This window comes from Schistocerca cancellata, chromosome 8 (genome assembly GCF_023864275.1).
Source record: "Schistocerca cancellata isolate TAMUIC-IGC-003103 chromosome 8, iqSchCanc2.1, whole genome shotgun sequence".
Classification (NCBI taxonomy): Eukaryota; Metazoa; Arthropoda; class Insecta; order Orthoptera; family Acrididae; genus Schistocerca; species Schistocerca cancellata.
In genome coordinates this window covers 374,543,942-374,616,030 of record NC_064633.1, presented here as the reverse complement: position 1 = coordinate 374,616,030, position 72,089 = coordinate 374,543,942, and positions in this window count along the sequence as shown.

Here is a 72,089-nt window from a genome sequence, read left to right as displayed (position 1 = left end):
GGGTTACGTCCAGGATAGTGTTTATGTTCCACTTCTACCACAGAATCTTGAGGACTTGTGACACCACATCGCAGCAGCCGTTCTTATGGTCACTGCTGATATGCTGGGGCAGATGTGGGCAGAACTGGACTATCGATTAGCTGTATGCCATGTGAAGAAGAGCGGATACATAGAACATTTGTAAACATGATTTTTAAAAAGAAGTTGAGAGTTGTCTTTCACACATTGTATTATTTGTTACGTTAATATTGGAAATTTATCTGTACCGATTTTTCGAAATGTTTCACTGACATTATAATTACCCTCTGTACTTACCTTGTTACGTACCCACATCGCCACCAGAGGGTATTTAATCTCGCGGTGAGCAGTGTCCTTAATCTATTGGCTCGTGTCTAAACACGTATCAAAGGAAATGTCCTGACTGCTTGACTCACAACTGCCCAGCCTAAACATCTAAGAACAGAAACTGGAAAATTGGAGAGGGTGCCGATCTTATACTGTAGGCGTCGTTGTAGAAGCAATTTTTCGAAATTCCACCCCTAATGGAGTGAATTAGTGGATAATATTTTTAATACGGAACTATTAATTCAATTTTGAAGCTGGAACTACGAAAATTGGTATTTTGTTTCTCTGTCAGATGTAAAAAATGTTTCGGCATTTTCAGTAATTTGACCCTTAAGGGAGTAAATAGTGGGTGAAAGTTTTGTTTGGGAACACATCTTTATTAAAGAACTACTAAAGAATTTTTAAAGCTACATCCATGAAAATTCGTAGTTCACTTCCCAGCTGGAAATAAAGAGTATACGTGCTTCAGAATTCTTGGAAATTCAACCTCCAAGGGGCTGAAATAGCAGATGAAAAGTTTTATGAAAATATTCATTACGAAATCAATTTTGAAACTATATGAAAATCTGTATTTGGCTTCTCGGTTGGAAATAAAAGAAATCGTGTTTCAGTGTTTTATGAAATTCAATCCCTAAGGGGGTTAAATAGGGGATGATAATCTTTATGAAAATATTTCGTTATATTAAAATATTTGAAGTTGAATCTATGAAAATTTATATTTTTTTCTTGGTCACCACAAGATCTCAGAAGTCAGGTTCGGCTAAAACCTCCGACTGCAGCTACCAGCGTCACTTTTCGTCAGAACTACATTCGGAAAAGAGCATGCTTCTACGGTCTTAACCAGCGTAGAAAAATAAGAAGGTGTTTACAATGTGTAAACTACATCAAAGAAAGCTATTAACAACCACCACGCCAAATCGGTTTTGTCAGAATTGCATAGAAAAAGATTGCGCGGCCCCTCCCGCCGGAGATTCAAGTCCTCCTTCGGGCACTGGTGTGTGTGTTGTTCTTAGCATAAGTTAGTTTAAGTAGTGTGTAAGTCTAGGGACCGATGACCTCAGCAGTTTGGTCCCTTAGGAATTCACACGCATGTGAACATTTTAAGATATTAATTTTTCAGTAGGCCTGTTATATGTTTATAAAATTATTTCTGTTGTAACTACTACGCAAACGCGAGCGAAGCAGCGAGCGCTAAGCTAGTCATTGTATATTTATTTTCACCACTTCAACTCAAAAGCAGACGCTAACAGTGATATTATTTCAATAGTAAACATGGCTGAAGAGAACTGTCATGTGGACGCAATGATCATTACTAGGGTCACACACCTCACATCGTGTCTCAAAATTCAACTCAGAGAATTCATCTGAGGCAGATATGGTTCGTTCCGACACTTCTAAAGCAAATGATGTATGCATTATGACTATTTGGTTAACGATTACTTTCTGTATCGTCATTTTAGGCTGAAGGCATATTAACCGTGTAACAGGGAGTCCCTCAGGAGACCTGCTTTCTTAATTATGCGAATGTTTGTATGATAACAGCTGAATGCGTTGACATGAAATTTTAGTGGTGGAAAATTAAGAACAACATTATCAAAATAAAAATTAAGAAGAATATCGTCAACATCTATATCAAGCAGTAGAAGTTACCTAAGGTACATGAATCTGGAACTATATTTTATCAAGACGTAATGATCGAAAAGTACCATTATGCTGTAAGATTTTGGAACGTATACTGTGTTCAAACATTACGAATTACTTCGAAGGAAACGATGTATTGACAAACACCCAACACGAATTTAGAAAAACACAACCATCTCTTTATTCTCATGAAATAATGAGTGCTGTAGACATGGGAAATCAAATTGATTACATAGTTTTAGATTTACAGGAGGTTTTTGACACCGTCCCTCACAAGCGACTTCTAGTCAAATTGTGTGCCTACGGAGTATCATCTCAGCTGTGCGACTGGATTAGAGATTTCCCGTCGTGGTACTTGACAGGCAAATCGTCGTGTGAAACAGAAGTAATAGCTGGCGTTCCTCAAGGAAGTATTATAGGCCCTATGCTGTCCCTGATCTTTATAAACTATTCAGGAGACAATCTGAGCAGACCTCTTAGATTGTTTGCAGGTGATGCTGTCAATTACCGTTTTAAAAAGTCAACAGATGAGCAAACCCATGATGTATACAAGATATCTCTATGGTGCGAAAAGTGGCAATTGACTCTAAATAATGAAAATTGTGAAATCCACCCGAGTACTAAAAGGAATCCGCCAAATTTCGGTTTCACGATAAATCACACAAACCTAAAGGCTGTGAATTCAACCAAGTACTTATGGATTACAACAACAAATAAGTTAAATTGGAGCAATCGCATAGGTAATGTTGTGGGGAAAGCGATCCAAAGACTTCTTTATTGGCAGAAAACTTAGAAAATATATCATATCTACTAAAGAGACGTCTGCTCTAAGCTTGTCCGCCATATTCTGCAGTACTGCTGCACAGAATCGGATCCACATCACAAGGGATTGAGGGTGGATATCGAAAGGTATCAAAGAAGGGTACCTCGTTTTGTGTTATCGCGGAATAGGGAAGACAATGCCACGAATATGATACGCCAGTTAAGTTGGCAATCATTAGAACATAGGCGTTTTTCGTTGCGGCAGGATCTCTTCATGATCTTTCAATCACCAGCTTTCTCCTCCGAATGCGAAAATATTTTGTTAGCGCCCACCTACATAGGGAGAAATATCGCAATAAGAGAAATCAGAGTACGCACGGAAGGATTTAAGTTTACTGTTTCCCGTATGCTGTTCAATAGTGAATGGTAGAAAAATAGCTTGAAGTTGGTTCGATGAAACCTCTGTCAGGCTGTTAATTGTGAACAGCGGAGTGATCATGTAGACGTAGATTTAGATGCCTTCACTAATAGACACAAATCAAAATGTTATCTTTTATGGGAAATTAAGAGTCTTTCGACAAACGGCAGTTTATAAAAAAGTGTGTGTAGCCAAGTATCGTGATGCTGTCAGAAGAGATAAGTTCGGATTAACTCAACGAAGCTGTCGTCCGCAGAACGTAATGTCTAAAAGTGAAAGATAGATGGATCTGATGGTCAATAAAGCTCTGTAAGTCGAGACGTAGTCTTAGAAAATAAAAGCAAAAGTTAAAACATGAATCATGTTTCTAAGTCTGTGAAAAGATGAAAAGTAACTGCAACATATAAATAATCGAAGGTAGAATTCCAAATCACAAGTAAAGTGTAGAATTAAGCCAACCGGAATCAACTTTTATTATTCTTAAAAAAAATCATTCCTTATTTTAGTTTTTGTGTTTCATTTTAGTTTATGTTTTGTCGAAGAGGCCAATAATTTGTAGACTGCGATATATGAGCTATAAATATGAACTAGATGAGAATAAAACAAGAAAATAAGCAGCAAAACACGCATTAATATCCCCAGGTCAATGGTATTCGGTTCGCACCATGTCGACTGGAGAAATTTTCATCATCAATATTTGGCCAGAATGTGGTGAAGTAGTATCGTGTAGTTTTGGTCCATCGAAATACAACCTAGTGCTTCATTAAGTGATGGTATTGTCAGTGAGTTAGGCGAGACTTCATGTGGAAGTTAAGCTTTGCGGCGTTTGCTTTTTAGGCGGCTGAACAAAAACCCCTCACGAACTTCCACCTAGCAGTGTTATACATTATAGTCTTCACCGTAAGTAATGGAACTCATTTCATCATTGCTCTGGTCTTTTCGTGGAAGCATTTTTCGAGTTCACAGGCAGAGTCAGCAAATGCTTCACATACCGACGCCCGCTCGGAGTCAGATCTCGTGCTCTTCTTGCCCGTCTAATTACAATGATTCCCAAGTCTAACCTAGAGAAAAAAAGAAAAAAAAGGGGAAAAAAGACAGCTGTCCTAGTTGTAAGACTAAAATGTCTCGTAGTTGCAGTAATGAGGAGTTACAAATGCATCACACGACAAAGGTCGCAAACTCAGACCCTGAGTGACGAACAGGGTGGCGTGGATAATCCAAAAGGACATTGACGTCTTACAGATACGGGACAGGTAGGGACCGATGATAGAGATATATACCACTATAATGTATGAACCCTTTCGGACACCACCAAAATTACTTATTAATTAACATTTTGCTTTGAATTAATAATGTAATATCACTATTGCAAAGTATATTTACTTTTGTTGATTCATTTAAAAAGGTTAATTATTCAGTGTTACATAACACAACCTAGATAATTTTGAATAAATTATTTGTATTTGATAAGCATCTTTTAGTTTACAGCTGTATGAGTTTGATCGTCAAAGTAACTAATATTCTTCTATTGATGTGGCTCAAATAAATTTCTATTTTAAGCTTGCACTTCCCGCAGTCTTTGAAGGAATCAGTTTTACATTTCATCCACAATCTGTACAGCTTATTTTGTTGAGATGTAAAGCTCACTGCGGTCTCCTGGTCGTGCGTGATGATGGGGACCTCAGGCAGCTCAGTTTCCGCTTTATAAGACGGATCTGGCGGGCAGGGATTTCTTGAGCTGCTGAGTACCGCCAGTCCCCTGTCAACTACGCTCTGGGCGTCCTTCAACGATCGCCCTGCGTCGCGCTGGTGGAACGCAGTGTGATGACAGACTGCTGATGTGGAACAGGTAGCCTTGGGGAACCTGACGCTCCTCAGTTGTGCAAAGCTTACCCAGGCCAGCGGGATTCAGTCTGGGTGAGCTCTTGTTTCCTTATCTACTTGTGGGTTGGCAAATCTAATAATAATAACAGTAATAATAATAAAAAAGAAAACCTGATATGATGAAGAATATTTGCTATAGCACAAGGAAGTGGTAGCGACTGTGTTACAGTAGAATGTGTTTTAATACAATAGTTGTTCAAGAGGTCTCCACAAAGATAATTCGGCACAGTCCTTTAAACGACATATTCCAATTAATCTAACACAGTTTCAATAAAGCACTCTGTATCATGAGATAAAATAAAATTGAAAGAAAAGTAATAATCTTGACCATTAAGGCTATAGCTTGGATTAATCAACTACAATTATCAAAGCACTTTTAAAACCAACAAAAGGATAAAGTAACACAGTTCAGTCTCAACTTTAAATACTTGGTTACTACCATAAGTGATAACCAGATTGGTTTCAAAAGAATAGGCACAGCAACCAAGTTTAAACCTTGCCTGGCAGAAATCTCCAGCCGGATGACGCTGTTTGATAACATCGTTTCTCAAGGTGCTGATAAACAGCGGGTACTATAATCCGTTTATCATAAGAATAAACCTGATGTAAACAAACACAAACGCTATGATTGGTCAGAAGCCGCAGCACACTTACACTAGCGTTGTTACGCTCTTGGGAGTAGGTCCTACTTATGCATTAGATATCTTATTATTAAGTTCCATTAAATCGAACTATAAGATATTCAAATGTATTAACATCCATTAACGTTCTTCTTAATCACGCTTTAGCTACGTAGTGTTTATTTCAAAAATTGTGTACAGTCACTTCCTCTGTAGCGTTATGCTCTGTCACGCTGTTAATGTGCAATATGAAAATGGATTTCGTTGCTTTCCGTTCCGGAGTAAAGCGCGCGTGGAACACGGTTAAAAAGTGCCAAGAAATAGGCCGCTCTTAATGTGTTTCATAAATCTATAGAGATAATCGGCTTTGAAGTTTTTCCAGCGGCGTATATACTGCAGTTGATTAATTAACCCACACTGAATGTGTAGCGCAATCGGTAGCGTAACGAAATGTGCACAACATGCGGTAATTCGTGCGTTGGTTCAAATCTCTTCAGTATCATTTCTTTTCTCGTTCAGTTTGAAATACCTACATCTCGTACTTATAAAGCTAGTCATCATTTTTTATGTATAATCCACATATTCTTCTTTCTAATTACTTAGTGGACGCGAAATTCCTGTTTCCATTTCAAATGCAAATTCTTAATTATCGATGTTTTATGAAAGACTGTTGATAAAAGTTGTTTAAATTAAGAAGACAAAAAAAAATAGTAGACAAAATTTAGATCGAATTCAGAAAGAATATACACATTAACAATAAGGTCCAAGAATAAAAGTTACACCCTCATAAACTGTCATGCACCTTTAAATGCTGACAACAGAAGAAATTTGAAGAAAGCAAATCAGTTATGGAATCTTTTAGAATTTGAAATTTCTGTCATACCTAAAAAGAACGTTAAAATACTTCTTGATGACATCAATGGGCAAAATGGGAGGGAAAAGAATATTGTAAGTGAATATCCAGCACACTCAAGAACAAACAGAAATGGTGAAAGACTGATCAATATGTGTGAAATGTTCCAGTTAAAACTCATGTCCACACATTTACGCAAACTACCAAGAAAAGCCAAAACTTGGAGACATCTAAATCCGAACCTAGGAGAATTTCAACTGGATCACGTAGCCATATCTGAAAGGTATATCACAGAAACTATGAATGTTAAAATAGCCAGAAATGGGGAATTTGATTCAGATCATTATCTCTCTAAGATTAAAATAAAATTTCTCCCATCTAAAACAAAAAAGACGACCAAGGAAGTGATCAGATACAACACCACTACAGCTAATATTACAAAAGAAAATATAGAAAAATTTAGAGAAGAGACTGAGACAAGTAAAGAAGGTCATTGGCGTGAACTCCAGATGCAAATAACTCAAGCAGCGAGAAAATTTTAGGATTGGCGTAGAATAAAAAGACATGGTGGAATGAGGAGTGTGAAGAAGCACTAATACAAAGAGCGAAAAATGAAGAAAATGGAGATGTTTGAGAAAAGAGGAAGACCTTGAACAGTTCAGGCAACAAAGAAAAGAAACGTCAAAAGTAATCTGGAAAATCATAAGAAGATTTGAAAATTCTCAGCTTATTGAAATAGAAGAAAATTTGACCAAAAGTAATATTAGAAATTTTTACCAAACTTTTAAACACATATTAAAGGATATCAGTCACAAGTATTTGATTCAAAGATTAAAATGGAAAAATGGGTATAAATAACAAAGAAAATTCTGAAATTTTAGCAAAATGTTTTGAAAAGCTGTTAAACTGTCGAGTTCCTATAGATAAATTACAATTTCCAGTGTCACCTCAAAATCTAGAGGACGATTTCCCATGAACAGGGTTAGACATTCATGAAGCCATCGAAACACTCAAAAACAATAAAACAAGTGGTGAAGACTCCATTACAGCAGAATTATTCAAGTGGTCAGAACAAAAAATCATAAAGGATCTACAGCTGCTTTTTCAGAACATTGGGTAAACTGAAAAGATTCCAGTTGAATGGAAACCAGCATTTATCCACCCACTATATAAAAAGGGAGACAAACAAAATGTCAATAATTAGAGAGGAGTGTCACTCCTGCCAGTGGCATGCAAAATATTATAAAAAATTCTCCTGAACTGAGTGGTAGATGCTTTAGAGAAACAACTGGGAGAAAATCAGGATGGTTTTCGAAAGGGAAGATCCTGTGCAGAACAAGTTTTTAACTTAAAGTCAATAATTCGCCATAGAATGTTAACCAGCAAAACAATAATAGTACCATTTATTGATTTCAAGAAAGCATTTGATTGTATAGACAGAGAAACAATAGATAAGGTAATTAGAGAATATGGTTTAAATCAAAATTAGTAAAATATAATTTGTGAAACACTAACAGGTACAATATCTAAAGTCAAATTTATAGGAGAAGTATCTCAGACATTTGAAATAAAAATTGGTGTTAGACAAGATGATAGTTTATCACCTTTGCTGTTTAATTGTGTACTAGAGAAAATTGTAAGGATCTGTAACTTGGAGCTAGAAATTCAAAAAATTGAAACAATAACTCTGGGAATGAAAACAAATGGAATTAAGGTAAACTGCTTGGCTTTTTCTGATGATTTTGCAATACTTTCAGAAAACCTGACAGAAGCAGTTATTCAATAAACATTTTTGAAAAACAGCAAACACAATTGGTCTCAAAGTTTCAGCTGGAAAAACAAAATTCATGATAAATATAAAAAATGCGCCAAAATTCATAGAAATACAAAAGGGTAAAATAGAACGAGTAAATACATTTAAATATCTTGGCGAAACTATACGACAGAATGGATTCGAAAGATCTGCAATAAATGTAAGAATTAACAAAATGGAAAGAGCATATGATTTGACCAAAAATATTTACAACAAGAAATGTATATCTAGAAAACAAAAGTAAAACATTATACCACAGTGGTATGACAAGAATGTTTATATGAAACTGAATGCCTAATGATGAACTATAAGATGGACAAAATACTAATCTTATATTTCTGGAAGAAGAAATCGACAATAGAATGGATTATAGAAATAAAGAGAGACCTAGAAAGAAACAACATCAAAGAATCAGAAATAGCAAGGCTTTCAAAGCAGAAGAAATAAAAATTTGGGAACAACATGGACAGAAGAAAGGAAGAGACTTCATGGGGAGAAAATGAGGAGTTACTGGAAAAATAGGAAACAACAACAAAGGAAGAAGAGGAACTGAAGTTGTTAACGTGATCCTAGTCGGTCAATACGATTTTTAAAAAATCAGTTTTCTAAGGCAAAAATTAAAAACCCAAATCCTCTTTATTTGGGCTATGTCCATCGTTTTATACCACAGAGATAGATAGGTATAGTAGAAACACGAAAAACAATTATTTTCACAACATCAACATCATACAAATGCTGCATTTTTACATTTGCTACTGTACCATTACAATATGAACCCAACAGAACTGATCTGGAGCCAAGCTGCGGGATTTGGCCCGAGAAGTAAGAAGACAGTTAAGCTTCCAGACGTACTGGAACTAACGCACGCAGCTTTTTCACACGTCACTGCCGAACGCTGGCGGGATATAGAAGAGCGCGTCATAAAAGAAGAGAAAATGTTGCGCCTGGTTGGATTCGTGGATTCTGTTGTTCATAGGCTCGTTATCAACGTAGCAGATGACACTTCCATAAATGAAATGTATTTATCGGATCCGGATAAGACGACTGACTGTAAGTAATACCTTCAGTGGCTTCAATATTTAACTATACAGCGAAATCCTTGAAAAATCCCTTCCGTTACACAAAGTTTATGCAGAAAAATAATCCTGTGGTTAAGTCAAGAACTTTCATCATTCTTGTTTTTCATTACAATAGTACGTCAGCTAAAAACTAAAGCGTGTTGCGGTTTTCGTCTAGTCGTCTAAGTAGCGTATTGTGGGAGATTTGCACTGTATTATTTCATTCTGCCTAAAAATTAAATGACATTCGAAGCTATATTGCTCCTCCGATCGTTTCTTTTTACTTGTGAAATACAGTTGGCTGTGTCACTGCAGGCTAGCTGTACCTGCTGTCCGGTCAGTGCTGTCCAGGTTAAATGCGCCGGTAAAGCTGTTGCCCCGTATTATCGCTAAGCAGATGTGCGCCGAACGCACAGCAAAAAAACGTACGTTTATTATCGCTCTTGACAGTACCCGAGACAGCTTGGCTGCAGTCCCACGTGAAACGGAAATCCAACGATGTTCCAGCAAACGCTGAATAATGCATAGTGCAATGTTTACTTCAGATTTATTCTTATGGTGAACGGATTATACCCGCAAACTGCGATGCGCGGCGCCTCAGCACGCTTCCACACCAGGCGGCGTACCAAACAAGAGCTCTAGCGTTAGACCTGGCGAGCAACACCACTCTAACCCCTCTGTGTAGCCTCCTATCAGGCCTTGGAGAAGACCATCGTGACGCGCTACCGTAACACGGTCTTTGACCGCTGTCATCAGGTATCGATAGGTGCCGGTGCATGTCCCAAAAACAACCTCGGCGAGATGGGAACAATAACATACAATCCTCAAAAATGACCGGATTCGCCCATTGAGAGTTTCAACCAAAAAAAAAGAGTTCCATTGAACAAGAAGACAATTAGTCTGTCTCAAAATACGGCTCTAGACAAGGGGAACTTCGAAAGAGTGTCACCTTTCTACGTTCATAAATGGTTACGTTGCGGCATCAACCACAGACCAGACTATACCATCAGTCGAGAGACGTCCTGCGAAATTTCTCCACTGGATTGTAAAATACTGGCGGTATAGCATTTGACAACACAGAAGTCGGCTTTAGCGGTGGGCTGGCCTTCCATAGGCCATGCTACAAGACCGTACTTAACGTAGCCTCCTAGGTGGCTCCTGGCTCCTTTGACAAAGCAGCTGGCCAGAGAGACTGTGAATGCTCGCCACTCAGCCATCAGCTGCACTTTCGACTGACTCCTGTATGTCCGACGAGAATCAATGCAATGACAGTCTTCATCCCAACCGACGGTCCAATGTGAGGCCTATCAGCTTCAACCTCGTCAAGCAGCGTCATCAGCTAGCTTTAGGTTTACTAGCCGCCAACTAGACCTGACGGTTCCGGATCTCGAGCTGACGAGGTCACTTCTAGAATGTCATCCACTGAAACTCTGATCGACCCCGTGGGTCCAGTGCTGGGCTCTTTTGCCCCCGACTATAAGGAGTTTCCAGTGGGCCAGCGTGTTCTTGCCACCTGCTGGGGGCCTGACGGCATCCTAGCGTTGGCAAGGCCGTTGATTAGTCGTCGCCATACCGTTGTCTAATATACACACCCACCACAGGGTGGCCACATACGCCGCCTGCGAGTTATATTAACTTACCACGCCGCTCCTTTGATGACTGTTGGGACACCGACGTGAATTTCCTGAACGGACATCATTTTGAATTAAGAAGTTTTCGTAATGAATGAGCTCTTCTCATGCCAAACCCTCCGTAGTGCTGGTAGAATGAAACTCACAATTCCAACAAACGCCGTTGTAGGACAGAAGCGACCTTTCTCGCTAATAGTGGTGTCAGCATTGCCGAAAGTATTACGAAATAGAGTTTGCTCACTAAATTTATCAAGCTGTTTAGACGTGAAACACTAGTGGTGGAAACTGACATATCAGGTTAAGCTAAAACGACTATAGAAAGAGGAAACTCTTGGGGTATACCCAATTTTTACCAAATTACGCAGCATAATCCTGGCAAGAACGCTGCAACATGCAGAGACGTGACCTTCGTAGAGGTACAAGAACTGAAGAGAGATTTGGAAGATACCGACGTGACAGATTTCAAAAATTAAATGAAGTGAGTGAATTAGAAATGACGGGTCCATTAATTCTGACATTCAGTTCTCAAATGTTGTTGTTGTTGTGGTCTTCAGTCCAGAGACTGGTTTGATGCAGCTCTCCATGCTACTCTATCCTGTGCAAGCTTCTTCATCTCCCAGTACCTACTGCAACCTACATCCTTCTGAATCTGCTTAGTGTATTCATCTCTTGGTCTCCCCCTACGATTTTTACCCTCCACGCTGCCCTCCAATACTAAATTAGTGATCCCTTGATGCCTCAGAACATGTCCTACCAACCGATCCCTTCTTCTGGTCAAGTTGTGCCACAAACTTCTCTTCTCCCCAATCCTATTCAATACCTCCTCATTAGTTACGTGATCTACCCATATAATCTTCAGCATTCTTCTGTAGCACCACATTTCAAAAGCTTCTATTCTCTTCTTGTCCAAACTATTTACCGTCCATGTTTCACTTCCATACATGGCTACACTCCATACAAATACTTTCAGAAATGACTTCCTGACACTTAAATCTATACTCGATGTTAACAAATTTCTCTTCCTCAGAAACGCTTTCCTTCCCATTGCCAGTCTACATTTTATATCCTCTCTACTTCGACCATCATCAGTTATTTTGCTCCCCAAATAGCAAAACTCCTTTACTACTTTAAGTGTCTCATTTCCTAATCTAATACCCTCAACATCACCCGACTTAATTCGACTACATTCCATTATCCTCGTTTTGCTTCTGTTGATGTTCATCTTATATCCTCCCTTCAAGACACCATCCATTCCGTTCAACTGCTCTTCCAAGTCCTTTGCTGTCTCTGACAGAATTACAATGTCATCGGCGAACCTCAAAGTTTTTATTTCTTCTCCATGGATTTTAATTCCTACTCCAAATTTTTCTTTTGTTTCCTTCACTGCTTGCTCAATATACAGATTGAATAACATCGGGGATAGGCTACAACCCTGTCTCACTCCCTTCCCAACCACTGCTTCCTTTTCATGCCCCTCGACTCTTATAACTGCCATCTGGTTTCTGTACAAATTGTAAATAGCCTTTCGCTCCCTGTATTTTACCCCTGCCACCTTTAGAATTTGAAAGAGAGTATTCCAGTCAACATTGTCAAAAGCTTTCTCTAAGTCTACAAATGCTAGAAACGTAGGTTTGCCTTTCCTTAATCTTTCTTCTAAGATAAGTCGTAAGGTCAGTATTGCCTCACGTGTTCCAGTATTTCTACGGAATCCAAACTGATCTTCCCCGAAGTCGGCTTCTACTAGTTTTTCCATTCGCCTGTAAAGAATTCGTGTCAGTACTTTGCAGCTGTGGCTTATTAAACTGATTGTTCGGTAATTTTCACATCTGTCAACACCTGCTTTCTTTGGGATTGGAATTATTATATTCTTCTTGAAGTCTGAGGGTATTTCGCCTGTTTCATACATCTTGCTCACCAGATGGTAGAGTTTTGTCAGGACTGGCTCTCCCAAGGCCTCAGTAGTTCCAATGGAATGTTGTCTACTCCGGGGGCCTTGTTTCGACTCAGGTCTTTCAGTGCTCTGTCAAACTCTTCACGCAGTATCGTATCTCCCATTTCATCTTCATCTACATCCTCTTCCATTTACATAATATTGTCCTCAAGTACATCGCCCTTGTATAGACCCTCTATATACTCCTTCCACCTTTCTGCTTTCCCTTCTTTGCTTAGAACTGGGTTTCCATCTGAGCTCTTGATGTTCATACAAGTGTTTCTCTTATCTCCAAAGGTCTCTTTAATTTTCCTGTAGGCAGTATCTATCTTACCCCTAGTGAGATAAGCCTCTACATCTTTACATTTGTCCTCTAGCCATCCCTGCTTAGCCATTTTGCACTTCCTGTCGATCTCATTTTTGAGACGTTTGTATTCCTTTTTGCCTGCTTCATTTACTGCATTTTTATATTTTCTCCTGTCTTCAATTAAATTCAATATTTCTTCTGTTACCCAAGGATTTCTACTAGCCCTCGTCTTTTTACCTACTTGATCCTCTGCTGCCTTCACTACTTCATCCCTCAAAGCTACCCATTCTTCTTCTACTGTATTTCTTTCCCCCATTCCTGTCAATTGTTCCCTTATGCTCTCCCTGAAACTCTGTACAACCTCTGGTTCTTTCAGTTTATCCAGGTCCCATCTCCTTAAATTCCCACCCTTTTTGCAGTTTCTTCAGTTTTAATCTACAGGTCATAACCAATAGATTGTGGTCAGAGTCCACATCTGCCCCTGGAAATGTCTTACAATTTAAAACCTGGTTCCTAAATCTCTGTCTTACCATTATATAATCTATCTGATACCTTTTAGTATCTCCAGGGTTCTTCCATGTATACAACCTTCTATCATGATTCTTAAACCAAGTGTTAGCTATGATTAAGTTGTGCTCTGTGCAAAATTCTACCAGGCGGCTTCCTCTTTCATTTCTTAGCCCCAATCCATATTCACCTACTACGTTTCCTTCTCTCCCTTTTCCTACACTCGAATTCCAGTCACCCATGACTATTAAATTTTCATCTCCCTTCACTATCTGAATAATTTCTTTTATTTCATCATACATTTCTTCAATTTCTTCGTCATCTGCAGAGCTAGTTGGCATATAAACTTGTACTACTGTAGTAGGTGTGGGCTTCGTATCTATCTTGGCCACAATAATGCGTTCACTATGCTGTTTGTAGTAGCTTACCCGCATTCCTATTTTCCTATTCATTATTAAACCTACTCCTGCATTACCCCTATTTGACTTTGTATTTATAACCCTGTATTCGCCTGACCAAAAGTCTTGTTCCTCCTGCCACCGAACTTCACTAATTCCCACTATATCTAACTTTAACCTATCCATTTCCCTTTTTAAATTTTCTAACCTACCTGCCCGATTAAGGGATCTGACATTCCACGCTCCGATCCGTAGAACGCCAGTTTTCTTTCTCCTGATAACGTCATCCTCTTGAGTAGTCCCCGCCCGGAGATCCGAATGGGGGACTATTTTACCTCCGGAATATTTTACCCAAGAGGACGCCATCATCATTTAATCATACAGTAAAGCTGCATGCCCTCGGGAAAAATTACGGCCGTAGTTTCCCCTTGCTTTCAGCGGTTCGCAGTATCAACACAGCAAGGCCGTTTTGGTTATTGTTACAAGGCCAGGTCAGTCAATCATCCAGACTGTTGCCCTTGCAACTACTGAAAAGGCTGCTGCCCCTCTTCAGGAACCACACGTTTGTCTGGCCTCTCAACAGATACCCCTCCGTTGTGGTTGTACCTACGGTACGGCTATCTATATCGCTGAGGCACGCAAGCCTCCCCACCAACGGCAAGGTCCATGGTTCATTAATTCTGACATTCAGTTCTCAAATGTTGCCTGAGTAAATTGCAGGTGGATTCAACATTATAAAAGTTAGATCCCATGTTCGTAAGCCAGTTTGCTGTTGTGTCAACACTATAGACATATCACATTTCAAATGCTTGCAGTTTCGGTTCGCGTTTCACTTCCATGTATTTTCAGGAAGTTCTTACTTTTCAATCCCTGAAACCAATGTAGCGATGCAAGGGGTACCAAATCTGTTATAAAAGCCAGTCAATTACTCAACGGACAGTATTTTTCAGTACAGGTATTTCGTTTATTCCAAGCAAGTATCGATTCGTGACATAATCGTCTAGACACGAGATGACCGTAATCTGAATCCGTTTTAGCAAACTAATAGTTTCTTTCAGGCGATAAAATTTTATTGATTGTGAAATACAAGTAATTGAAGTTTATTCAGAATGGGAAATGTTAATTAGTATTACAGGCCATAATTTATCTGTTTAATATAAGGGTGTTTTTAATTTTGTGTGCATGAAAAAGTGTGAATTTACGTGTTTTTACTCTGAGGCGAGTTATCACTTATAGTGCAAAACGTGCGCGTGTACAGTTCGCTGACCTGCGCAGTAAATTTTATATTTTATGACCCTGACTCGATTGGAGACAAATCCATTTTCCTTTAGACTTTATGTGTGATAGACACATCACGTTATTACAAAAGAGTCGTTTAGCCCATTAGGGAAAACTGAAACCTGCGCGCTTGATTTGAAATATGTTAAACGTTAGTGCGTGATCGAGCTGTCCAGTGAATCGCGTACAATAGTTGCAAACGCGCTTGGACTTAATGCACGAAGTTAGAAATTAATTTTGAGACAAGTGCTGATTTTGACAAAAAATGAACTGAAGGTTTATTCAAAATATCGAGGTTGTGTTTTAATTGAGACACGTATCACCTTGATGGTCACGTTGCTTATCAACACTACAGTGCAGATTACTTAATTCATTAGAACGATTTGCGACGTAACAAGTTCCTTTGCACATACAATCTGTTACACGAAATTTGCTGTCCACATGAGAGTATGAGAGAGATTTTATTTTCAGAAATGCCAATAAACCGGCGGTTTCAAAAGTTAAATTACTAACTGTTGTGTAACTTCATTGATTGTCCCACGCCACTACTGAACGTGTTGTATCGTCTCTCTTCATAAGAGATTTCAAGACGTCGGGATAAAAAAGGAAGACTAAAGAAGAAGCATCGGTATACTAGGAGTACTCTTCCTTGATGAAGAGTGCTTTATTAGCCATTGTCAATCTATTTCTCTCTTCTTTCTTACTACAGCCATATAGTGTAACGTTGCTTTGTAGATAGGAAAATCAATTCCCTTTCTCCACTACAGTATCGTCCCACTAGTTTCGTGTTCAGATAGTCGTTACCACCCTTCCTACTCGTCTTCGTCACTTTCGTCTCTGAATATTCCGTACTTAGTATTTAATCCACTTCTTTCAACAGGCCTACTTATCTTCCTTATTTCTGGACAGAAGGGCTATGTCATGTGTAAAAGTCACGAATGCATTTGTGCTTTGGGTCATTCTGCGTTTGATTTTTCAGACATTTTTATTCGAGGAACTTATTTCATAAAATATTATTATGTGTTAGCTATTTTTACACGTAGTCATTGATCAAATTGAAGTATTTGTCGCAGCAAGCGCCAGCCATCGGGTCTCCTAGTACAACTGCTACATGATGCAAATTCCGAGACTGTATCATCGGGGAGTGTTTCTTCCATTAGAGTGTGATGTCTAATCTCAACCTTCTTCAGATTGCATTGAAACTATAAGCGATCGCTCACGCTGCACGCATAAGCCGAACTCATTTGCGTTGGAAGGCCTTGTCTAAGTGAGTACGCGCCGCTTTCCTACGATTATCAGTTTGTGGATCTCTGGTGGGTTACCGAATAGCATCACAGTCTGCCGTAGCGACCTCCATCGATGTACGCGCATTGATGTCCGACGCATCAAAGTAGGTTGAAAAGACGACGAGATTTGTTGGTGGCGACTGATAACACCTCTGGCGCTGTCACTTTGCCGTCTATGTCTATATTATCGCTTTTCCGTATTGCCTTCCAACGACACCTGCCCACGATCCATAGTCGTTTGGACTGTCACTGGTCGCTGTCTGTTCGGTGAGCCAACTACGCCATCGTGCTGCATCGTTCTTTTGTTTTCTTTTCGAAGCTGCCGTAGCTCCCGCATTCGATCAGCAGTCGACCTTCACATTTTATGGATTCCTTTAGACATGAACTTTGACTTGTTTTTCTATAATTACGATCTTATTGAAGGAGGCAGCTTCCACTATTTTGTAATTTTAGATTTAATATCGGCTTTCACATATATGCAGGTAAACATTTTTACTGTCTCACTTTCGGGTCCAGGTAGCTTTCTGCACGCTTTTCACTGCAACACATGAATCAATGTCCTATCTCAGTGGTTCGCAACCGTTCTGAGACAGTTAGACCTGAGTGCAATCACATGTCAGCTAATTCCCTCCCCCTTCCAAATTCCCCCTTCTCCACACCATCACCAGTATCAACAAGGAATTTTATTTGAACATTTTCGTTTTTAACATGATGAAAGAAACATGGCATTTACATTATAGGCACAGCCAGTTTAATCTTTAGTGGTTTCAGACAACTTTAAACGCAATCTTTACTGCTGTCAGCTAACTTTAAACTGTATATTCTGATGATGATCTTGTTCCTTTGAAAATCGGAACCAGTAAATAAAAATACAAAGTGCGACCTATGACCGTTTTCAAAAACTAAAATAATAATAATAATAAGAGTTACAACTACTGGTTTATATAGGAGCACTCACTACACTAAATATACACACTAGGCAGAGATCAGAACAAACCAACACACAGAAGAAACCCACAAAACCAGCATGGCAACACAGGTTACAGATCAGAATAGAAAAACTGAGAAAAGGCATCGGACAGCTAACACAATTTATAAGAAATGAAATATCAGACAAAAAACGAAAAAGTTTAGGTAAAATCTCACAACAAGAAGCAATAGAGCAATTAGATGAAAAAAAGCAGAGATTGCAAGCATTGGCAAAACGACTTAGAAGATACAAAAAAAGTGAAAATAGAAGGAAACAAAACCAAACATTCAACACAAACCAAAAGAGATTTTACCAAACAATGGATAACTCACACATTAAAATATACAATCCACCAAACATAACAGACATGGAACACTTCTGGAGCAGCATATGGTCAAACCCGGTACAACATAACAGGCATGCACGGTGGATACAAGCAGAAACAGACACATACAAGATAATACCACAAATGCCTGAAGTGATAATTTTGCAACATGAAGTCACCCGAGCAATTAATTCTACACACAATTGGAAAGCCCCTGGAAATGATAAAATAGCAAATTACTGGCTAAAGAAGTTCACCTCAACACATTCACATCTAACTAAATTCTTTAACAGTTACATTGCAGACCCATACACATTCCCTGATACACTTGCACATGGAATAACCTATCTGAAACCTAAAGATCAAGCAGACACAGCAAACCCAGCTAAATATCGCCCCATAACATGCCTACCAACAATATACAAAATATTAACTTCAGTCATCACACAGAAATTAATAACACATACAACACAGAACAAAATTATAAATGAAGAACAAAAAGGCTGCTGCAAAGGAGCACGAGGATGTAAAGAGCAACTGATAATAGATACAGAGGTGACATATCAAGCTAAAACTAAACAAAGGTCCCTACACTACGCATACATTGATTACCAAAAAGCCTTTGATAGTGTACCCCACTCATGGTTACTACAGATATTGGAAATATACAAAGTAGATCCTAAATTGATACAGTTTCTAAACACAGTAATGAAAAACTGGAAAACCACACTTAATATCCAAACAAATTCAGATAACATCACATCACAGCCAATACAGATTAAGCGTGGAATATACCAAGGAGACTCATTAAGTCCTTTCTGGTTCTGTCTTGCTCTGAACCCACTATCCAACATGCTAAATAATACAAATTATGGATACAATATTACTGGAACATACCCACACAAAATCACACATGTGCTGTACATGGATGATCTAAAACTACTGGCAGCAACAAATCAACAACTCAACCAATTACTAAAGATAACAGAAGTATTCAGCAATGATATAAATATGGCTTTTGGAACAGACAAATGTAAGAAAAATAGCATAGTCAAGGGTAAACACACTAAACAAGAAGATTACATATTGGATAACCACAGCGACTGCATAGAAGCGATGGAAAAAACAGATGCCTATAAATACCTAGGATACAGACAAAAAATAGGAATAGATAATACAAATATTAAAGAAGAACTAAAAGAAAAATATAGACAAAGACTAACAAAAATACTGAAAACAGAATTGACAGCAAGAAACAAGACAAAAGCTATAAATACTTATGCTATACCAGTATTGACCTACTCATTTGGAGTAGTGAAATGGAGTGACACAGACCTAGAAGCACTCAATACACTTACACGATCACAATGCCACAAATATAGAATACATCACATACATTCAGCAACAGAAAGATTCACATTAAGCAGAAAGGAAGGTGGAAGGGGATTTATAGATATAAAAAACCTACATTATGGACAGGTAGACAATTTAAGAAAATTCTTTCTAGAACGAGCAGAAACTAGCAAAATACACAAAGCAATCACTCATATAAATACATCAGCTACACCATTGCAATTTCATAACCACTTCTACAACCCTTTAGATCACATAACATCAACAGATACAAAGAAAGTAAATTGGAAAAAGAAAACACTACACGGCAAGCACCTGTATCATCTAACACAGCCACACATCGATCAAAACGCATCCAACACATGGCTAAGAAACGGCAATATATACAGTGAGACGGAAGGATTCATGATCGCAATACAGGATCAAACAATAAACACCAGATATTACAGCAAGCATATTATTAAAGATCCCAATACCACAACAGATAAATGCAGACTTTGCAAACAACAAATAGAAACAGTAGATCACATCACAAGCGGATGTACAATACTAGCATATACAGAATACCCCAGAAGACATGACAATGTAGCAAAAATAATACATCAACAACTTGTCATAAAACTTAAACCAATAAAACAACACGTTCCCACATACAAGTACACACCACAAAATGTACTGGAGAATGATGAATACAAATTATACTGGAACAGAACGATTATAACAGATAAAACAACACCACATAACAAACCTGACATCATACTCACCAATAAAAAGAAGAAATTGACACAACTAATTGAAATATCCATACCCAACACAACAAATATACAGAAGAAAACAGGAGAAAAAAATTGAAAAATACATCCAACTGGCTGAGGAAGTCAAGGACATGTGGCATCAGGATAAAGTCGACATTATCCCAATTATACTATCAACTACAGGAGTCATACCTCACAATATTCACCAGTACATCAATGCAATACAGCTACATCCAAACATATATATACAACTACAAAAATCTGTAATTATTGATACATGTTCAATTACCCGAAAGTTCCTAAATGCAATATAACATATACCATACAGTTACAAGGAAGTCACGCTTGACCGAGGTCCGCGTCACGTTCCATTTTTAACCAGACTTAAGTCTGAGGAAAAAAAGTCAATAATAATAATAATAATAATGGTACTGTATAGGCTCTACAGCAATTTAGTAACAATTACGCAGTTATTGTTGCACTGTCTATTAGTTCATGTATCTGTTGCAAAGTGAATAGCGAAGCAATTTATGCTTAAACTACCTACAACTCGGAGAAGGCATTTTCATGAGATATTTAAGTATATGTGATGTACATGTCTCAGTTTTACTCATGCATGGTAATAAGTACAAAATGTATGTGTAGCGATGGGCTACGTGGAAGGGATGTCGTTCACACATTAGTTTCTCAAGCAACTCCACCACATTGAGTCATGCGTTAATGCTAGTATTTGAAAAAAATTTAATTAATGGTAAATTATCATTTATGAAATGGTGATAGTAGTAGTAATGGTCTTTTGAAAATAATTTAGTTTCGTGATCGAAATACAATTGAATTCTTGCTTTTACCCCTCAGAAAATTACCCCCAGGTTCGGAATCACTGTCCCAGCTAAACGTGTTTCTACGTTGCAAAAATTTTTAACTTCGCACGAAGGTAATTCGTAACTATCACTCGCACGCAACTACGCCGGTACGATGACGTCACAAGCGAAACAAATACTGCCAACACATTCTGATACACAGGCCTTACGGCGCAACTGTAGCGTCATCGCCGCTAGGGTGTCGCTGCAAACCATCATTAGCGCAAGAGCGTGTGCTTCTTTCGTGAAAACATAACACGGTAACCCGACTTAGTTCTCGACTATCTGTGTGTCATTTACAAAGCAATTGTGCCGTTCCTATATGCTGCAGCGCATATTGCATGTTACGCTGGTTACAGTACACTGTGATCTACTTCTACTGCGTTTGAGAACATGTGGAAAATTTTACTACCTGTTAAGAAAAACGTTGCAACAGAAACCTACATACACCACAGCCTGTAAATTACACTAATAAAATTAATGTGATAGCGATACTTAAGGTAAAAGTTAGCAGAGGGGATGATGTAATTTTTCTGGTGTTCGTAAATGTAGTTGTTGTTGTTGTAGTCTTCAGTCCTTAGACTGGTTTGATGCCGCTCTCCATGCTACCTACCCTATCCTGTGCAAGCTTCTTCATCTCCCAGTACCTACTGCAACCCACATCCTTCTGAATCTGCTTAGTGTATTCGTCTCTTGGTCTCCCTCTACGATTTTTACCCTCCACGCTGCCCTCCAATGCTAAATTTGTGATCCCTTGATGCCTCAGAACATGTCCTACCAACCGATCCCTTCTTCTGGTCAAGTTGTGCCACAAACTTCTCTTCTCCTCAATTCTAGTCAATACCTCTTCATTAGTGATGTGATCTACCCATCTAGTCTTCAGCATTCTTCTGTAGCACCACACTACGAAAGCTTCTATTCTCTGCTTGTCTAAACTATTTATCGTCCACGTTTCACTTCAATACAAGGCTACACTCCATACAAATACTTTAAGAAACGACTTCCTGACATTTAAATCTATACTCGATGTTAACAAATTTTTCTTCTTCAGAAACGCTTTCCTTGCCATTGCCAGTCTACATTTTATATCCTCTCTACTTCGACCATCATCAGTTATTTTGCTCCCCAAATAGCAAAACTCCTTTACTACTGTAAGTGTTTCATTTCCTAATCTAACTCCATCAGCATCATCCGACTTAATTCGACTACATTCCATTATCCTCGTTTTTCTTTTGTTGATGTTCATCTTATACCCTCCTTTCAAGACACTGTCCATTCCGTTCAACTGCTCTTCCAAGTCCCTTGCTGTCTCTGACAGAATTACAATGTCATAAGCGAACCTCAAAGTTTTTATTTCTTCTCCATGGATTTTAATACCTACTCCGAACTTTTCTTTTGTTTCCTTTATTGCTTTCTCAATATACAGATTGAATAACATCGGGGAGAGGCTACAAGCCTGTCTCACTCCCTTCCCAACCACTGCTTCCCTTTCATGTCCCTCGACTCTTATAACTGCCATCTGGTTTCTGTACAAATTGTAAATAGCCTTTCGCTCCCTGTATTTTACCCCTGCCACCTTTAGAATTTGAAAGAGAGTATACCAATCAACATTGTCAAAAACTTTCTCTAAGTCTACAAATGCTAGAAACGTAGGTTTGTCTTTCCTTAATGTAGTTACTTCCTCAAAAATGTAGTTCACGGGGTCATAAATGACTCACCAAAGATCGCATCGATATTTTCGCCGGAAGTAATTTAATTATAAACGCTCATGTAACCAGTTTTTTAAACAACAAACCAAGCAAAGAGATTTTATAAATCTGACGCTTTTGCCTGTCTGTGTCATCAGAACTGTCAAATATATACCAGAATACTGCTGTTAATGAAATGAAATCCTCGTAAATAAAATATGGGTCGAGTTCTGTGCGCATTCAGTGATAACAATGCAGTTACACATATCGAGAAGAGAAAAGTGGGAATGAGGGGGAAATGACAAACGTAAATGTTTGGTAACCTGTCACAAAATCTATTCCAAACTACTTTACAGTTGACAGTTTTCTCTTTTTGATGTTATTGCCGTTATTGCTATCGTTAATTTTTAACATAATTATTGAGAAACATATTACACGCTTCTTTTACTATTCACTGAAGGATTCTTTCGTCTGTGCGATCTATCGGACTACAAAAAACTCCCTTAGGTAGAAGTCTTCTCTTTTAATCACATCAATAGCTAATCTTATAATTAAATTTCTCTGGAATGAGGATCTAATGAAGCTGTTTTCATATTCACCAGACTCCAAGGTTTTAACAACAAAATAAGTAAATATAACAGCATTAACAACTTCATCTCTGTCCAACTTTCTTATAAGTTCACAGCCTTCATCATTTTCTGTGACTGACAATGTTTTATCTAGCCTTAAGTATGTTTTGCATATCCCATATCTCAGCTTCTTGAGAACAGATGGCACTCTATCCTGGCAAGTATGTGAAAACAGGCAATTATTCCTGAACAGATTGAATTTGTTCCTCACTGAAATCCATTATACCCTCAAAGTTTGGTGGCAGTGGTATAAGGTAACACCATCTACACAGTCAGTTTCAAAAGAATCTAAACTTATGCCAGCTTCTCCAAGGGTAGATGGTGAGATTTTAAAGGATAGCAGGGTCTGAATTCTTAGCTTGGATTCACTTGCAAATAACTGTCTCAAAGATACCAAATATTGAGCTCCTCTCATTGTTCGATATTTGCTAAATCTTGCTTCTAGAGCATCTATCTGAACCTTTCCTGGCAAAAGATACACTAGTGTCCAAAATGAAAACTACAAACCACTATTTTTCCGTTCTGTGTTTAATTATCGATATAATCATAAACTGTCAACAAATGTCCCTATGATCGTGTTCTGCACGGAAACTGGCTTCCGGTCAACGGAAAACCACGCCAACAACGACGTCAGGTTACCTATCAAACGAGGTAGTGTCTGACGGGTAGTCCCTCATCCACAACTGCTCTGTACACAGCCACAGAGGGTGCAGTATGCCACAGAGAAGACGCCTACCAGATTCTCTGCGGTGGAGGGCCATTGGAAGAATGGAAGCAGGACAGTAGCAAACTGATGTGGCCCCATGGCTAAATGTGAATCGTTCTGTTGCTTTTTTTTTAGGATGTGGCGACAGTTTATAGACACCGTAACTGTGTCCCAAATAGCAGGGCATGGCCGACCATTTGTGACATCAGAAAGGTATCACCGTTATTTGGCTGTAGGAGCACAACGGTATCGTCTTAGTACTGCACGGCACCTGGCATCTGGTCCCGCCGCATCCACTGGACGTGTTGTATCGAGGCAAACTGTATACGGAAGGATTCAGCAGTGATGCCTTCATTGTTGGAGACCTGCTATATGTGTACCTCTGACGCTACTTCACATTTGGAAACGTCTAGAGAGGAGTCGTCAACATGTCACCTGGTCAGTCGAACAGTGAGCCAATGTTCTTTTCACAGATGAGTCCCGATTTCGTCTGGAGAGTTATTCTCGACTGATTCGCATGTGGAGGGAACGTGGAACTCGATTTCTGGACCAAAACACCTTGGATGGAGACTGATATAGAGGAGGGTCCCTAATGGTGTGGGCAGGCATTTCGTTAACCACACGAACACCTCTTCACGAAATTGTTTGCATGGGTCAGCAATGTTTAACTGCTGTCAGATACCGTGACGAGATGTTGGGATCTCATGTGCGGTTGTTGCGAGATGCTGTGGGCCCAGACTTCGTATTGGCAGACGATAATGCTAGACGTCACAGAGAACGGGTAGTTGATGTTTCCTTGGAAACGGAAGATATTGCGCTCTTGGCGTGGTCTGCTGGTTCTCCTGATGTGAATCCCATAGAGCATGTCTGGGATGCACGGGGAGACTGGTTGCATCAAGTCAGCTTTCACCAGCCACTCTCCAAGACTTGTGAGCAGCTCTGCAGGAGGAATGGGCGTTATTGCATCAACAAGAGATTGATGACATCATTCACGGCATGCCCTGTCGTTGTCATGCCTGTGTTACTGCCAAAGGTGGTCACACCCCATACCGAGCTCATTAACCAGCTGTCAGAACGTGTGGATATCCTTTAAGTTGGAAAACATAAAGAACGTTCGACGAGATCTCGGGATTGCACCGGATCACGTTGACTTCTTGCCACAATATTTCGGCTGGCAATCGTCCAGCCATCTTGAGGTGAGTGTCCGTCACTGAAGACTGCAAGTTCCCGGAGTCAACTTATAGCAAAAAATTGGCGTGAAAACGCATGCGCATTGGCCACCGTCGCAGGAGTGTCCTTCATCGAAATCCGCGCCCTCTGGAGCTACTGTTCTGTCTGGAGCGCAGGCGCAAGCGTAAAGGTGTAAACTACATGTCCGCCCTCTGTCGGAATGCGCGCTCGCCTCGCTAAAAACAGACGTGAGATGTCGCCAGACGGGTCATTATGAATAAACTGTCTTCTCTCAGAGGAAATTAGAGAGATCACCGGGTCCCAAGGATTGTCCAGTTGAAAACCCCCATCACGATTTATAAGATTTTGAGCTAGGCGTATCTCCACAGATTTTTTAATTACTGAATCCCAAAAAGTTTTCGTTGGGACCAAGATTTTCGTGGCAGAAAAGTCCATAGCGTGCGCTGTGGTAATACAGTGCTCAACTACGGCAGATTTACTGGGCTGCGATTGTGGTGCTCGTCTTCAACGCATCTTTCATGTACTGTGCGTGTTGTCTGACCGATGTAAGCTTTGCCACACCGGCAAGGAATTTTATAGATCCCGGCCTTCCACAGACCCAGATCGTCCTTTACTAAACGGACAAGGGCACTAATCTTCTCCGGTGGTGGGAAGATTACTTTAACTTGATGTTTTCTTAGGATCCTGCCTATTTTAGATGAAAGGTTGCCGGTGTATGGAAAGAACGCCCTGGACTTGAATAGCTCCTTATCTTCTTGATGTTGTGGGTGGTCACGTTTCTTCCTTCTTAGCGCTGTTCTAATCTCATGTGGAGAGTAACCATTACCTCTGAACACCAACTCTAATTGTTCCAGCTCATTTGTAAGGCTGTCTCCATCAGAACCAACATGAGCCCGGTGCACCAACGTTCTAAGGCGGGTAGATTGTGAAGGATGATGGCAACTCGACGCTTGCAGGTAAAGGTATATGTTGGCCCACGGTAGACAGAATGCCCTAAAGAAAATTTTTGTCTCTCGTTATGCATATCGCAGTTGTTTACTTTTCTGTATTCTTTACATTGTTTCCACTTTACTGCCTCGAGGCTATACCGTTTTGTGGCAAAATAAACGCAACCTTGCTAAATTTCCGTTTGTTCCTTTAATTTTAGACACCAGTGTATTTAAAATTCAAGTCTTCAATGCAGTACTTGGTCGTACGAGTGTTAAGCGATATGGTCACATGTCTCTCATTGGCTAATCCAAGTGAACGATTAGGAAAATGTTTCCATAGATCCAACCATGATAAAAATCTGTATAAATGTCTAACATTTTCATCACTTGTCCTGGAGAGTGGTTTCTGCAGTGAATCCTTGAAACGGATATCTCTATCAGATGATATAACATTTAAAATGTTTCCAGATTGAGATTTTCACTCTGCAGCGGAGTGTGCGCTGATATGAAACTTCCTGGCAGATTAAAACTGTGTGCCCGACCGAGACTCTAACTCGGGACCTTTGCCTTTCGTGGGCAAGTGCTCTACCATCTGAGCTACCGAAGCACGACTCACGCCCCGTCCTCACAGCTTTCATTTGAAATGTTCACCGTATACAAATCAATTTAATCGAATTTAGAAGTTCTGTCAATATTTTCAATACGATGATGTTCTTCAAGGCTAACAAACCCTGGACAGTCATCTCATTGAAAGTATGAATCACAAGTTTGACTTTTTGTCGCTCCAGGCTGCTTGGATAATGAAACTTTAAGTTTGTTGGCAAATTTTATTATCTGTGTACATTCTATGCGATGTAACTTTTTAACTGCAGAGACCTTGCCATAAGCAGTTGTGTCCTTTTTGTACTCTCTGAAACATTTGCAAACTGGGAGTAATTTATTGTCTGATCTGTACTATTGTTCCAATTGTTGCTAATATATTTTAATATGCGAACACAATCAAAAAAATAAAAGTGATTCAGTGTCTTCGAAAGTGTGTTTGTAAACAATTTATAGTTGAGGAAGGGAAAAAGAATGACATTTTCCGTGTGTTAATTGAATTGTTGTCACTAACAACACAGACAACCTTCAAACCTATTGCATGTAGTCCAGAAAGTATTTTTGTAGTCGGAGTGGAGAGTTCTTCACCATTTATGTTTTCAACTGGAAGGACGTGAACTACATCTTTATATGAAGAAAGCAAACTTTGTATTCTAAAATCCTCAGCACGAGTTGTCACACTTTTAGATTTGAATGCAGCACCCAAAATGTTACTTACTGTGAAGTCCAAGTAATGCTTCAAGTTAATTTCATCAGCCATTAGTGAAAGAAGATGATCTGATACACAAAGGAACTGGAACTTCTGTTATGTGTGCAACAAAAAGTTTACACCAAGTTGCTCATCTGCTGGGATTATTTAAATAAGTGAACAAATCTTGTGCATTGCATTAATACGGAGTATCGAAAAGTTGTGTGTGTTTGTTATAAACTTGTAAGCATGGGGTGATGTTGAGAATAAAATATTCGAAAATATAATACAGTCTGACGAATATCTGTAATGGTTCTTTTGGACACCCTTGAAATACACTTGCTCACATAAAAAATTGATTTCTTGTAAGAGCCATTAAACCCAGCTCTGGGCACCAGTAGCGGTAGTTGTTTGCCCACAAAAGCGCTGCCGGGAAAGATGTCACATAGCCTATTCGCCTCGTTGGGGAGGCCTGTATGTTAGAAGGTGTTGATACCGCGCGACAAACACGTGCAGACGTGATCTATTGTTTGGCTCGTCCATCACTGTTAACTTATTTAAGATAAGACCGCCCTGAGCAGAACTGTACTGCAGCAGAGCGGCGCAGCACAACGTGGCGCTATTTAATGAACAGATCTTACAATACGGAGAAAATCATATATGTAAGTCGTTCGACAGCCTCCGAACAAAATGGACGAACGTCACAGGGACCTGATAATAATTCTTTTGTTTTGTGAGGATGAAGATTACAAAATTAAGTAAGTGACCTTGGAAAGAATAGCGATTCGGGGGCACTTTCACAGTCATATTTAGCAAAGAAACTGGAAACAAATACCTTTAATAAACCAAGCTGTTAGACGAACAATTCAAAACCTACACGGTTACAGGCATATTGGTGCCCAAAAAGATTCGGGAAACGCCTTTGGAAAATTTTATCAAAAATGTAGGATTTACTATCGTAAGACCTGTCTCTGCCCGGAACTTGTAGACAACGTCTTCCTCAATTTTCTCAGGCACGAACAGTGTTACTTGACAATGAAGAGACTGAAGAGATAATTGCGATACCTTCCTCATGTAGGAGACAAGTTCGTAAATAACGCTATGCAGATACAGGTTGTTGTTGTTGTTGTTGTGGTCTTCAGTCCTGAGACTGGTTTGATGCAGCTCTCCATGCTACTCTATCCTGTGCAAGCTTCTTCATCTCCCAGTACCTACTGCAACCTACATCCTTCTGAATCTGCTTAGTGTATTCATCTCTTGGTCTCCCCTTACGATTTTTACCCTCCACTCTGCCCTCCAATACTAAATTGGTGATCCCTTGATGCCTCAGAACATGTCCTACCAACCGATCCCTTCTTCTGGTCAAGTTGTGCCACAAACTTCTCTTCTCCCCAATCCTATTCAATACTTCCTCATTAGTTATGTGATCTAATCTTCAGCATTCTTCTGTAGCACCACATTTCGAAAGCTTCTATTCTCTTCTTGTCCAAACTATTTACCGTCCATGTTTCACTTCCATACATGGCTACACTCCATACAAATACTTTCAGAAATGACTTCCTGACACATAAATCTATACTCGATGTTAACAAATTTCTCTTCTTCAGAAACGCTTTCCTTGCCATTGCCAGTCTACATTTTATATCCTCTCTACTTCGACCATCATCAGTTATTTTGCTCCCCAAATAGCAAAACTCCTTTACTACTTTAAATGTCTCATTTCCTAATCTAATTCCCTCAGCATCACCCGACTTAATTCGACTACATTCCATTATCCTTGTTTTGCTTTTGTTGATTTTCATCTTATATCCTCCTTTCAAGACACTGTCCATTCCATTCAACTGTTCTTCCAAGTCCTTTGCTGTCTCTGACAGAATTACAATGTCATCGGCGAACCTCAAAGTTTTTATTTCTTCTCCATGGATTTTAATACCTACTCCGAAATTTTCTTTTGTTTCCTTTACTGCTTGCTCAATATACAGATTGAATAACATCGGGGAGAGGCTACAACCCTGTCTTACTCCCTTCCCAACCACTGCTTCCCTTTCATGTCCCTCGACTCTTATAACTGCCATCTGGTTTCTGTACAAATTGTAAATAGCCTTTCGCTCCCTGTATTTTACCCCTGCCACCTTTAGAATTTGAAAGAGAGTATTCCAGTCAACATTGTCAAAAGATTTCTCTAAGTCTACAAATGCTAGAAACGTAGGTTTGTCTTTCCTTAATCTTTCTTCTAAGATAAGTCGTAAGGTCAGTATTGCCTCACGTGTTCCAGTATTTCTACGGAATCCAAACTGATCTTCCCCGAGATCGACTTCTACTAGTTTTTCCATTCGTCTGTAAAGAATTCGTGTTAGTATTTTGCAACTGTGGCTTATTAAACTGATTGTTCGGTAATTTTCACATCTGTCATCATCTGCTTTCTTTGGGATTGGAATTATTATATTCTTCTTGAAGTCTGAGGGTATTTCGCCTGTTTCATACATCTTGCTCACCAGATGGTAGAGTTTTGTCAGGACTGGCTCTCCCAAGGCTGTCAGTAGTTCCAATGGAATGTTGTCTACTCCCGGGGCCTTGTTTCGACTCGGGTCTTTCAGTGCTCTGTCAAACTCTTCACGCAGTATCGTATCTCCCATTTCATCTTCATCTACATCCTCTTCCATTTCCATAATATTGTCCTCAAGTACATTGCCCTTGTATAGACCTTCTATATACTCCCTCCACCTTTCTGCTTTCCCTTCTTTGCTTAGAACTGGGTTTCAATCTGAGCTCTTGATTTTCATACAAGTGGTTCTCCTTTCTCCAAAGGTCTCTTTAATTTTCCTGTAGGCAGTATCTATCTTCCCCCTAGTGAGATAAGCCTCTACATCCTTACATTTGTCCTCTAGCCATCCCTGCTTAGCCATTTTGCACTTCCTGTCGATCTCATTTTTGAGACGTTTGTATTCCTTTTTGCCTGCTTCATTTACTGCATTTTTATATTTTCTCCTTTCATCAATTAAATTCAATATTTCTTCTGTTACCCAAGAATTTCTACTAGCCCTCGTCTTTTTACCTACTTGGTCCTCTGCTGCCTTCACTACTTCATTCCTCAAAGCTACCCATTCTTCTTCTACTGTATTTCTTTCCCCCATTCCTGTCAATTGTTCCCTTATGCTCTCCCTGAAACTCTGTACAACCTCTGGTTCTTTCAGTTTATCCAGGTCCCATCTCCTTAAATTCCCACCTTTTTGCAGTTTCTTCAGTTTTAATCTACAGGTCATATCCAATAGATTGTGGTCAGAGTCCGCATCTGCCCCTGGAAATGTCTTACAATTTAAAACCTGGTTCCTAAATCTCTGTCTTACCATTATATAATCTATCGTTTAGTATCTCCAGGGTTCTTCCATGTATACAACCTTCTATCATGATTCTTAAACCAAGTGTTAGCTATGATTAAGTTGTGCTCTGTGCAAAATTCTACCAGGCGGCTTCCTCTTTCATTTCTTAGCCCCAATCCATATTCACCTACTATGTTTCCTTCTCTCCCTTTTCCTACACTCGAATTCCAGTCACCCATGACTATTAAATTTTCGTCTCCCTTCACTACCTGAATAATTTCTTTTATTTCATCATACATTTCTTCAATTTCTTCGTCATCTGCAGAGCTAGTTGGCATATAAACTTGTACTACTGTAGTAGGTGTGGGTTTCGTATCTATCTTGGCCACAATAATGTGTTCACTATGCTGTTTGTAGTAGCTGACCCGCATTCCTATTTTCCTATTCATTATTAAACCTACTCCTGCATTACCCCTATTTGACTTTGTGTTTATAACCCTGTAGTCACCTGACCAGAAGTCTTGTTCCTCCTGCCACCGAACTTCACTAATTCCCACTATATCTAACTTTAACCTATCCATTTCCCTTTTTAAATTTTCTAACCTACCTGCCCGATTAAGGGATCTGACATTCCACGCTCCGATCCATAGAACACCAGTTCTCTTTCTCCTGATAACGACGTCCTCTTGAGTAGTCCCCGCCCGGAGATCCGAATGGGGGACTATTTTACCTCCGGAATATTTTACCCAAGAGGACGCCATCATTATTTAACCATACAGTAAAGCTGCATACCCTCGGGAAAAATTACGGCCGTAGTTTCCCCTTGCTTTCAGCCGTTCGCAGTACCAGCACAGCAAGGCCGTTTTGGTTATTGTTACAAGGCCAGATCAGTCAATCAACCAGACTGTTGCCCTTGCAATTACTGAAAAGGCTGCTGTCCCTCTTCAGGAACCACACGTTTGTCTGGCCTCTCAGCAGATACCCATCCGTTGTGGTTGTACCTACGGTACGGCTATCTGTATCGCTGAGGCACGCAAGCCTCCCCACCAACGGCAAGGTCCATGGTTCATGGGGGGGAGATACAGGTTAGGTTCAAATATTTTTTCAGTTCCCATCTAGGTGGTTTGGTCAGACAAAACAACTTGTTAAATAGGGGAAGACTAACATTCTGCGTGGTGTCTTTTTCTGTTCTAAGTCGTGTCTCCCTACCACTTTCGCGCAACGACGCTCTGAGCGTGTTTTTTAGGGAATTGACTAGTTTGAACCTGGGACCTGTTGCTGGTAAGGAGACGCCAGACCACACATGACATGTAGAGTTCAGAAGAGTTCAGTGAGACTAGCGATGATATAATCAAATAATTAATGATTTCAGCGGCAGCTCCACTGTACTCCCTGTAAAAGAATCTTAATACTAACTAAATTTAGTGGAAGGGGTCCAAGGCTTTCCTATTTTTAGTTAGCTGGTAAAATAACGTCGAAAAAGCAGTTAAGTTACCATTGGAAATTTTATTCTACTCACAAAACATTGTTTATAGATTGCACTATTCATAAAAGGAAATATTTTAATACAGGATGATAAAAACCAACTGCGTTCAACAAAAATGTGAACGAATATTCCCTGAATGGGTTTCCAAGTTCTACAATGGATCGAAGGATGACCCATGCCATATCACATCTATAATCTAGGTTTAAGTTAAGTTTCATAAAAGAGAAAACTATCAAAATGGTCTACAGTGACCATCAATTATCTTTAATTACTTATCTAACTTGTCGTAAATTACAGTGACTTATGTGGCTTCTCAATAATTATATAACAGAAAAATCATCGCGTTTCAGATTTTAACTTACGTAGCAAATGTGAATACCATGAGCATTAATTGACGATCGACACTAGTATTACGCAAAAATGGGGTGTAACAGATGAGACTTCTGCAGTTCTGAGTGAAGCTTTATGCGCTGTTATGCGGCATCGCGTGCGTTCATTACCTTGTCGTTGGTTAGGCAGCATCAGGGGGCGGCGGGCGACGCAGCTCCACCCCTCGCCGTCTCGGAAGCAACTCTGTCCTAACTTCTCCTTAGTACAATTTACCGAAGTTGGCTGTGTTTTCAACTGACCAATCAGGGTCTCAATGTTAACCTTAAGCTCCGCCTACAAAATTCTGTCTATCCAATGATAAACGTTATACTTTTCGTGGTGGGGCAATGTTTTTAACGTTTGCAACGTAACAGAGACGCGAAAAAGTCACAGGCTAAAACTTGCAGCTGGTGTGGCCCTTTTAGTGTTATCGTAAGATCTATACTGTTCTTCTGGAGGGCTCTATCTTTTAACATGAGCTGGGGGGTGGTTTTGGCGGTCAGCTGGCGACGTGGGTGTCCGTCCCTTATCGTAGGGCCTCCTAGCCTACACGATTCTGCTCTTGGCGTCTGTTCTCGTTTCTCCCCTCGGAACTGCGTCTGCTTCACGGTGGGAAGGTATGACATGCATTTAGGCGTTGTTGTGTTAGTCTGTGGTATTCCATTTTGCTCACTCGTTAATCGTATTACTTTGGTTAATTTAATGTCAGGATTTATTCGGAGCTATGTGACATACTGTCGGATTTGCTATCATGTCAGGGTTTTCATGGAAGGTGTTGGATTTGCCTGACGCCTTACATGACGTTGAAAAGAAATTAAATAGTAGAAAAATGTAGTAATATGCTTCTAGAAAAAAAAGGAAGAATATTTGGTGGTTTTGAGCCGCGCCGCTTTGCAGCAGAGCAGTGCCGCTCAGTGTGGTCTTAACTTTGGTCTCGTAGTGACTAGCGATTCAAATATGGGAGTAATACGTCACAAAATAACGTTCGAACGACGAGCGAATAGAAGTTTTCATGTCAAAAATGATGCAGCTACGTTAGTGAAAGCTGTGAAGCTAGAGTAGCGGCATGAGGGTGGATTATAACCTCGCTTGACGTGATCGTGCTGTCTCTTTTGATGTTAAGCGACGTCGGCCTTTCTGCCTTTATTAGTGCAGATCGGCGCGTGACGTATGTGAGCCACGGCACGGCGGGGTAGAGGCCATAGTCGGGGCGGCAGCACGCGAAGCATTAGCGTAATGCGGGCGCGAGCCACACCCTGCGTGGTCGGCCGTAGCGCGCCCGCCATCACTCAACCGCGCCAGATTTATATCGCTTAATGCGCTGCAGTCCGGCGCGTCGGGCATGCGACGTGGCCGCGTGCAAGTGGCCCAACTTCCGCGGCTATTACCAAAGGGCTGCTCCCAAACGTTTTGCCGCCCTAGTAATAAAGAGACCACAGGTACGGTGCCCGATAAAGTGCCCCGCCTCAATCTACATCAATGCCTACCTTGTAAATCATACCTGGTGGTTTTCTCATTTCCTTCAGGGGTACAGAACGAGAAATACGAAGGACTCATATTTCATGTTGATAATGAAAACAGTTCCAACGTCAGAGGCCGGATGACGTATTCGGATGCAGTGTGGGCTGGATAGACGTGGCAACTCAACTCTGTCATTATAAACACCATATTGTGAGCTTTGGCTGAAAGTTTGTGTAGTGTTTAGTCTTCATCATTCAGCTAACATGCCTGTTTAACAAATAATCTACCGTTTTTTTTAGGCTAAAGTTTGCATATGGTCGACCATGCACTACAACTGTGTCTCAGATAGTGTTGATGTTGACATTGTGTTATCATCCAATCGGAGTATATTATCGGATAGCTATTTGCCTTTTCCGGGAATCATAACTGCGACCTCTCTCTATGATAAGAAACGAACCAGTTTTACGATTATACAGGGTGAAAAGTATTTAAACCGACAAATTCTGGGAGGTTGTAGGGGACATCAAAACAAATATTTTTCTCTAACGTCATTTTTTCCTATGAGGAGTATTTAAACCGGTGGAGGCCGTATTACGCTCTTCAGTTGTTAGAGGCCGTATTAAAATCTTCAGTTGTTAGAGGGCGTATCACGCTCTTCAGTTGTAGGCAACTGCTGTCCACCAGCGTAGTAGTGCATTGTCTCTGTTTACTAATGGAGCGATTCACCTGAAGTGAATACACTGATATGGTTGGCGCGTGCTACGTGGTACACCACAACGGACGAGCTGCACAGCGGGTTTATCAACGACAATATCCTAATCGCCGTATCCCGCATCATACGACCTTTGCTGCTGTGTACCAACGTCTGCTTGAGACCGGGTCATTTAGCAGATTACCTGGACAAGGACGCCGTCTCACGGTAAGAACGCTGCAATTTGAGGAACGCTTGCAGCATGTGGAGCGGGATCCTTCAATCAGCACTCGTGCAATTGCATGTAACATTGGGACGAATCAGACGAATGTAAGAACAGTCCTTCAAGAGCAATTGTTACGTCCATTTCACTTACAGTGTGTCCGCAACCTGGAACCAGTTGATTATCCACCCAGAGCCCAGTCTTCCCAGTGGTACCTGGAACAGTGTGAAATGCATCCTACATTTGCATCTTCTGTGTTGTTTACCGATGAAGCAACGTTCGGGCGTGATGGAGTCTTCAACATGCACAATTCGCATGTTTGGAGTGAGGATAATCCACATACCACAGTTACTAGCTGATCAAGTGCGGTTCTTGGTTAATGTGTGGGTCGGTGTTGCTGGGACTGTTTAATTGGGCCGTATCTGCTATCTAGGCCATTAAATGGCGGGTACTATTACAATTTTCTCACCAGAGCATTGCCAGAATTGCTGGAAGACGTCCCGCTCCCTACAAGACAACGCATGTGGTTCCAACATGATAGGGCACCGGCACATTTCAGACGTCGTGTGCGTTGATTCCTGGACCGACGATTCCCAGAAACGTGGATTGGCAGAGGTGGTCCAGTACCATGGCCTGCTCAATACCCAGATGTGTGCCCTCTGGACTTTTCTGCGTGGGGAGAGATGCGAAACTTTGTTTACGCAACTCCTGTTGCAACAGGAAAGGATCTCGTTGCCCGGGTAGTAGCAGCAGTAGGAACAATTCAGGATACTCCTGGGGTTTTTGCCCGTGTCAGACAGAACATGATCCGATGGTGTAACCTTTGTTTACATGTCTATGTAGGCATTTTTGAAAATCTACTGTAATTGAAATTGGGTTGTGTTAATGTGTTGTCTCTTGGCCATAAAAAATGGAAAAGTGTTTGTTGGTTTAATTAATTTGCTGTCAGAGAAATCTTCCTCTACCTGTTTAAATACTCCTCATAGGAAAAAATGACACTAGGGAAAAGTATTGTTTTGATGTCCCCTACAACCTCCCAGAGTTTGTCGGTTTAAATACTTTTCACCCTGTAGTACATCTTCTCAGCGGAAATATGGTGAACATTTTACACGGTTTCCTAAGGTTTCAAGTGATACTTTTTAAAAGGCATATAGTGACCTATACTTAAAGAGTCTCTCTCTCTCTCTCTCTCTCTTGGTGTAACGCACCTTGTGTTAAACACACACACACACACACACACACACACACACACACACACACACACATACATACACATACACCGAGCAATGTGGTGAGATGGTTAGCACACTGGACTCACAGTTGGGAGGACGCAAGTTCAAATTCACATCAGGCCATACAGATTTAGTTTCTCCGTGATTTGCCTAAATCGCTTAACTCAAACGCCTGGAGGGTTCCTTTGAAAGCTTGTGCTCTCTAAAGACCAAGATGTCCAAGGGACGTTAAACACTAATCTTCCTTCCCTTTTTCATACAACTACAGTCTTAGAATTTCTTATATGTTCAAAGATGTGTCAAGAAGATTTGATTTTATCTAGTGTTTGAAATCAATTTTAATATTCATTAAATTCCTTACATCAACTGGTAGATGATCACAGTGTTTATAGCTGAATACTTCACTCGTGACTTCGCCGTTGCCGGAGCCAAGCTGGATGAGGAAGAAAAAGGGCGAGGTGCAACAGCCAAGTTAAAAAAACCTGGGTTCAGCTGGCTGCTGCTGATAGCAACCTGTGGGAAACCCAGCCTAGAGTTACGTGGTAGACAACCCACTGCCTGGTAAATAGAATAAGGTTGTTATCTCAATGGCGCATGGTGTCGCTCCATGCAGCCTCTGTACTCCATTCCGGAGGCGGCAGCTAGGCCGTCTGTTGTGCATGTTAGGAACGGACTGTGTCGTACCTGACAGACGGTATAAACTGCCGGACGCCGGCAGTAGCAAACCAAGTAAGGAAATATGATGAAAGTTGAAAAACGGGAGAGATGTATAGCTCTGGAAAATTAGACCCACAGATCAGAAGAGGGCTGAATGGCAATTTGGGGGAGGGGGGAGAGAAGGCAAAGTATAATCTGGTTGCACGATTTATCACATGGCGCGTTGCACCATAAATCACACAAAAATTCGAAGGCTGTCAGTTCAACTAAATACCTACGAATTACAATCACGCACAATTTAAATTGGATCGATCACACAGACAATGTTTTGGGGAAGGCAAAGCAAAGACTGTGGCTTAATGACAGAACACGCAGAAAGTGCAACGCGTGTACTAAAGTGGCTGTCTACATTACGCTTGTTCGTGCTCTGCTAAAGTACTGCTGTGCTGCATGGGATCCTTACCAGATAGGACTGACAGGCGGCATTGAAAAGGTCAAAGAAGGGCAGCTCGTTTTGCGTTATCGCGAAATACGGGGGAGAGTGTCACGGATACGATAAACGAGTTGGAATGACAGTCAAAAGGAAGGTGTTCTTTGTTCCGACGAGAGTTTTCCATGGAATTTCAGTTGCTAACCTTCTCCACTGAATGTGAAAAATATTTTAATGTATTGTCACCATACAACATGGAAAAAATGATCACCGTAATAAAATAAGGGAAATCAGAGCTCGTACAGGAAGTTCTTCGTGCTCTTCCTTGCCACGCACTGTTAGTGAGTGGAAAAATAGAGAAATAATCTGAAGGTGATTCGAAGAAGGCTCTGTGAGGAACTTAAGTATGAACTGAAGAGCAGTCATGTAGATATAGATGTAGATGCAGAATGCACTGCGACGTATGACGTGGAGGCAACGGCAACCGACAGGAAATAAGAAGTTTTCTATCACAACTGAGTTCTATGCAAGTTGCTGCCAGCCCTTGGGAACCTGTTCAAGGAAATGCTGCCAAGCAGCCAACACTGTATTTTCGACCTGTAGAAACAGAACGTCCGACCACAAGTGTAGACCAACTATTGCCTGTTGCCACCTATGACTTCACAAGATACCAGCAGTAGCCAGCCTCCTTGACGTCGATGCTGTTCCTGATGACGACGACGAACGTGGATTGATTGAGACCGTGCAAAAAGAAGATATAGATACCACAACTGCCTCGCCGCCACGTGACTTGAACCTGCGAAAACGGCAGATGGAGACTGTAGAAAAGTCCATACATTTCAATCTTCTTGGGTCACTGCAGAGTCGCTATGACGACTCGTCTGTCCATCGACAGGAAACCCGCTCAGCTTTCCTGCAAACTGCAGCGGCTGCTGCTCCGCAACTCCTAAAGAAAAATCCGCCTCTTACCATGGATTCTACTGAAAAATACCTTGAATTAAATGCGGCGTTGATAACACAGTTTGAGGGCCCCCTCGAGGCTATCTAGGCATATCATATTACTATATATGGATGTCCATCCTATTGCATGTCCATCCTATTGGACGGACTTCAGCTGATGATATATATGAGGAAAAGTACCACCACAGGTGTATGTTGAGAATGTCTATATTGTCTCACACGACTGGTATCGGCAGCACATTACCGCCATCCTCAGGCTCCACCACTGCCAAAATGACAACAAAGATATTCTCAAGTTACAGCTGTGGTGGTACTTTTTCTCATATATATCATTTCACTACCGTTACCGACCAATCACAGCCATCGCCTTTTTTCAATATCATCATTTTAGTTTCTACACTCACCGGCCGCCTGAGGAAAAACGGTTGAAGGTCATCTTGAATGTTCTTCCGACGCAAGTTCCGGTCGATGACTTGACGAGACAAATCCGAGGGAACGGTTTTGCTACAGAAACCGTGTACCACTATAAAAAACGGGAGGGTCTGTCTAAGGACTCGCAACCTCTTCTTATTTGCGCTATTATCATGCCACCAGAGGAGACCAATGACCGAAAGTACAATCTGCAATACATGTGGGTCGAAGATTATACACTCAAGGAAGGACCATCCTCAGTGTAAACGGTTCCAGCTATTTGAGCACACGGCGAATTACTGCAGCCTTCTACCAGCGTGTATGACGTGTGCAGGGAACTGCATTGTGTTATGAACGGAGAAGACGAAAAGCCGTAATTATGAGCAGGGCCACCTTGCTTCAAACAGAGGGTGCCCGGCCCACCAGCATTCACTTAGTGTCTACCAACGACGTGCTGTTGCAGGGACGCGGCCTCCTCGGTGCACAACTGTCATCAGGCCGTCGTATTAGGAGGTCTACCAATCCTCCGATGTCCGCTCAGTCACTCCATCCAACTCGGCAGCCTCCGCTGCAGACTCCATAACCTCAACAACACCAGAAGCTACCACAGTGTACCTCCCAGAGTCGACGGCAGACATATGCACAAGAACAGAGTCCTGAACATTCTCAAAAACCTGTCTGCCGACGCCTTTACCTCTTTCATGGGAACTTTTACATATGCTCTTGTTGATATTAGGTACACGATCCAACAAAAACTTGATAGTGTGCTGACCCTCGTTGACGGACTTAAAAGGCGTTTGTTACGCCGAACTGGGCCGTTTGGCCGACGTATCACTCACATTTTTCTTTAATTATGTATCCCTTGTTCAAAAGGTTCAAATAGCTCTAGGCACTATGGGACTTAACATATAAGGTCATCAGTCGCCTAGAACATAGAACTACTTAAACCTAACCAACCTAAGGACGTCACACACATCCATGCCCGAGGCAGGATTCGAAACTGCGACCGTAGCAGTAGCGCGGTTCCGGACTGAAGCGCCTAGAACCGCTGGGCCACATCGGCCGGCTATCACTTGTAATGTCAATGCTTTGTTAATTATTAATTTAAATTTACTAACCCAGAGGTGGAAAGAACCCACTGTGTGCTCAGCCTCCTCCGAAAAAAAGAAAACTCTTCCTCAAGTAATCTCACTTATTCACCACATAGGCGCTGTATATTATTATTTTTTCCAGTCATCTTTGTTCTGACTGGTTTGATGCGGCACGCCACGAAGTCCTCACCTGTACTAAGCTCTTAATCTCAGAGCAACTCTTGCACCCCACGTCCTCACATCCCCAGTTATTTTTTGGATGTATTCAAATCTCAGGTTGTCAGGACCAGATCTTTAGCTTACGGCAAATAATGGAGAAGTGTTATGAGTGGAACAGGGAATTGTATCTATGCTTTATAGATCTAGAAAAGGCATATGACCGGGTTCCTACGAGGAAGTTATTGTCTGTTCTACGAGATTATGGAATAGGGGGCAAACTTTTGCAAGCAAGTAAAGGTCTTTACATGGATGGTCAGGCAGCAGTTAGAGTTGACGGTAAATTGAGTTCATGGTTCAAACTAGTTTCAGGGGTAAGACAAGGCTGCAACCTGTCTCCACTGTTGTTCATATTATTTATGGATCATATGTTGAAAACAATAGACTGGCTGGGTGAGATTAAGATGTGTGAACACAAAATAAGCAGTCTCGCATATGCGGATGACTTAGTTGTGATGGCAGATTCGATTGAAAGTTTGCAAAGTAATATTTCAGAGCTAGATCAGAAATGTAAGGACTATGGTATGAAGATTAGCATCTCCAAAACGAAAGTAATGTCAATGGGAAAGAAATATAAACTGATTGAGTGCCAAATAGGAGGAACAAAGTTAGAACAGGTGGACGGTTTCAAGTACTTAGGATGCATATTCTCACAGGATGGCAACATAGTGAAAGAACTGGAAGCGAGGTGCAGCAAAGCTAATGCAGCTACGATCTACTCTCTTCTGCAAGAAGGAAGTCAGTACCAATACTAAGTTATCTGTGCACCGTTCAATCTTTCGACCAACTTTGTTGTATGGGAGCGAAAGCTGGGTGGATTCAGGTTACCTTATCAACAAGGTTGAGGTTGCGGATATGAAAGTAGCTAGGATGATTGCAGTTACTAGTAGATGGGAACAATGGCAGGAGGGTGTTCACAATGAGGAAATCAAAGAAAAACTAGGAATGAACTCTACAGATGTAGCAGTCAGGGCGAGCAGGCTTAGATGGTGGGGTCATGTTACACGCATGGGAGAAGCAAGGTTACCCCAGAGACTCATGGGTTCAGCAGTAGAGGGTAGGAGGAGTCGGGGCAGACCAAGGAGAAGGTACCTGGATTCGGTTAAAAATGATTTTGAAGTAATAGGTTTAACATCAGATAAGGCACCAGTGTTAGCACTGAATAGGAGATCATGGAGGAATTTTATAAGGGGGACTATGCTCCAGACTGAACGCTGAAAGGCATAATCAGTCTTAAATGATGATGATGATGATGATGATGATGATTCAAATCTCATGCACTCCTCTCACGATCACGCGGATGGTGCATGTTTTGTTGCGTTGCTGCGGCCACACCCTGCTGGGTGTTTTCTTAAGTAGGGGTGCGACGCAGATGGACGCGGCCAGCAGCAGGAGGGCCAGAGGGATGTCTAAGCGAGTCAGACTGTGGCAGGGAAGGGAACGACGACGGCTGACGTGGGAGAAGCTGCACAAATATTGATAAAATGAACGTTTAGGGTAGAATAGTGGGTGTGGATGAAGCACGCGAATATTTAAATTGCAAATAAAGTAACGGAACAAGGTTTTTTTCAACACATTGTCGGACATGTTCATCTTTTACATCTTCAGTTCTTGTCTTTCTTTCCGTGTTTGCAGTTAAATTATGTGATATACAGGGTGCTACAAAAAGGTACGGCCAAACTTTCAGGAAACATTCCTCACACACAAATAAAGAAAAGATGTTATGTGAACATGTGTCCGGAAACGCTTAATTTCCATGTTAGAGCTCATTTTAGTTTCGTCAGTATGTACTGTACTTCCTCCATTCACCGCCAGTTGGCCCAATTGAAGGAAGGTAATGTTGACATTGGTGTTTGTGTTGACATGCGACTCATTGCTCTAAAGTACTAGCATCAAGCACATCAGTACGTAGCATCAACAGGTTAGTGTTCATCCCGAAAGTGGTTTTGCAGTCAGTGCAATGTTTACAAATGCGGAGTTGGCAGATGCCCATTTGATGTATGGATTAGCACGGGGCAATAGCCGTGGCACGGTACGTTTGTATCGAGACAGATTTCCAGAACGAAGGTGTCCCGACAGGATAACGTTCGAATCAATTCATCGGCGTCTTACGGAGCACGGATCATTCTAGCCTATGCCTCGCGACTGGGGAAGACCTAGAACGACGAGGACACCTGCAATGGACGAGGCAATTCTTCGTGCAGTTGACGATAACCATAATGTCAGTGTCAGAGATGTTGCTGCTGTACAAGGTAACGTTGACCACGTCACTGTTTGGAAAGTGCTATGGGAGAACCAATTGTTTCCGTACCATGTACAGCGTGTGGTGGCACTATCAGCAGCTGATTGGCCTCCACGGGTACACTTCTGCGAATGGTTCATCCAGCAATGTGTCAATCCTCATTTCAGTGCAAATGTTCTCCTTACGGATGAGGCTTCATTCCAACGTGATCAAATTGTAAATTTGTGTGGGCCGACGAGAATCCGCACGCAATTGTGCAATCACGTCATCAACACAGATTTTCTATGAACGTTTTGGCAGGCATTGTTGGTGATGTCTTGATTGGGCCCCATGTTCTTCCACCTACGCTCAATGGAGCACGTTATCATGATTTCATACGGGATACTCTACCTGTGTTGCTAGAACATGTGCCTTTACAAGTACGACACAACATGTGGTTCGTGCACGATGGAGCTCCTGCATATTTCAGTCGAAGTGTTCGTACGCTTGGTAGAGGCGGAGCAATTCCGTGGCCTCCACGCTCTCCTGACCTCAACCCTCTTGACTTTCTTTTATGGGGGCATTTGAAAGCTCTTGTCTACGCAACCCCGGTACCAAATGTAGAGACTCTTCGTGCTCGTATTGTGGACGGCTATGATTACTCTACTCTCCAGAGCTGCATCAGCGCATCAGGGATTCCATGCGACGGAGTGTGGATGCATGTATCCTCGCTAACGGAGGACATTTTGAACATTTCCTGTAACAAAGTACACTCCTGGAAATGGAAAAAAGAACACATTGACACCGGTGTGTCAGACCCACCATACTTGCTCCGGACACTGCGAGAGGGCTGTACAAGCAATGATCACACGCACGGCACAGCGGACACACCAGGAACCGCGGTGTTGGCCGTCGAATGGTGCTAGCTGCGAAGCATTTGTGCACCGCCGCCGTCAGTGTCAGCCAGTTTGCCGTGGCATACGCAGCTCCATCGCAGTCTTTAACACTGGTAGCATGCCGCGACAGCGTGGACGTGAACCGTATGTGCAGTTGACGGACTTTGAGCGAGGGCGTATAGTGGGCATGCGGGAGGCCGGGTGGACGTAACGCCGAATTGCTCAACACGTGGGGCGTGAGGTCTCCACAGTACATCGATGTTGTCGCCAGTGGTCGGCGGAAGGTGCACGTGCCCTTCGACCTGGGACCGGACCGCAGCGACGCACGGATGCCCGCCAAGACTGTAGGATCCTACGCAGTGCCGTAGGGGACCGCACCGCCACTTCCCAGCAAATTAGGGACACTGTTGCTCCTGGGGTATCGGCGAGGACCATTGGCAACCGTCTCCATGAAGCTGGGCTACGGTCCCGCACACCGTTAGGCCGTCTTCCGCTCACGCCCCAACATCGTGCAGCCCGCCTCCAGTGGTGTCGCAACAGGCGTGAATGGAGGGACGAATGGAGACGTGTCGTCTTCAGCGATGAGAGTCGCTTCTGCCTTGGTGCCAATGATGGTCGTATGCGTGTTTGGCGCCGTGCAGGTGAGCGCCACAATCAGGACTGCATACGACCGAGGCACACAGGGCGAACACCCGGCATCATGGTGTGGGGAGCGATCTCCTACACTGGCCGTACACCACTGGTGATCGTCGAGGGGACACTGAATAGTGCACGGTACATCCAAACCGTCATCGAACCCATCGTTGTACCATTCCTAGACCGGCAAGGGAACTTGCTGTTCCAACAGGACAATGCACGTCCGCATGTATCCCGTGCCACCCAACGTGCTCTAGAAGGTGTAAGTCAACTACCCTGGCCAGCAAGATCTCCGGATCTGTCCCCCATTGAGCATGTTTGGGACTGGATGAAGCGTCGTCTCACGCGGTCTGCACGTCCAGCACGAACGCTGGTCCAACTGAGGCGCTAGGTGGAAATGGCATGGCAAGCCGTTCCACAGGACTACATCCAGCATCTCTACGATCGTCTCCATGGGAGAATAGCAGCCTGCATTGCTGCGAAAGGTGGATATACACTGTACTAGTGCCGACATTGTGCATGCTCTGTTGCCTGTGTCTATGTGCCTGTGGTTCTGTCAGTGTGATCATGTGATGTATCTGACCCCAGGAATGTGTCAATAAAGTTTCCCCTTCCTGGGACAATGAATTCACGGTGTTCTTATTTCAATTTCCAGGAGTGTATTTGGAGTCACGCTGGTACGTTCTGTTGCTGTGTGTTTCCATTCCATGATTAATGTGATTTGAAGAGAAGTAATAAAATGAGCTCTAACATGGAAAGTAAGCGTTTCCGGAGACATGTCCACATAACATATTTTCTTTCTTTGTGTGTGAGGAATGTTTCCTGAAAGTTTGGCCGTACCTTTTTGTAACACCCTGTATATGATACAGGTCCCACAGATTGAACAGAACACCCATACACCAACAGAATTACACACAGAAGCCAAACACAATAAACAGATAGCAGAGGAAAATGGTTACAAGCCCCAAATGATAGAGAAATTAAGCCAACCAACTTGTAAACAGAAAACGAACGACCCCAAAACACACACACAAAACCTTACACAACAGATATTAACACAACATACAAAGAATGACCATATGCAAGATACGACAATGCAACAACACAAACACCATACAAAATGACACATACTCAACTGCAATAGAAAAATTGTCCACAGAAAAAGCAACATATGGAAGAAACAGGGACTGCAAATAGGATACAGGGCAGATAACACAACGCAGAAAAAAACTCAGAACACAGGGGACACTCGCTGTTAAACTAAAAGGATCACTAACATGTGAATTCACATGCAACACTTGCCAATCGGTATACACAGGACAAACATGCAAGAACTTTAAAACGAGATGCTCAGAGCTCTAAAAAGTAACAGCACCCATAGCACATTTGCTGACCACCTAATAACCCATAACCACCACCAACTACAAGAGCTACAGTCTGTACCACAAACTGACACCAGAAGAGAACTTCCACATACAGTAGGGAACGGCATAAGGTAAACAAGTTTTAAATGGAAACGCTACACTCTTTAAAGCACATTATTTAACACATTAAAGGAACTTTACAGCTAAGGGAGCTTTCACACACACACACACACACACACACACACACACACACATAATGGATATGTTTTTAAAATAACTTTTGCTGGCTCGTACCGATATTGTTAGCGATTCTTGCAACAGAACAGTCCACGTCCCCACCTCAGTTTAGGTCATTTCAGTTTAATTCATTTTAGTTTGCATAATTGTAAGACTTTTGTAACGAAAGTAAAGGTTCAAATGGCTCTGAGCACTATGGGACTTAGCTTCTGAGGTCATCAGTCCCCTAGAACTTAGAACTGCTTAAACCTAACTAACCTAAGGACATCACACACATCCAAGCCCGAGGCAGGATTCGAGCCTGCGATCGTAGCGGTCGTGCGGTTCCAGACTGTAGCGCCTAGAACCGTTCGGCCACTCCGGCCGGCAACGAAAGTAAAGGTTTTGGATTTTTGGTTTTCTGAGAGTTTTATTTTCTCGTGAAAAAGAGTTTAAAATACAGCATTCTCACTATAATGAAAGGATTAGTATTTTCATTTCAAGTAATTTTTTTTTTTTTTTTTTTTTTTAGTATGAGAAAATCATCCCAATCTTTCACCCAATAGTTTAGTTTTACTTTAGCACAGGTTAGCTGGCGCGATTCTTTCATGCTGTGCTGTTGCTGCTGGTTATCCTGTAATTTTCAAGGTGAGCTCTTTTTTCATATTGTGTAGGTTCTTTTGTTTCTCATCTCATGTTTTCATTGTGCAAATTCAGAACATTTTCTCTGTAATTCAGATTTGCAGTGCTCCAGCGAACAGTGTGGATTTCACAGTACTGCTACGTAATTTAAGTGTTTCAATTCTTTTACGCAGTTCAACTTTTGATTTTGGTAGTGGTTTTTGAGTAACAGTTTTTGTTTAATTTCCTTCATAGTGAACGCCATATAGTTTTGTCCTTATGAAATGTGTGCACTGAGACATGCTGTTCGCAATAGTAATTTCGGTCCAACTTTTTTATAACATGGGATAGTACATTCAATTTTGAGTAAAAAGTAGGAAAACATTTTTATGGTCATGCATGAACGAACGATCGAGTGAGAGCAAATAACTTTCATTTGTCTACCACTGCTTCGGATTGCCCGCTGGCACTTTTGAGAAGCAGTCAGATAGCTTTTGTCTTTTGCTGCAACACACAGCACAGTGCAAACTTTATGTACTAATAATTATATGTTTCATTCCTTACTGGTATGTTTTGTGTAAATGTTACGTGAGAAATTTTCTATGTTTTCATATACTTGGCGTATGATGAATATTCGTTAGGTGTGACTAATTTCAGTACGTTTCATTACACGTAAAAATGTGACTATAGGATTTTGGTGTTGGCCAACGGTTACGTCATATTTTCAGTTACTGCATTTTTTAGAAATTTATTCTGAGTGATGAACAGTGTTACAATTTTATCACCAACGGTTGTCAATCTCACTTTGTTACAACAACGAATACTGGAGCCTTTATTGCAGTGGCGAGTAGCAACAGAACCTGACGCAGCACAGCGAAAGCATGTCATTTGATTCACTTAATAGTGGACATCAGTAATGTAACGTAATCTAATTACGCAAGTACAGGGAAATGTGCCTACAACTGCAATAGGATAAAATTCCGAATCGAGCGATAGTTGTCAAACCGAACAGGAATCGTTAGGTTATAAGTCACCAATTTATAGTATGCAAACCGGACCGCCAACAGTGAATAACACAGATACGGATGTTGTTGTTGTGGTCTTCAGTCCTGAGACTGGATTGATGAAGCTCTCCATGCTACTCTATCCTGTGCAAGCTTCAATTCCCAGTATCTACTGCAGCCTACATCCTTCTGAATATGCTTAGTGTATTCATCTCTTGGTCTCCCTCTACGACGATTTTTACCCTCCACGCTGCCCTCCAATACTAAATTCGTGATCCCTCGATGTCTCAGAACATGTCCTACCAACCGATCCCTTCTTCTAGTCTAGCGCCACAAACTTCTCTTCTCCCCAATTCTATTCAATACCTCTTCATTAGTTGTGTGATCTACCCATCTAATCTTCAGCATTCTTCTGTAGCACCACATTACGAAAGCTTCTATTCTCTGCTTGTCTAAACTATTTATCGTCCACGTTTCACTTCCATACAAGGCTACACTCCATACAAATACTTTAAGAAACGACTTCCTGACATGTAAATCTATACTCGATGTTAACAAATTTTTCTTCTTCAGAAACGCTTTCCTTGCCATTGCCAGTCTACATTTTATATCCTCTCTACTTCGACCATCATCAGTTATTTTGCTCCCCAAATAGCAAAACTCCTTTACTACTTTAAGTGTTTCATTTCCTAATCTAACTCCATCAGCATCACCCGACTTAATTCGACTACATTCCATTATCATCGTTTTGCTTTTGTTGATGTTCATCTTATACCCTCCTTTCAAGACACTGTCCATTCCGTTCAGCTGCTCTTCCAAGTCCCTTGCGGTCTCTGACAGAATTACAATGTCATAAGCGAACCTCAAAGTTTTTATTTCTTCTCCATGGATTTTAATACCTACTCCGAACTTTTCTTTTGTTTCCTTTATTGCTTTCTCAATATACAGATTGAAAAACATCGGGGATAGGCTACAACCCTGTCTCACTCCCTTCCCAACCACTGCTTCCCTTCCATACCCCTCGACTCTTATAACTGCCAACTGCTTTCTGTACAAATTGTAAATAGCCTTTCGCTCCCTGTATTTTACCCCTGCCACCTTCAGAATTTGAAAGAGAGTATTCCAATCAACATTGTCAAAAGCTTTCTCTAAGTCTACAATTGCTAGAAACGTCGGTTTGCCTTTCCTTAATCTTTCTTCTAAGATAAGTCATAGGGGCAGTATTGCCTCACGTGTTCCAACATTTCTACGGAATACAAACTGATCTTCCCCGAGGTCGGCTTCTACCAATTTTTCCATTCGTCTGTAAAGAATTCGCGTTAGTATTTTGCAACTGTGACGTATTAAACTGATAGTTCGGTAATTTTCACATCTGCCAACACCTGATTTCTTTGGGATTGGAATAATTATATTCTTCTTGAAGTCTGAGAGTATTTCGCCTGTCTCATAAATCTTGCTCACCAGACGGTAGAGTTTCGTCAGGACTGGCTCTCCCAAGGCCGTCAGTAGTTCCAATGGAATGTTGTCTACTCCGGGGGCCTTGTTTCGATTCAGGTCTTTCAGTGCTGTGTCAAACTCTTCACGCAGTATCATATCTCCCCTTTCATCTTCATCTACATGCTCTTCCATTTCCATAATATTGTCCTCAAGTAGATCGCCCTTGTATATACCCTCTATATACGCCTTTTACGGATACGGATATGCAGTTGAATAACACAGATTCAGGTTTTACATCGTATTTTTCGATAGGACGGACTCTGTCACTACCTGTATATCGAACAATACGAATTCAGATCAAAACGTAATACTGATGTTTGAAACGCTACTTGAACAGCTTAAACAACCAAACAGATCAAACAGTCACAAGAACAAACTAATGAGAGTTTGAACAGACACAAGAAAAGATACAAAGGTTACCAAGGAAACTCTGGGAAGAAATACAGAAACATTTTCAACCAATGTTCGAAGGTATTACTAAAGGATTACAAGTTTTAGAAACCGACATTGAGGAAATAAAAACACACAAAAAACCGACGGCGGAGAAATAACGGCGAATAGTATCGTGGTCGCCCCCAAAGAAATAGTTACCGAGGTAAAAGAGCAGATGGCATTACTACAGGATAATGTCACAGATATTACCAGAACATTCGAAACATTGAACTTAAGATCTGAAGTACAGACATAAAAAATACTAACACCCCCAAACAAACGGGTGAACTATGCAAAAAAATTACAATTTTGTCTGCCAATAATGACAGATTCCGATGACAAAGTGCTTGTGCACTACGCGGACACTGCCGAATATGAATGTTTGGAACATTTCAAGGGAAATCATTAAAAATCAATAAACAACAAAAGATTGACACTGCAACCGTACAGTCGCAAATTTCGCGTATTATAGAAAAATTGAACAATAATAACGGTAGAGAAGAGTTTATACCAAGTAACACAAGTCCACATTAAGAAAACCTAGACGAGAATAGGAACTTAATGACATTTAGGAGGTACGAACGTGAACCGTTTCACTTGTCAAGACATGACAGCGAACAAAGCGCTTGTCTCAACCGTGAAAACACTGCGCCAAAGCGCAAAGACACATTTGATTGTAAACAATTCCTCACTGTAAGAAAGCGCAAAGTTTTCCCAAATTTAGCTAACGAATTTCATTCTAGGTCCTGGCATGATCAATTTATCTACGCCTTACAACCAAATTGGTCCCTTGAACGCAAGCTAGAATTCAAGCACGGATAATTAGAAAATGAACCAGCTGTCAGAATGCGGTAGATTATAAGAGACTGTCAATCATAAGTCATTTTTAAACGCACACTGGTCTACATCAAAGCAGGATGGAATTTAACACAGTATAATCATACTGAACGACTCTGAACAGTTGGAATTCTCAACTCCAGTACAGTATTTCGAGGAGGTGATACGGCGGAACCAGTACCTGTACCATCCGCTCAGCACTCCTGAGTTAATTGGAATTTGCCTCACCAAGTTACGTACCCATTTAGCTCAAATAATCTTGGCAAGCGTATGTAAGGATGACTTAAAAGAAATTTTGAGCATTTTGCAAGAGCTGAAATTAGACAGTGATCATGTTCTAACAGAAAATTGGCTTATCACAAGTTTGATAATTACAATTGCTCATAATCACGACGCGAAAGTAGCATCAACGGTAGATAATTTAATAAATTTCATGGTAAAAAGAATAACAGACGTGATCGTAGACACCATCCTTACGCCACGCAAGTCCGGCACAAAATAATTACAAAGACAGACGCAATTTCAGAAGCCACGATTCGAATTCTTCCTCCGGAGATAAACATCGATTTGGAAACAGGCATAAAAATAATAACCAGAATAATAATCACGAATATTCATGTAATCAGCAATGCAATCAGTCTGGTAAAAACAACACCTGACATAACGACCGAAATTCAGGCAACAACAAATATCAGAATAACAGTCAACAAAACAAATCTATATGGTAGGATTTCGGTAGATCGTCGCCACAACGGCAGGTAGATATAATCGAAGTTAGATCACCGACACCAAATACAGTCAGTGACAGGGTAAAAAGAATAAACAATGACTTCAGGTCCGGCAGCGAAAGGAAAAGACAGGGAACAGATGTTTCTGCTATCGTAACTACTAACTTTATACTATTCGAAGATATAAGGGACATTCCGCTCCAGGAAAACGAACTTGGAACAAAACAAATTGTACACCCTGTAATCGACATTTGCATCGTTAGTAATAGTTTTACATGTCAGTTTCTTTAATCAATAGTGTCAATTTCTTTAATCAATACAAAGCAGTAATGAACTTTAATACTGCATAAATTAATTTAACAATTCTGAATCAACACGTCGTTTTAAAATTTGAAGATTGGTTAAGTTCACAAGAAGAAGAGATCAGCCGCCTATGTTTCGCTTATAATGATTCTTTGCAGTGCTGACCTGATTCGTTTGACAGTAATTTAGCTTATCAATGTACAAACGACGACAATTACTATCAGGAAATCAATTTAAATTTAACTAATCCAGCAAAAGATCGAGAAAGCAGGGGTATGGTGTCTGTTTACTAGCATTCCCATGAAAGTGTGAAGTGCATAAATATGAATTAAATTTGTAATGTTTTTTTAAAGTAAAATATTTTTATTAACAATCTTTTACAAAGGAACGGAATTTACGAATTTATATTTGCGACAAAAATAGGTTTCTTATGTGCAATAATGTAATTAGGAGTGAGGAGACGGGCATTTTTCATAAGAATGAAACTTAGATATATGTTAATTAGCACATGTGTATATGATGAATTTTATATTGAAATGACGTATGTACCCGAACTGAAGGGAATAAAAAAACAAAAAAATGATCATCGAAACGAGACTCGAATCTTTCTCGAGCCCTACTGATTTTTCCCCCTTTATTCATTTTACGCTTCACACTCGGAAAGCTTCAAAGCCGATTTTTTTGATAATTTTTGAGAGTTGCATCGAACTGCTTTGGGAAATTGATATCTGAATTCTGAGCTTTACGTAGCACAATTATAAATAATTATAAAAATCCATTTGGTACGTGGTCTCCTTGTTAGATGATCAAAACGAGCGGTGAATTCAACTGTGGTGTGCGTACTGTGAGACCTTCATTACACACACCATCAGATTATTTGACTTGTCACTCTAACGAAGTAGGCGAGTGTCAGCAATATGTCTCGTGGTCTTATCGGGGCGTGTTTATCTTCTGCCGTTAGGTCAGACGATAGAAATGCCACTTGCATGCTTAGAGTAGCAGATTGACGGTGACCAACTTTAAACAGAACTTGATTAAGTTTCACACACATTTATTAAAATAATAACAAGCATAAAAATTACTTAACTTGGTTCTGGATGCTATTTATAATTGACACTCTGAAGTTCCTTTGGTATTGGTACGTTAATCTTATTCTCACATATATCTCTGATACTTGACAGAAGTGTCTATACATTTATCTTCATGGCTATGTACAGGAATATGGTAATCTTTTAGGCGCAGACTGCAACTTGACTATACACTGGTGCAGACAAATGTAGAACTCTTACAGACTGGTACAGACTAATGCAGACCGCTACAGACTGGTGCAGACAAATGCAGACTGGTACAGGCTAATCGGAGGTCTGTACACTCGTTATAATACCTCGCGCATTCATGTATCACTGCGCGAGTGTGATCCGCGAGGAGAAAAGATTCTACGTTAGCAGCAATCTCATTGGCTGCGTTACATATTAATACGTGGATCGGCGGAAGCAGAATTCGGTCCGCCTGTATGGCAGCGCCGTCTCGTAGTGCGGAGACGGACGAGCGCTGCGCCTGCGCTGTTGTGCTTAGCGGGCCGCGCTCTAGTGGGAAAGTTGTGTACGCGCTGACTACGCGGAACTACGTACACAACATCAACATAATTGTATCACAGGCAACACTTGTCTTCTTCGCCCTCTCTATTATTTCCTCAGTGTTTCTGTTTCTTCCTGTTACATATTCCCTTAAGTTTTTAAATTTGTTCACTTTTTCGTCTACGTTTTAAAAACGTTCATTTTCCAAAGTGTTATACATGTTACGAGCAAATGCTTGAGTATATATTCATATTATATATAAAGACCTCTACTACGTTTTTTCTCTTTGTGTGTGCTGTTCTTCAGGAACTACTATAGGAATTTTGGTTTGGTTTTTACTGATAGACTGATTCACGCGGAAGATTTGTGTGTATAATTATAGTAATAACGAGCGGATAGTATATGTACTATTATCCGTTCATATTTAAGTGGCGTTTGGAATGACATCTCGTGTCACTAATGGGAACTACGACAAGGTTAATTACAGAGAAGGCGGTTTGTGGTGCAAAACGCGGTAAACAGTTGTTGCAACTCCAGAGAGCAGAGAAGGTTGACGAGAATCTTTGCATATCTTCACTACACATCTAGGTCCATACATATTACAAATTTGAGTTTCTCAACTCGTTTTTCCGCTATCTGTGCGAAGCCAGGGCGGATTGTTTGTGTAATTCTAATCTTTGACACGTAACGTATGTTAAATGCACAGAGCGTGCAGCTAGAACCTCAAAGTATATCAACTTTGCCTATATTCTGTTTTTGATATACAATGGCTAGTCTGGTACCTCGTACTAGCTTCCAACTATGTCTTTCTTTTTTTTGTATTGCCCCATGATTGTTTAATCTGCTTACTGCCGCTATGAAGCAATGCTTTGGTGTATCTCGAATACCGATTGACTAATACACACAAGTGTACGTTCAGTGAAGAATAGCGACTACGAAATATTGTTCACATGACTTGGTGCCCAACCCGTCTAGGTCATCTTGGGCGCTGCTCTGTGGGCAATGCGTCGTCAAGCACTCTCACGTGACGTGTTTACAAGAAATTGGAATGGAAGGGTAAAACCTTTGGTAACACATTTTATGCAGATCGTTGGTACCGGCTGTCGCCGCCGTTCTTTTGTGGAGACCCATAAATCTGACGGGCTGTAGGAACTCTTAAACTGCTCGGCTTACAACAATTTACGACGCTCCATAAAGCGTAGCAGTGCTGCGAGTCGTTAAATGCGGAGATTTCTGGTAGTGTGCTAGAAATCAACGAGAATTTATTTCCTTAGTAGTTAGACTCTAGCACCTTTCCTCGTCGTCCACGAAATCTTGCACAAGTGTCCACATAGAAATTTAGGTAATTGTTTCGTATCCAATTGTAGATTGAAATAACAATCACTCTAGAAAATTTTGAATTTGGTATGAGTGTAATACAAAAATTCGTAAGCTTCGTGTTACTTCGACGATTACTACTCAGGATATATGTCATTCGATGTTCTGACTGTTGTAAACGAGATAGGGATTTTTCATATTTAAAAGATGTATTTGCGAGCTAAATAAAATGGGTGAACGTGTGAAAAAATCAGACCTATCCCTCTAGGAAGTTGGTCTATCAAAATTGAAGAGAGGAGCAAACCAGTTGCTCCAGTTTCTTCGTACAGTCTGCCACTAGAGAAACCAGTAAGAAAAAGGTGCTACTGAAGCAAAGGGTTTCCCACTGACTTGAGGAATTTGCGACACTAGCGACGGCAATCGAGTTCTAACGAAGCGTTTGGAAAACGTTATGCGAAAACTTTGTTTGATTACCTATACCAGTAAAGCCAAGAATGATAAAATATTATGAACTGTGTCCATTCAGTAATCATTTGCTTATTACATTCCATGGAGTGGGTGAAAATAGTCTTGGGAACGTATTACAGAAGTTTCTAGGAAAAACGGGAATCGACCACTTGCTGAAATGACTGAACTATAGCAGCTGAACATGACTACGAACAAATTTTTAGGTATTTCGATTGACCGCAGTGACATGCATATGGTATTCAGAAAATATTCCGCAAAGCCTGATAGCACCCTCAAACGCCACAAATTCGCGCCAAGAAGGCCCTAATTCAGGACAAAGAACATGCTACTTGCTGACGATAACCCCTGTAACTGATTAATCATTTAAACGTGGAAACACTGAAATGCGAAGGCGGCATTTTCGATTAAGTAATACTTAGGATGAGCACTTCAATGCAGGAATACGATAAACATTCGATTGCGGTGCACTAGCTTCGAGAATGGGAATAAACATGCTTCTGAATAAATTTTAAATGTTTACATTTACGGGACCATAGTAAAGATTGCCTAATTGTTCCATGTATATAAATTTAGTCGATTGTATCCCAGTGAAACTATGCTGTTACTGCCACTTTGCTCTTGCTTTCCTCCCTCACGTCAGTTTCCTTATTGTTGCTTTGGCGATTAGGATGAAACAAATAAATCACGACCCAATAAAAAAATAGTCTACTATCGCGCAACGGAATAATTGCTTATTAGCGAACAGAAATTGGAAAGTGACTTGGAGGATTCCGATGTGATTCAGCACTGAAAGCGTTCTGCTACTCCTCACTGTTCAAATATGGATGAAGTCTCTTGAACGTTCAGGAACTCTATGTATACAAGGTGAATCAACTAAAACTTGCACGGCAAATATTGTGGAAATGGAAAGTGCTATTGACTTGTGGTTTTCACAGAATGGATTGATAGTCACTTAATGGTATTGTTAGCCAATCAACAGATTGTAACAATACTTAGAAAGCATATTTTTGTGCAAACACACTTTTTTAAAAGGGAAAAATGGCTATTGGCATTAACAGATTAAAATGAGGGGTAATTAGAATGTCAGCGGTGATTGTTGCAGGATTTTAGTGAGTCGTTTACGAGATAGCGTATTTTAAAAAGTTCCCACACCGACACTTGTGCAATACCTTGCCAGTAACAAGACAGATGGCCATCACATGTCATGTTCAAAATGACCACCGGCGGCGGCAACACAAGCATCCAGTCTGGTATGGAACGACTGCTGCACACGTGCTAGCATTTCGGTGGAGATGTCCGAGCACTTTGCAGTAATACGTCGTTGCGTATCATCGGGAGTAGTTCGTATATCGTCGTGGACAGAGTAGTTCAGCTCTCCCCACAGAAAAATGTCTACGGGTGTTTAATCTGGGGAACGGGCCGGCCAAGGTACAGGTCCCCTGCGTCCAATCAAACAATTTGGAAACAATTCGTGAAGATGTGCTGTAGTACTTCGTGCACTCAAGGCTGGTCAGCCACCATGTTGGAAACACAAGTTCCTCCTAGTCTGCAGAAAAACGTCTTATTGCATCTGTGGAAGATAGTCTTAAGAAGCTGCGATACTGCCCGCATCTCGTGGTCGTGCGGTAGCGTTCTCGCTTCCCACGCCCGGGTTCCCGGGTTCGATTCCCGGCGGGGTCAGGGATTTTCTCTGCCTCGTGATGGCTGGGTGTTGTGTGCTGTCCTTAGGTTAGTTAGGTTTAAGTAGTTCTAAGTTCTAGGGGACTGATGACCATAGATGTTAAGTCCCATAGTGCTCAGAGCCATTTGAACCATTTTGAAGCTGCGATACTTGTGCCCTTTCGCTGTTACGTTTACGAAAAGCAGGCCTATGAGCTGACCGTTCAGTACCCCACACAACACGTTTGCACTCCATGGACACTGGCGTTCCACCTGACGAAGCCAACAGGAATTGTCAACAGACCAGCAGTGCATGTTTCGGCAGCGTACCTGGCCATGATTGTTAAATGTGCATCATCTGTAAACAATATACATGATACACCGGGAGTATCCTGTCTTAATGCCCGTGTACACAAGTTAACACGTTTCCATGCAGCTATTAATGGAGAGAGATGTGATAGGGAAGGAACCTATGTCGAAGTAGAATGGCTAGGACACTTGCCTGACTCATACCACTTCCTTGTGCGATTGCGTGGGATCTAATGTGCGGATCGGCAACGGTCTTGCCGCAGTGGATACACCGCTTCCCGTGAGATCACCGAAGTTAAGAGCTGTCGGGCGTGGCCGGCGCTTTGATGGGTAACCATACGGGCCGCCATGCACTGTTGCCATTTTTTGGGGTGCACTCAGCCTTGTGATGCCAATTGAGGAGCTACTCGACCGAATAGTAGCGGCTCCGGTCACAGAAAACCATCACGATCGGGAGAGCGGTGTGCTGACCACACGCCCCTCCTATCCGCATTCTCAACTGAGGATGACACGGCGGTCGGATGGTCCCGATGGGCCACTTGTGGCCTGAAGACGGCGTGCTTTAACGTGCGGATCAACTACAACAGCAACAAGAACATTAATTTCCCCCTCACTTGTTACCTCCTGTTACGTTGTCTCGGTGTTAAACCACCACTTTCACATAATTGGTTGAAGAGTTTGTTAAATCAATGCCGATACGATTTACGTTTATTGGGCTGTCTTGTCTGATACATCGTACAAGAACGAACTGCATTATTCGTATAGACCATGAGCACGTTGGCTTCTTATGCATTCCATCGTCCATTCACGACCTACTGCCTGGACTGTCACACACAAACTGACCAGCAAATAAATAGCCATTGTTCCATTTAAAAAAAGATATGTTTGCACAGAAAATACACTTTCTAAAGTATTATTACAAAATGTTGACTGGCTCACAACGTGTGACCAATCCATTCTGTGAAAACCGCACATCGATAGCATTCTCCATTTCCGCAATATTTGCGGAGCAAATTTTAGGTGATTTACCCTGTGTATGGCGAGATGCTTCCATAACTTAAAATGATAATATTTTATTTTTCAATAAAAAGATAACTAGCACAAACGCATTTCCAATAACTATCAAAACAACAAGCAATAATTTAAGATTTAGTTAATGTCAAAGATGCCATCAACTGGAAAGGAAAAGATGTAATTGTTAGTGATAAAGACAAAACATTTCTCGTATTCCTCACGAACACACATGGAAAACACGATTTTCTATTAATTACCGTTCACTACAATAGAACACTGATGACAGGATAGGGAAGCATCAATTACTAAGAAACGCAATAACATTACAAAACGGGTCCCCATCAAAACTGAGCAAAAGTGACCTTAATAGAAGAAGGTAAATCACAAAGCTAACAAATGGTGATATCTTTGTCCCAAGACCAGAAAGAATGTTCAGACCGAATGCTCAGACGACCACGTCTCCTAACGTACCCGTTTCTGCGAGAAGTGATCGAAAACATCACTTCTAGCGATAACACTCTTCTGTCCTTAAGACTGGGGGAGAGATTCATTGAGTTCAAAAATGACCAACCAAAATCTCTCGTTCCCGTTATAACGTTCTCATCCTTGTCTGAATCTGTCTCCGTCCAGTCTACGACCACGCTTCGTTTAAAAAAGGTCGGGGAAGAGTTTCCTTGGATTAAAATAACAAACCACTTTCTCCCTTCAGACCTCGCCATTTATAGCCGTCTCTGTTGTTTCTAAAACGACAATGACTAGAGAGCGGTTCCTAGAAAAGAATGGTGAAGCCGGGGGGGGGGGGGGGGGAGACGTTCGTTGGGTTTGAAACTGCGAGCCAGCTTGTGCCTTTTATGGCCAGTTCCCTTCTCTGTCTTCTGCTGCACTACTTTTTAAAGACCCACGCAATCGTTCCATCCATCTCCATACGCCAGCGGTCAGTGCGGCTGCCTGCCAACTGGGCGACCCGGATTAAAAAAAATGTGTGTGAAATCTTATGGGACTTAACTGCTAAGGTCATCAGTCCCTAAGCTTACACGCTACTTAACCTAAATTACCCTAAGGTAACACCCATGCCCGAGGGAGGACTCGAACCTCCACCGGGACCAGCCTCACAGTCCACGACTGCAGCACCAATAGACCGCTCGGCTAATCCCGCGCAGCGACCCGGCGTAGATTCCTGGTACTGCCAGTGATTTTTCCTTGGTGGAGGACACGAACGAAATACACTGAGCTTCAGAAGGCCAACTGAACAGCTACTGTACCGACAAGTAGCAATTCTAAGTTCATGAAATCCGTCATTGACCGGGAGTGCGGTTTGCTGACTACATGCCCCTCTGTACTTGGCTGAGGATGACACCGTGGTCAGTCGGGCCTGATTGTGTCGACAGGGCCAGTGAGCGGAACTTTAAATTTTTTACCTTTTACTGAACCTTTCAACGACCATCACCTCATGGAACAGGATAAAAGAAGTTAAAGTAGTAACCATAGGAATAAATGGAATAAAGCACCTAGCTTGGTTCATCTTCTCCCCAGAGGTTTCAACAAAGTCTTTGCAAGGTAAATTTGGGGTGGCATGCCCGAAAATGGAGCAGCAAAACATGACGCACAAGTGACAGATCAAGTCAAATTACATAAAGCGAATGGATGGGCAAATTCCTATGGTTCAATAAGGTTTCATATTCCACTTCGTTGCCATCTAATAGTAACCACTGCTAAGGTTTAGGGCATGACATTCAGAAAGTTTTTTTTAAGTCGTATCTGAAATAAATATTGTAGCCTAGTGAAGTGTTTCATTGATACGTTGCGTAGATAAAAAAATAAAATACTTTAACCGTACTAGATCAATGTGGATGATTAGCCTAATTTCACCTGAGTTGATGGTTGATAGTTGGAGAGACATCATCGCTGCTACAGGTAATCTGCGAAAACCAATTACAGATGTTGGTCACTGATGAATCGTGTATACGGATGGTCTTAAGCCGCTCAGCGTCAGCTGAGGTCTGAAGACGGTGAACCGAAGCACAGAAGACATATAATAAATGACATCATAAGGAAGGCTGTAGGTATTCCATTTTATTACATGATAAAATCTCATTTGTATATCCAACGCTATAAATGAAAATTTTCGGAATTATTACCGTATTTTTGTTGCAAATTTAACATCACAATTAAAACAATAATGACCCGTGACTTAAAAGAATCATCCCATCAGCTGTTGGGGTAAGAGGTGTCGTTGAAGTACCGGTTAATATGTCACAAAATTTAGGAACTGAGGTTTTATATATTGAACATGGGTGAAGTTGCGTATTTACAGTTGGTTAATCGTGAGTTAGCACCATTTATGACAAAGTTTATAAGGGCTCATTGTAATAAAACTGAAGAAACCTGTAGTTGCCCTTTCTGTGGTGAAAGGAGTACTGCTATAATTGGGAAATTCCTCCGGCAAAGGATTACAGGACCCTACCGGTGTTAGATACTGATGTGGAACTGAGGAGAAAGCTCCCCAATGTGAAAGCCAGAACTTTGTATCACATAGAAAAGTGGACCATCGGAAATGCGGAGAAGAATAATCTGGAAGTACGTGACATGCGATGTTACAAGAAAAAGCTATAATTAAGTTGACACATAATGTACGAAATGAAGAAGTTATGGAAAGAATGGGTGAGAGAAGAATGGTGTGGGTGACCCTTGTAACCTCCCAACAGATAAATGCCGTAACCTTGCAATAAAAAGGCAACTAACCTCCCAATAAAAATGTGACTCGTATATAACCTTCCAAAAGAAATCTTGCAATGTAACCTTCCAATAATTAACTGACTGTGAATCTAAACTGGTAAATCTGGACTTCAGAAGTGCTGCGTCAAGGCCCTGAAAAATGATTCTGAATAAACTGAAAATTCTTACCTCAATGATGTCGCCGGATAACGCGTATACATCTACTCCTGTAAGAAATTTTTGTGGCACAGCCCAGCGCAATGCTTGCCACTAGATTTTGTTATCCTTACGATAATCAGCATGACTATGGATACGAGAAATTAGTAAAAACTTTAAATTCAGATGAATGACTGTCAAAAGTTGTCTTTATAAGAAAGATTATTATTGAAAGTTTTTTGAAAACATATACATGGGACTTTGATATAACAATAGTACAAAAATCAGTTGTGGCAATTAACATCTGCGCGGCTATAAAGAACAATAATTTTTGCTTTTACCTTATACAACATCGCTCAGGCACCGCCATCGCTCTCCACGACCGGCCTTGGTAATTCCATAACTCTACTGCTCTTCCCGAGCTACAAAACATCACTACTCTACTGCATTATTCGAACTCCAGGACACAAGTGCTCTCTGTGAGCTATACAACTCGACTACTGCTCTCTACGAGCGACCTCACCCAAACGCCCGACTGCGAGCTACTACTACTACTGCTGCCGACACTGCTCTCTGGTCTGTGATTCTACTCGTATTGTAGCTTAAATATCGCAGGCGCGCTAGCAATAAATTCCTTAGTCATGGACCTCTTACACCCTAACCAGAAATAGTGTCAGATCAGTGGGACATCTACTGTGGCAACCAAGGATAGCTTATGTGACGCTGGAGCTGGGAATCTTTTTTTCTTTCCACTAGAGTTTATCTTGTTTAATATGGGCCGCTGTTTAACGGTTTGACAATATTGTTATTTAAGTCTGTGGATGGATTCCTTCCAGAAGCCACAGTCGTCAAGGCAACGTAAGAGAGAAAATTCGTCTGCGCCATCTGCTTACGAAGCGTGAAAACTTTTTTCAATATGTTATAGTGCAGAGTCCGGCAGAACCAAGAATACAATTTGAGTCACGCAGTACGGAATCGTTGTTGGACCTGCGCGAAGTACACTCCTGGAAATTGAAATAAGAACACCGTGAATCCATTGTCCCAGGAAGGGGAAACTTTATTGACACATTCCTGGGGTCAGATACATCACATGATCACACTGACAGAACCACAGGCACATAGACACAGGCAACAGAGCATGCACAATGTCGGCACTAGTACAGTGTATATCCAACTTTCGCAGCAATGCAGGCTGCTATTCGCCCATGGAGACGATCGTAGAGATGCTGGATGTAGTCCTGTGGAACGGCTTGCCATGCCATTTCCACCTGGCGCCTCAGTTGGACCAGCGTTCGTGCTGGACGTGCAGACCGCGTGAGACGACGCTTCATCCAGTCCCAAACATGCTCAATGGGGGACAGATCCGGAGATCTTGCTGGCCAGGGTAGTTGACTTACACCTTCTAGAGCACGTTGGGTGGCACGGGATACATGCGGACGTGCATTGTCCTGTTGGAACAGCAAGTTCCCTTGCCGGTCTAGGAATGGTAGAACGATGGGTTCGATGACGGTTTGGATGTACCGTGCACTATTCAGTGTCCCCTCGACGATCACCAGTGGTGTACGGCCAGTGTAGGAGATCGCTCCCCACACCATGATGCCGGGTGTTGGCCCTGTGTGCCTCGGTCGTATGCAGTTCTGATTGTGGCGCTCACCTGCACGGCGCCAAACACGCATACGACCATCATTGGCACCAAGGCAGAAGCGACTCTCATCGCTGAAGACGACACGTCTCCATTCGTCCCTCCATTCACGCCTGTCGCGACACCACTGGAGGCGGGCTGCACGATGTTGGGGCGTGAGCGGAAGACGGCCTAACGGTGTGCGGGACCGTAGCCCAGCTTCATGGAGACGGTTGCGAATGGTCCTCGCCGATACCCCAGGAGCAACAGTGTCCCTAATTTGCTGGGAAGTGGCGGTGCGGTCCCCTACGGCACTGCGTAGGATCCTACGGTCTTGGCGTGCATCCGTGCGTCGCTGCGGTCCGGTCCCAGGTCGACGGGCACGTGCACCTTCCGCCGACCACTGGCGACAACATCGATGTACTGTGGAGACCTCACGCCCCACGTGTTGAGCAATTCGGCGGTACGTCCACCCGGCCTCCCGCATGCCCACTATACGCCCTCGCTCAAAGTCCGTCAACTGCACATACGGTTCACGTCCACGCTGTCGCGGCATGCTACCAGTGTTAAAGACTGCGATGGAGCTCCGTAAGCCTCGGCAAACTGGCTGACACTGACGGCGGCGGTGCACAAATGCTGCGCAGCTAGCGCCATTCGACGGCCAACACCGCGGTTCCTGGTGTGTCCGCTGTGCCGTGCGTGTGATCATTGCTTGTAGAGCCCTCTCGCAGTGTCCGGAGCAAGTATGGTGGGTCTGACACACCGGTGTCAATGTGTTCTTTTTTCCATTTCCAGGAGTGTATATATGCCTGCGCTTCATTGAGGAAGATTGTCATTTGTAATTATGACCTTGTGGCGTTCTCAGTATCAATTTGTTTCCACGTTCAGGACAGAAGATGGAAACAAATTAATTCTGCTGGGCTATCTGTTTTAAATGTTCGTTTATCATATTCTCTGAGGCGGAATTTGGGGACCGTCTCAGCATTTACTGAACGAGCGTGGGAAACCCCCTGAAAACCACACTCCGGCTAGCTCACTTCCCTGTCTCACAAGCAGACTCGCTGCGGATTACACAACACGAACAGTTGCTGGAGGGGCAATAGGGGGAAAATAATGGGGACAGACAGAAAGTAGAACAAGTTTACATGTCGTGTACACATGAAAAGATTGCAAAAGGTTGAATAAATATAGAAAAATTCATAGTCCAATCTAAACACCTAAGATTCAAAAAATAATTATAAACTCAATAACAAGGGCTTTCTTCTCTGTCAGAGGTTTCAATAACACGATTTCTCCTTTCCCGCATGCTTTCAGAAACCTGCATTCTTGATTTCCTTTCTATTGGTCAGTTGTTTTCTATAGCGCCACCAGCAGCGATTGTTGCATAAAATCTTGTTTCCACCATTATGTTTCTTAGTAATCGGTCTTTCACTCCAGTACTGTCCTTTTTTAGATGGTCGTCAGGAAATAACTTGAATTGTCTAAGCCCAGTGCTTCTGGGACGCTATTCAAGTGAGAATCCTTTCGTACCGTCGCTTGCCTCCCCTGGTTATCATTCGATTAGTAGAGGATTTCATGGGGGGGGGGGGGGGGGAGGGTGTCATTGTTGACAGCCCTATCTTTGAAGTCAGAGCGTTGTTATCTCTTCTCCCAACGTAGGACTTAATCCGAAAGTGGAAGCGTTCCTATCGATGCCAGCATTCTGCAGCTGTTGGCGGAATGTTTGTTTCATTTGCAAATCTGATAACGAGGGCCTAGTTATGGATCTTGACTGTTGACTTGCTTGTCTTATTGCGTTGCGGTTTTCCCCGTGTTCTTTTAGGTGACAGGTCACAAATGTGAGAGAGTCTGATTGTCAGAATATACGTTTCCCTATCCACGTAGTTTTTTGGTAACTTCGTGACAACATAGTTTTGGAAATCGTATTAAAAGTGTCTTGTCTCACAGATACTTTTTAATACGGTGTAATACAGTGAGATTTGGTAACTTGTTTTCTGACAGATCGACAGTTTTCTTGGTTGAAGTTGCTACAAGAGTAGGGCGATTAGCAAACCCTCATAGGGACAGGTGTTTAGGATGTCGGTATGGTGAGATGTTTTCGAGAACATTGTGATACAATAAGCAAGCCCATAACGGAAATTATTTTGAAAATTTAAGATAAACGTCTTTGAATTGGAAATCTTTCCTAGCACGTTTTATCTTCCTTAGTGTACTGCCTAACACTTCTTTAGGAATTGAAAAAGAAAAAAAGACGATAAGCTGTTACATAGCTGCCGTAAAATACTGCCATGCCTCCTGCAATATGGGTTCAGTATTCGAGAACTCTGCTTCCAATTGGTCACAGATTACTATGCCAGCTGTTACGAATGGCTCGTAGGATATCCATATATCGAGAACATATTTGTTCTTTCCAAGCTCCTAGAGCGCTATAAAATTTCTAGAAATAATTTCCGCTGCTATTGGGGATTTCCGTTTAGTGACTGCGAAGGCAAATCCAGTTATATGGCAGTGGGTGAATTTATTTTCTTTTACAGTTTCATATCACGCCCTTCTTAAATTTATCCCATTTAAGTGCTGTTATTAATATACAGCTATGTGCAAATCGATGAAGATCTTTGCCTTGAATTGAATAATGCCATGATTACTTCTATATGAGTTGCCTCCTACTTTAGTCTTAACTGACTCTTTCCGTTTGGTCACGTTTATATATACAGTTTAAAAATTGTAATGCAATACAAATATCTTCGCTGTACACACTGTCTAATAATCAGCAGGGAAACACTCACAGTAAGTGTAAATTTAGTTTTCGTGGTAAATATATTTCTCGACGTGTATCCTCAAGTCAATGAAATTAATAATAATATATTCAATAATACTCTACATTTAATACTATTTCACTTGCTTTACAAAAGTCTTAGAACAGGATGTCCAAGATTATTAAAGAAAAATAATCCATTTCATAGTACATTATGGACCAATTTATTGATCAAGCTGTGCAAAATTAGAGATTTTTAGGCAAAATTCAGGCACAGTTATTCCTTTAACGTTTTTTTAAGATACCTAAACCGTGAAACTGATGTGTTTCCCAAAAATAATATTACCGGGGTTTGAGTTAGAGAATTGTGAGCTTTTTACATCTTCGCTGGGAGAAGGCACCTATTGCAGAATAAAATTAGCACTCACTAACCTCGGACGAGGTACTGTACACATTGCGGACATATATAGAAACATTTCTCGAGCTCATTTCAGATTCTAAATTTACTTTCGTGCATAGCTTGAAATTCTTTGATTTTATTATAATTGAAATAGTTCTGGGAACTGAGTTTAATTCGACGTTGACTCTCAGGACTTTAAAGATGTTTAATCATTATCGTTCACCGTTCATGTAACTTCGCGGATGAAGTGAAGCTATTGAGAAATAACTTAGACAATGTTAGATTAATACTTTTCGTTACAGTTCCACTTACTAACTTTGCTGGTGAACTTTAATTATTATCTTCCCGTGAAGTTACCTTGTTCGTTTCATCAAAACTGCCGGTATATAATTAAAACTTTAAGAACTATACGTGAAGGGGTTGTTCTCAGGATTATACGTGTCAAAGGACAATACAAGCCAATTTCCTTTCCAGTGACAGTCTTCTTTCGGACAGAACCACAGGGACCGTTTTAATGACTATTCTCCAAGCAGCACTACGGAAAGAAATTAAGAGTACTTCAGCACAGCTGTCGGTGAGAGAAGAGAAAGGAGTGATTATAACATCTTGGAGCCTTGAGATAACTGGAACATTACTGAGTCAGAAGCATAGAGATCTAACTAAAGTATCGCACCTCTCGAATACTAATTCCACATTCAGACAGACTAGAAAGTGATGCAAAGGCAGATTGCTACAGAAGATTTTTGGAAATTGATATAAAGTACCTTGGGACAGAGACAGAGTGTATATTAATGTAAAGGCAGTTTGTAGTTAATGCAGCTTCCATTCCTTACAGAGTAAACCTTGTTGCCAGTTACGAGTTTGTTGTAGTCCATAATAGAAAGTGTTTCAACTAAACACGCGTGTGTTATAAAAGCAGCTGATGAAAAAACAGCATAAATAAATAAGGAACACAGGTTGCTTAACTTTCGATGGAACTGCTGTGTCCAGAGTTGTACAGGACTCAGCAGCAGGCAGGTAGACTTCGAACCCGCTTCTCAGATTGCGCAGTTGGCTATGTTTTATCCGAACTAGTTAACAGCGGCATAAAAAAAAAAAAAAAAAAAAAAAAAAGAGGTTGAGGTCACTGATTCATTCAGCACTGTGGTCTGGTGTGTCAGTAGCGTGTGTTCAAAGAGCTATTAGTTATAATTAGAGTTGTAAAGCGACCATAGGCTACCGTAGACTATCGCAAGTAAGCGGAGAATACGGTAGGCTTCCTAGTAACTTTGGTCAGTTAAGATCGCAACAGTTTTACCTGTGTGTTTAGTATGTTGAATGCTAGAGGGCGTCAACTTATTTCGATCGCTTTGTTTGTGATGCGATCAGTGCCTTACTACGTAGATTCCCTGGAAACCGGAAGCGCTGAACCGTCTAGAAATTGAGTGAGGATATATAAACGGCTGGGTAGCCTAAGGAACATTTTTTTCCTTCATAGTTATCCTCCTGTCTGTTACTTAAAAATAAAAAGTATCTACAGCAAAATTAAGATTATCAAATTTTGAACTCAGGTTTTATTCGAAAATTATTGATTTATAACGTGAAACAAAGGGATGTTGCAGTAAAAATAAAATAAAAAAATGTTATACAGCGCTAGAAAACAATTTCCTCAAAAAGTTAACAGAAGTCAAAATAAAAACATATCAAAAACTGATCCAATTCTTCGTTGAACTTGTATAAAATATTTTTCTGTTATTCATAAACAACTTTCGCAGTTTTCAATCACAATAGGAAACTCTTGCCTTTGATAATGATGAACCACATTCCATTGAGTATTAAATAACGACAATAATTACAAACTTTCGTGTTTGTGCTTGTAAACTTGCTTGCATCAAAAGTAATTGCTTTGGTTACATAAGAGAGCAGAAATTACGTGGAAAACTGATTTTTATTACTTACGATACGAAGTTTACATTTTGTAAGGATATGGAATACACACTGGAATAACGCTCAACGATGCGCGGTTCTAATTATATGCAAAATAAACAAAGAAAAGAACGAGAAATCGTCATCTCCCAGTTTCTCTCTCATACATTAATTCATCTTTCTTTCCCTCCCAATGCTACCAACACCACCGTTAATGCTACCATTTACTATGACACTTACGTAGTGTATGGAAACCACCGAACAATAGTTTAGTTAGAGCGCAGTTCTATTTGTTAGTAATATACGTCAGTGAATTAGAAACACACGACGTATTGTAACTTGCACAGGCCTTGGGGAGCCCGCCGGTACCGAGTAATTGCCCTGTCATCGTCCGCCAATGGAATCATTGGATGCTTAAGGAGGGGCGTGGGATCGTCACACTAGAGTCGGGCAAAACCGTTCTTTTCAGAGATCGGATCAGAACTGGTTAATTACTGAAATGAATTCGCTCTTTTACATGATTCTGCATTCAGCATTCACTCACAAAAATAAGTAAAAGGAAGGTATATTGTATTTTTAATTCAGTTCACTAAACCTGTATTTTTAACTAATTTTGTCAAATTTCCGAAGAACATATAGAAACCAGTAATAATTTTGTGTTATGTGTTTTGTGTTATGTAATTTCAGATATAAAAGTTTTAAATTTCGTCTGTTTTAAAAATTTTGAATATTACAAGAAAATCCTAAATATTTTTTATGAAGAAGATAAATTTTAAGAATGAAGACTGATTCTTGTTATATTTTGATATTTTAAAAGGAAAAATACATATAAATTATAACAATTGTAATTGAAGTGTACCTCCAGTCATCATTTACTGTCAGTATTGCCATATATGTTACTGTAAAGGAAAATTTAATCAATATTGTCATTTATAAATAAAATTTGAACCATTTTAGTCAATAGAAGTCTCTTCCTCTTCTTGGAGCACATTTGTCCTGCGTTTGAAAATGTTCGTTCAAAGGCCACTGATGTTGCTGTGATGCACAATACTTTTAGAACCAATTGACACAGCGCTGGCGACAGCAATTTCTTTGTTCCCCACCAGTTCAAGGGATTGCTGTTGCTAGGCAAATATCCTTTCACTAAATATTTGTCTAGTTCGACATTTTCCTCACTTTCTGGGTCGTGAGTTACTTGAAGGCGACTAATAGTTTCATTGAACTTCTCCCATATTGAGGAAGTCTCATGTCCCACAGTGGTAACTGATTGAGAAAAGGGCTATGCTTTTTCTTGTTGAACAACCAACGCTTTCATTTCTGCAAAATCCTTCATTTAGCAGTCTTAAAATGGTTTTTCGTCTGAAAATCCTTGCCAGTAACGTTGGTTAACTAATGAGTTCGTTGCTGGAGATAACCCCAAACCACTATGACAACGCTTTAAGTAAATAATCAACTAATAACTCCATTTATTGAGGTTATTCTTCATTTTTGTCGTTAAAATATTTTAGTTGCCGTTCCATTCATCTTGGAAAATTTTTATTTTTACATGTCAGACTTCTCTCTGAGGATACTTCTTTGGTTACTTCATTGAAAACTTTCAAAATCCTTAAAGCCAGTTGCATTATCTCCCAGTCTGTATCTTTTATGTTTAAGGTGATCGATTTTCCACCCAAAATAGCGAGGCAAGAAATTGTGGGATCTTTATTTAAAGTACATCTTTGCAGCAGATCGTAAGTAGAGCTCCATCTGGTTGGGATATCTTGGTTCAATTTCAGTCAGACTTTTCTTAAAATTTTCTTACATTTCAGCAAGTTTGCTTAAAGCAAATGGTCTCTGCTCAAGAAACATAACGACTCATTTAACCTCGTCAACGGCTTTCTGTATGGACTTCTGAAATGCGTGTTGTGCAGTGAGGTTTAAAGAATATGCAAATCATGGGATTTGTAGAAGTTTCAGAAGCACGGCAGTTAATTTCATATTTGATGCATCTTCTGTTATTATGGAAGAGATTTTAAAATTGATATAACAGACTGTAGCACCGTTGAGATGCTTTCTGCAAATTGTCTGTCTTTGAATTGTGAGCTCTCTAAAACATATAGCTTTAGTTCACTCTTCCCAACTAAGAAATGTGCAGTGAGTGCATAAAAACTAGTGTTATTTACACTCTTCCATGCATCAAACGAAAGGCAGACTACCTTTGCGATGGTCATGTCATTTTGATTTTATCAAATAGCTCATGATGCAAACTGGGCATTAGAACGTTGACAACGTTTTTTCGACGTGATTGATCATATTTTGAGCAAATTCTCAAAGCTACAGAGAAAGGATGGTATTCTCTGCAAATCATTTTTGAAAGTTATACTTGTAATACCATTTACTGCTATTTAATGTGAAGGGCTTCAGAATATTAAAAAAATTACTTATTGGCTGGTGTAAATGTAAAGCAGTTGAAGGTGAGGGCACCACAAAAGGAAATAAATCAGGACTTCGTCCAGAACATGGCGACACTGATGGGATGGATACAACTTGAGACGCAATTCGCATTTTTGGGAGGATACCTTCACCGACATGGAAGCAGACGTCAATGAGGACGGTTGAAGAGAAATGAGTTCTTGAATTTCTGCATCGATTGATAGCGATCTTGATCGGCATTCTGACCAATACCGTTCCAAAGGTACTGCAGGATGCTTCGATATTAGATGTCTCTTCAAGTTTGATAATGAGCCAGACGCAATGCCGATTATCTGCTGATAGTAGCAGCATTTCCCTTTTTCTTCCATTTTGATAAAATGGTACCGAACATCGTTCGTAATTCTTCTAGGCGAAGGCAATGTGGATATCATATTGTTGTACAGCACTGAAAAGTACACTGGTAAAATAGGCAATGTGGATATCATATTGTTGTACAGCACTGAAAAGTACACTGGTAAAATTAAAATATTTACTATTAACATAGCCATTTTAAATCGTAAAAGCTTAAAGCGAGAACAAATATACATGCAGCGCATTCTGCAATCAGAAGTTATGGAATAGGATGCAGAACGTTGTGATCTACGACACCTAGACCCACAATTGTGAAGTTTGTATCATATACGAAAAGATCTGAAACAGTCACAGTTTGCGAAGACAAACCTGATATTATGCGAGGATTTCACTGCTGAAAGATAAAAATTTTGAGTATTATTATACCTGAATTTGGGCTACATAGCGTGTGAAAAAGAGATGGCAGGATAATGGTGCGGATAAAGGCTGGAAAAACAGTGCAAGTGAACTCTAAAGCTTCTACTTTAGGAGTTATGAACTTACCTACTCGTGCAGCCACTAGTTCTACCAATGTGTCTGTAGTGTTACTGTAGAACATAGTTGACCATCACTTTCAACTCATTTCGACGAACTTCGTCATATATTTCAGAATATCGATATCCATGTCTTTCTTCTAACGAACATGGACACTTGGTCAAGCCAAGCACGCTTCCCAGTTCCGTAAACAAAGACTCCATTGGCCTAAGACACCACATATGTAACAGATGAGGTGGTGGAGTAACAGCATACAAATGCTTCGATTTATTACCGACCGTGCTACTCACATCCATTAGTAACGAAGACAAAAAAGTCAAATATATGTTCGTAAATATCGAATACCTTAGGGAAATTTGCCTAATGTACATCCTCTACAGAAAGTATGCGGGACAGCCTGTTTCAGAACTGACCTTTCGAAATTCTATTCGACTAAAGAGCATACCACTAGCGCTAGGAACACCAACATAAATATTCTGCACCTTCACTATGAAATTCAAGTGTGTAGTTTCTTCTTCAAATGTAAGTGTTTCAGCTTGCACCTATCTATAATGCAGCCTATAGTCCGGCCGATACGAAATCCACAAGCAAATATATTCGAAGTGTATCTGAACTTGCTGAGATAATTCGGGAGACGACTTACATACCATACCATTCCTGGACCAATTCCATGGATTTACTATCAAATTAACTCTATTACACAGTAAATATGCTCCCTCAAAGACCGGAAACCTGAAGGGAAAACCTGCACCTTGGCTAACGGAAGAGTTAAAACAGTTCATGGATCTCGGAGACACCTTGTGTACTAGATGCAGTTTAACAAGCCAACTAAAACATATGAAGGTAAAATAAGTAGAATGCCTGGTTAGATGTAAGAGAGGGCCTGATGGCCCTAATCTTGCCAGGTTAAATAAATAAATAAATAAATAAAAAATAAATGAATAAATAAAAATTCTTTCTTGAGATGACGACACTGTCGAAGAATCTTGCAGCTCAGCATTTACTGTGCAGGACGGCTTCGCAGTACAAATCGTCAATCTTATTGTTGACCCACTACTGCTCGTAATAACTACTGCTCACTAGACCTTGAAACTCTTGCCTGGACTACAACAGCAATATTCGTTCCTATCAGAATACAAGCACAAGAGATCCGATTGCTAAGAAGAGTAGCTGGGTAAATTCTGTTTGATAGAATGTGAATATAGACATCAGAAAAGAACTGAGAATGGAAAACATAAATGACCAGATTAAAGAATACAGAAACAACTGGAAGGATTATGTCACAAGAATGGAAGACGACAGATAACCAAAATTGGTGATAATTACAGCCCAGTGGACAGAAGATATTTAGGAAGAACTAGGAAAATCAATAGTTTCAACCAAGAGGGCGTAACAGGCAAATGCCTGATACATGCAGAGAGAAGAAGAAGAAATGTCATATTCAAAATATTATGTTTTTCAGTAATTGTAATGTTAATAAGTTTTGTAATTGTAAATAAAACTCTGGCCTGATGTAAAAGGATTCCTGAAGGTATTAATCTGGTCGGGTTTAATGAATAAATAAGAAATTAAACATAACGTACAGTTAGTCCCAGAATTAATGGTCAATTTTCAGAGATACGACAGGAACAATCATTTGGAGCAAAAAACTTCTTGCCGATCTGAATGGTTTCTGAGACAGAACATATTTAATGTACATTGTTACTTATTGTCTTTATTGTTCAGTACATTGTCATTAGAATGACATTTCATTCTAGAAACATCCCCAGGCTGTGGCTAAGCCATGTCTGCGCAATATCCTTTCTTTCAGGAGTGCTAGTTCTGCAAGGTTCGCAGGAAAGCCTCTGTAAAGTTTGGAAGGTAGGAGACGAGGTACTGGCAGAAGTAAAGCTGTGAGGACGGGGCGTGAGTCGTGCTTGGGTAGCTCAGTTGGTAGAGCACTTGCCCGCGAAAGGCAAAGGTCCCGAGTTCGAGTCTCGGTCCGGCACACAGTTTTAATCTGCCAGGAAGTTTTACATTATCATTGTTTACAATGTACCATAGTAGTGTAGACGAAGTCGAGACGAATAGGACACGTGGTCTATCAACATGGGAAACTGCCGGAAACTGGCTTACCTACACCTCGACGCATGCCCACTGCCCAGGATCTTCCGTATTCTCTCGCTCTCT